Below are 72,089 nucleotides of genomic sequence, written 5' to 3' on the forward strand. Positions count from 1 at the left end.
GAGACATTTTAATTTATTGGGTTGCTTTCAGATTTCAAGTGGTGGATGTCTCTAACGCAATTGAAAGGTCAACCTTCCCTATTGTGATATTGAGGGTTTTGGGTTGCTATCTACTAATAAGAGTAGATCTTTAAAGTATGTGATCTGAAAATAAAGCTCTCTATAGTAGCTTCTCCTCCTCCTCCTCCTCACAAGCAATGTTTTAAAAATTGGACTGGTGAGTGAATCAAAAAAGAGATCGAGTGGACGAGTCACTGGTTTAACCGTTGGGTTAAACTGAAATCGAACCGTGATGTCATAATTATTTTATGAATACTTTTATAATTTAAAAATAAATAAAGTACATTAATTTAAAATATTTTTATAATTTAATATATATATATATATATATGTTCATCAAATATATATGTTTATATACATATATATATATATATATATTATTTATAAACATATTAATTATACATGTGTTTGAGGAAAATTAGTTTGAATACAATTAATATTATATATTTTCTACATATTAACAAGGAACTATGGTGGCAAAATAGAAATTCATGCTCTTTAGAGCTTGAGGTGTTGGGTTCGAGTCCCTTCAACATCAACTTTTTTAATATTGGACCAAACATAGCAAATCGGTTCAACCTAGTCTGGTTTAGCCGTTTAACCGCAGTCCGCACCGGTTTAGCTTAAAATAACTGATTTTTAAGAAGGAACGAGTTAGTGTGTATATCTAGACTAGAGCATAGACCGGTCGAACCAATCGATCCGATTTTCAAAACATTGCTCACAAGCCAATAGCTTTGTTAGTTTGGAAGTTAGGGTAAGGTTGAGTTGAGGGAGGGTACCCCCTTGGGTGGAATGGATTGGATCATCCATGTTATTTCCTTTGCCCTGTTTCTTTTTCAAATCAAAATTGCTTTGTTGATTTAATCTTCTCCACATGTGCATGTCCTTATGCTCCCATGTGCTCATCCTCTCTCTCTCCCCCTCTCTCTCATATGTCCTCATGTTAACTAATTTTTCTTGACAACCATATCCACGTAATACATGTTTTTATTTATTATTTTATTGGTGGTGGTGGGAAATTTGAAAGATTTCCACCAATTTTTGAGGTGAGAATAGTCCTCTCCAAAAAATATTTGAAATTTGAAATATTTTTTTGCAGGCAATTTTTATTTTCGACATTACCACTAAATTTGGAAGATAAAATTTTTGAGAAGAATGAGAATATAATTCTAAGCTCTCATAATTTTAGTTTTTGGATCATATGGACAAGTAATATTATTTTTGCAAATATGAACAACATTTCTAAATTAAATTGAAATTTAATTATCCCACTTCGTTAGGAGAATCTCATATTTTTTGAAAATAATGGGGGTGTTGGGAAGAGTTTTTTTTGGTTTTTTTGTTAGTTTTTTGCTAAAAGACAAAATAGGTTAAAAAACAAAATAAAAAACAAATCCAAACAAAATATCACATCAAACCCATAATCATTTCACTTTTTCTTTCACAAACATCACATCCAACTACGAAAAAAACATCTTTCCAAACACAAACAATTTTTCCTCCAAAAATAGTCAAAAACTAAAAAAGCCTACTAAAATAACAACTTGCCAAACACCCACAATGTAAGCCGTTTAATTTTTGGTCCACAATATTTAAATTTTCATCATTTTAAAAAAAAAAACATATATCATAATTATAGCTTGAAAACTTCAAGACTTAGGTGTCACATGGGCTGAAGACATTGGAGCAGGCCATGGCTTGCCTTTTTATGCCTAAAATTTTTGGACCAGATCCTACACTGCATGTTTGGGACTAAAACTGATTTTGATGTGGTCTGATGTGGGCTTCTTGTAGAGTCCACAACCCAGAAGAAACTGAAAAAGTTGTGCTCACCAGAGGGCTGATCCAGTGGTATTATAGACCCAAAAAACACCCTTTCATCATTTTGTTTAAGCAGTACCTCTAAAATATTACACAATTCTCACTTGGGGCCCTTAAATTTATGCAATGTTTGCTAAGGTGCCAAGTTACCTGAGTATGATGCAACTTCACAAGATTGACTATGATGCATCATCATTAATAAATCCACTGAATTTTAACCCAAAGATTTACCATAATTCAGCCTTTAAGACCCACATATTATATTAACATTTGGTACTTAATTCTTGCTTCTTTCAGTGACCTAAAATATTAGCTTTATTGGGCCAAGTGATTGGAGCTATCCATTATGTAGACCCGTCGAAAAGATAATTCACTTAAAAAACTCAAGTTTATCTGATATCTACAATCATATGATTATATCACATTTTTCATAAGAAATTGAACATCAAATATAATTTTAAAATAGTCTTCTCTTTTTTTTTTTTAGAAAAAAAAAAAAAATCCATATATAATCTATCATGTATCTATTAATGTTTGATCAATCCAAATTTTCGTATTAATACCTTTTCGATAAACTTTATAAAATAAACAATTTAAATCATTAAAAAAAAATCCAGAATTAAATTCGCCAAACTCAACACTTCTCTACTTGAATCACCAACTTAGAAAAGAGCTCAACCTTTATTTGGCTACGTTGCAATATGGTGTGACAAAGCTTGCACTGAAATTCCCTTCCTTGAACACCTAATTAGACTAATCAGACTTCTCAATTGGTGGTCTTCCACAACTTAGTTTGACTATCATCTCAAACGTCTGACTGACTATAGCAACTCCAGCCATCTGATTACATAAAGCTGATCTGATAAAAATAATATTATAAATATTTGGGAAAGCACTTTAGAAAAGTACAATTACATACAGTGCACAGTTGGGTTTTGATAGAGATCTCCTCTAATCACCAGCCCCACCACTCTCCACACACACGTGACAGAGGGTGATTGGAGAAAAAGGGAAAAAAAAACAAAAAAAAAACTGACCAATCATGTTGAGAGAGGGTCCAAGAGAGTGGGGAAAATGGGGTCGGGAACATTTTCCGTGTACAGTTTATAGAAAGCATAGTTTAGAAGTTGTAGTGGAGGCCATGAAGGTGAATGAAAAGAGCTATAGCATTTGGCAGACACATTATTCCATCTTGCAACATTATTTTAGCTCAATTTTATTCTCTCTCTCTCTGCACAAGCATTATGTCAATCTTGTTTATCTCTCCTCAAATTTAAATTTGAAAGATTGATCTTTTCTCTCATTTTTTTTTTCTAAACTCTCTCTTATCATAGGATGAGAGTTAAGAAAAATCTTATCATAAAAACAATATTTGAAACAAGAGAACAAAAGACAGTAAGATAGAAAATTCTTCTATCCCAATATTTATATTTGTCCTTTCTCTCTGAAAGACAGATACACCTACATTGTTTAAGATTTATTACATGAATTAATAAGTGGATTTGAATTTGAATAAAAAAGTTGTGACGTCCTGTCAAAAATACAACTAAATTTTTTATTAAGTAATAAATTTATAATATTGTTATAGATGTAATAAATGGGATGATTAATAGTATTATTTGTGCAATTTAAATTCCACGGTGGACGCACGTGGAAAGCCAGATCATTACGTGAATAATTAAAAAACAAAACATAAAATTTGCTAATCACTCCGTGCCCATCAAGTGAATAATTTGTGCAACAAAAATGTTATTAACTTATAGTTTTCTAAAATGTATTTGTGTGGTGAAAATTAAATTAATAAAATAAAAATTTTGTACAAAATAAATTTGAACCATTAGATTTGATAATGTAATAACTTCAATGGAGGATGGGTCGGATTGATCCACGTTTCCAACGGGTCTACCGGCCTTGGTGTCCTCAAAACGCACCTGCAAAAAGGTCCAGAGGGGGAGATAGACCCCCGACGGACACTTCGACGATCAAATTAGATTAGGGCAGATTGATTTTAGAGAGAGAGAGAGAGAGAGACAAGAGACTGAAGACTTGACCTCTAACGTATCTCGAAATCTTCCTTATATCCTTTGCTCATCATTTCCTTGTCCATTCTAAGCTATGTTGTTGGCCGAAAGTCTATAGCCTAGTTAACATCGTTCATGGTGATTCTGTATACTCTGGCGTGAGGGGTCTTGCTGCATTTAATGCTACAGTGGCCTCATTAAATAGCTGATATGTGGGTGCAATAATTTTGTAGGATCTATGTTTGCTTGGTGATTGATTCCCTACCTGACAAGTGTTTGAATGCCATACGTCCTGGGCCAACATTGGCTTCTCAAAGTTATTGGGCTGATTGGGATTTAATGCTTGGGTCGTGAGCTGGGCCTTAAGCCATAGGCTAGGCCCCCTTGGGTGCCCATCGGTATTAGTAATCTCTCATTTCCAAGTGTAGCTTTAGTCCAACAAAGGGAATAAAAGAGAAGACAATGGTCCCTCAGGGTGCCAAAGAGATGGGCAAAGGGGAAGGAGGGGAAAGGTGGGGGGTGGGATAGGTGGGCGACCAAGGATGTGACCGACTGTCGAGGTGGGGATCGTGGTCGACTGGCGTGGTGGCTGAACGTTGAGGGAGGTGGCCAACCGACATGGTGACACACTGTGGACTGATGAGGGAGGTGATCGACGCGGTGACCGACCATTGTAGTGACCGACCGTTGAGGGAGGTGGCCAACCGATGCTATCGCCAACCAATGTGGTGACTGACCTTTGGGGAGGTGGCTGACCGATGCAGTCGCCGACCTACGTGGTGACCGACCGTTAGGGGGTAGCTAACCGATGCGGTGACTGACCGTTGAGGGAGGTAGCTGACCGACGTGGTGATCGACCATTAAGGGAGGTGGTCGACTGATGCGGTGACCAACCGTCGTGGTGATCGATCATTAAGGAAGGTGGCCAATCGACGCGGTGACCGACCATCGTGGTGATTGACCGTTGAGAAAGGTGGCCGACCAATGCGATCGCTGACTAGCGTGGTGACCAACCGTTGGAGGAGGGGGCCGACCGATGCGGTGACTGACCGTTAAGGGAGATGGCCAACCGAGGTGGAAGGTATTTATAGTGTGCGGGGCTCGAGGTACAGGAAAGCACATGATGATGTGAAGTGGAATAGGTGGGAGATGGGGAGGAAGGAGAAAGAATGTGAGGAATGGGGGATCCAGGCTGTACACGTGGGGTAATTATGGCCATGGGGGAGGGATGCAAAGTGGTAGTAGGAAGTGAAGGGTTTGTATATGGGGTGATGTGGGAAAGGCAAGGGTTTTAACTTGGTGGAATTTTCAAACTAGCGAATTTTAACCGCGATCCATGGTACATAGCCAAACCTTGGGCATTCGGAGTGGTGTGATTTACTTATCTTATTGCGAAAAATCAACACATCCCAGACTTGAGCTCTAACATCTCGGTGGACTCTCTCCTATTTCACACCGCACATTTCCTCGCTCCCGTAATCAAGGCAATATACAGAAACGTGAAGGAGATGGCACCAAACAAAGCATCGGCCATGACATTAGATACGTTAGGAGACGATGACGGAGTGGCACTGGCGGAACAATACAGAGTGGAGAGGCTGGGGGAAAAAGTCGTGGAGCGGCCAGTGCGCAGTCTTCCAAAGACAATGATCTTAGCGGTGCAGCCGATTAGCAAAGTGGCGCCTGACCACTGGTATACCAAAGCTGACAAATCCAAGCTAATGATAGAGGATCTGGAGATGCTACGTATCAAATTCCAGTGGATATACAGTTGAGAGTGCTCGTAGCGAAGGAGAGAGCGTCTGACGTGCGGCTAATGGAGTTTGCACTATATGAGGAGGTGTTGCGCGGGGCCCTATGGTTTCCACTGCCCCTACTGGTGGTCAAGGTGTTAAACTGCCTGGAAATGGCGCCAGGGCAACTAATGCCAAATGCGTGGAAGATCCTATTTGCCTATGCGATCGCATGGCTATGGGCGACCGGAGGAGAGGCGATGATGGTGGATGGGTTTTTTTGGTGCTATAAGGCCTTAGGGCAATAGGAAACTTGCATGACCCTGTAAGCGATAGCGGGGAGGGGACTGGTGGCAGGGTTGCACCCTCTTTAGTAAAGGGGTGGAGGCCAAAATGGTTTTTCATATCGATAGACGGTAGGAGGGGAGTTCACACGACTTGGAAAGTGCCAACCAAGTCGTTGGAGCCAAGGTTGGATACTGTGGCAGAGAGGAGGGTGAAGCAAGTGAAGGAGTGGAGGGAGAAAGATGGGCTAAAATGGGATGACTTGGTCGAACCCTCAGCCTTGTTTGCCTTGAAGTTGGGGCCTGAGCTGATCAAGGGGGATCCTGTTCTAGAGGAGGTGGAGGCAATAAGGAAGGCACAAGAGGCAGGGGATGCGCGAGTGTTTGCCAAGGCTGACAAATACAAGGAGAAACAGTTAGGCCAACGCCGAAGCTAGTGGTAAAGAGGTCGGTCCGACCACGACCCAAACCATTGGGAGAAAAAGACTTAGCAACATTTGTGCCTCTGCGAGCGCCGGTGGATCCATTGAGGGAGAGGAGTAGGAAGAAAATAGAGTTGGTGTTGAAGAAGAGGAAACGAAAGGTGGTGTCAGAGGGAAATGAAGAAGGACCGTTGCAAAAGAAGATCAAAGAGGGGGTAAGGGAAGTGCCCCTGGGAGTAGAGGGAGAAAAGACCAAGGTTGGTGTGGAGGCGAAGGGGGGTTTGGTCGAGCCCCTGGTCGCCCAAGTGATAGGTGAAGTAGATGAGCAAACAGGGTTGCCAAAGGCTGACCAATTGACAGACTTGCCCCCCAAGGACGTGCCGACAAGGGAAGTGCCCCCAAGTCAGAAGTTGGGGAGAGAGCGAGCGAGCGGAGCAGAGACGAGCGCTGCGCTGGGGTCGTTGGGGACCACCACGCATCACTTGTGCGTAGTGGTCGACCGCTTGGTGGGTGATAGAGGCGAAGCCAAGGCGGCAGCAAACCATCTATTGAGGGTTCTAGAGGATGCGGCTGTGCTAAGGGCGTCTCAATGTACAGAGGCAGATCTCATAAGAGGGTTTTGTTCGACACAGATGGAGGCATTAACCTTGACCACTGCTTTATTGGGCAATGTGGTAGAGACGAGGACAGAAGCAGAATCGCTTAAGGCCTAACTAGAGGAAGCGTGGTTGCAGCTGCAAAATGTGAGGGTAGAAACGACGAGTTGGAGGAAAGCGGCACAAAGCGCATGTGTAAAGGGCTTAGCGTACGCTCAAAGAGCGAAAAAGATGGAGGTGTTGGGAGTGGTGCAGGGTTATCTGGTTGATCGTGCCAGAATAGGCCAAGCTGAGGTCGCTGCCGAACTATCAGTCGTTAAGGCAAATCTTGAAGCGATATGTCGTAAGGCGGTATCATTAGAGTTTGAATTGGCGAGTGAGCAGAAGAGGACCGATGAAGCGCAGCAAGCCTGTGCCACAGCCAACGAGAGGTTGGAGGAGGCTCTAGTGAATAACGAAGACCTGCGTGATCTGGCCTTGAAGGATAAGGAGGAGACAGATGCGCTACTGGCTGCGTTGGAGAAGGCCTTGGGAAAAGAAAAGGCCAAGACAGCAAGTTAATTAGGATGATGGCATTTGAGAGGGTTGCCTACCTAGATCTGTGCACCGTAGCGGTGGAATAGTTTAAGCTGTCTCCTGAGTTCTAAATGGCCGTTGATGCAGTTGTGGCGAAGAGCTTGGCTAGAGAAGAAGGAGATGGGGGTGGATTGTCAAATGTGGCTGCTGTTGATCTAGTGGGGGGTCAGACCACAAAAGAGATAATCTAGAGTTTTCAGTAGTCAGATTATTACAAGCATGAGATCAGTATGTACTGGGATAGTGGCTAGACGAGTTTCAAATATAGGGCGGAGGAGCTGTTCCTAGGCATGGACTTCAGTGGCATGCGGCCAGGAGAGTGGGACATTGCCCAGACGCCACTGGATGAGGGGGTTGAGGAAGAGGATCTGGCATCCAGCGAGGATGAGGGAGGTGGAGATGGGGCGAATTGAAAACCGGACCTTGGGCTTAGGTGTTTTGTTTTTCTTTTTGTGAACTGAAATGGTTCTTTGTACTGAAGTAGTTCTTTGAAAAGAATTTGTGTTGAAACTACAATGATTGTTTGTCTAATGTTTGAATTGAAAATTTGTGTTATGGTTTGGTTGATTTGTGTTGAAACTTCAAGGGCAAGTTTATATTTTATTTTATTATATATATATATTTTTTTGTTTGGGAAAGAAGATTACTAGAAAGAAAGAAAAATAAGAAGAAAAATAAGGATGAAGTTTTAAGAAAGAACCTTGTGGGGAATGAGAACGAGCATGTGATGGAAAGATATGACTATATAAAAATTGGATTTGAAAATAAACATGTGATTATTATTGTATATATACAGCATGAGTGAACTGGAGTGAGGCATGAGCTCAGTTTGGCTGAGACTTGTTTGACTCAGTCTGGCTGAGCTTGCTTGGCTCAGTCTGGCTGAGCTCTTCGTGCTCAGTCTGGCTGAGACTTGTGATGCTCAGTTTGGTTGAGACTTGCTTGACTCAGTTTGGCTAAGCTCTTCAGGCTCAGTTTGGCCGAGACTTGTGATGTTTATTGTGGTTGAGGCTTACTTAACTCAATGTGGCTGAGCTCTTCAGGCTCATTCTGCCTAAGACTTATGATGCTCAGTCTGGCTGAAACTCTCTTAACTCAATCTGGCTGAGCTCTTCAGGCTCAGTCTAGCCAAGACTTGTGATGTTCAGTCTGGCTGACACTCACTTGGTCTAGCTGAGCTCTTAAAAAAAAAAGTACAACACAACAAATGCAGATTGAAAATTTTGTCATTAAGGCACAGCCCTGCGATCATAAATTTACACATTGTATGGCAAAGGCAAAAATGAACAAGTGTTTTGAATAGCAAAGTGAAACATACAATAATTGGACTATACAAAAACAGAAGACACTGCTTTATTGGAAATATCACTTCAAGTGCTCGGTACTCCATGGATGAGGGAGGTCTCTGCCGCCATATCTCGGAGACGATAAGTGCCTAGGCGGGGTCTAGTTTTGACGATGTATGGTCCTTCCCACTTTGTTGCTAACTTACCCTCGGTCGGGTTTTTGGTGGCGAGAGTAGCATTTCGTAAGACTAGGTCTCCCACTGCGAATTCTCGGGGTCTAACTCTTCGGTTATAATATTTTTGCATTCTCTGTTGATAAGAGGCCAGCCTAACAGCAACTGACTCTCATAGTTCTTCAGTCAAGTCTAGTTCAGCCCGTTGCAACTCGTTGTGTAGTTCTATGTTCGGGTGTATCATTCAAGGGGTTAGAAGATCGATTTCCACAGGGATGACCGCTTCGGTGCTGTATGTTAGGCAGAAAGGGGTTTCGCCAGTGAGAGTTCTTGCTATCATTCGGTAGGCCCAGAGCACATTTGGGAGTTCATCTGCCCAGAATCGTTTGGCAGTTTCTAACTTGGTCTTGATTATTTTCAACAGAGAGCGATTGGTAACTTCAAGCTGTCAGTTAGCTTGGGGGCGGCCAGGAGAGAAGAAATAGGTCTTCATGTTAAGCTCAGCGTATAATTCTCTGAATTTGGCATTATCGAACTGCTTGCCGTTGTCGGAGACGATGGCTTGAGGGATTCCAAAACGACACACAATGGATTGCCAAATGAACTTGGTGGTATTCTGCTCGGTAATCTTGGCAAAAGGCTCCGTTTCCACCCACTTGGTGAAATGATCGATAACGACCACAGCGAGCTTGACTTGACCTCTGCCGGTCGGCAATGGACCGACAAGATCGATGCCCCATTTGGTGAAAGGATAGGGGCTGCTGAGCGTGATCAGTTCTGCTGGAGGGCTGTGGGGGATGTTGGTGAAGCGTTGGCATTTGCCACACTTGAGTACAAAGTCAGTGGCATCCTGGTGGAGCGTTGGCCAGAAGTAGCCTGTGCGAAGGATTTTATGAGCTAAGGACCATCCCCAACAATGGTTACCGCAAACCCCTTCATGGACTTCTCTTATTACATAGGTAACTTGGTCCACATTTAGACATCTGAGAAACGGGTGTGAGAATCCCCGTTTGTATAAGATACCATTGATAATGACATAGTTAGTCAACCAAGCTCTGATCTTCTCGGCCTCCTATTTATTCTCTGGTAGGACACCCTGTTCTAAGAATGGAATGATTTCTTGGGCCCATGGGATAGGCTCGTCTTGGAGCAGGTGAACCTTCTACTGAGTTGGTGAAACTGCTGGGTAGGTTAGGTATTCAATGCGGACACCGTAGCTGAAGTCAGATTGGTCTGCTGAGGCTAATTGAGCCATTTCATCTGCTTGGGAATTCTCTGATTTGGGGACATGCTTGATATGAAAACTATTAAAGAGACGAATGAGAGGAATAACGATGTCCCTGTATAACCGTATTGTTTCCTTCTTTGTATCAAATTCTCCTGCTATCTGTCCGACGACCAACCGAGAATCACTAGACACATAGAGATGCTCGACCCCAATGTCCCTAGCCAACCGAAGGCCTGCTACCAGGGCCTCATATTCAACCTCATTATTACTTGCGAGGAATAGAAATCGAAGAGCACACTTGAAGGATTCACCATCGAGGGTGGTAAGGATCAAGCCAGCTCTACTGCCTTCTCTGCAGGATGAACCATCAACACTAAGAGCCTAGAAATGGGGGTCTTCTGTATCAAGAATGGCGTTTGTTGATGTTGCGGGTATATTAGGAGTGAGGTTAGTGAACTCTAAGATAAAATCTACAACAGCCTTAATGGCTGTTCGGGGTTGGTAGGAGATGTTTAGTTCAATGGGCCATTGCATGAGCCTGCCTAATGACTCTGGTTGTTGCATAACCTTTTTCAAAGGCTGGTCTGTGAGGACCACTATGGAGTGGGTTTGGAAATAGGGTTGGAGGCGTTTGGAGGTGGTGACCAGAGCTAGGGCCATCTTTTCTAACAAGGGGTAGTTCTGTTCTGCCCTCCAAAGTGCGCGACTAATAGAGTAAACTGGGCGTTGGACTGAGTCTTCTTCTCTGATGAGGGCAGCACTGACTGCAGTGTTGGAGATAGTTAAGTAGAGGAAGATGGTCTCTCCTGGCATTACTTGAGAGAGGAGAGAGAGGTTGGCCATGCACCGTTTCAGTTGTTGGAAGGCCTCCTCGGATTCGGTGTTCCATTCAAAAGCCTGTCGAAGAACTTTGAAGAATGGAAAGCATTTGTCGATTGCTCACAAAATGAAACGATTGAGGGCAGCAACTCTGTCAGTGAGCTATTGGACTTCCTTACTGTTCGGGGAGATTGTATTTCGATTAAGGCCTTGTGTAGACGTCCCTGAACGTCCCGGAAGGGAATCCCGTTTTGTTCATTGGGGCTTACTACAGTTTGGACTCAATGTCACGGTCCTGTATCTAATCTCGCGGAGTGCAATGCAAGACCGATGAATCATCAAAGAGTCCAAATCCGACAAACCATTTTGAAAAACTGATTTTTAGAAAGAAGTGTCAAACATGGACTGCTTTGCCAGATACAGAGTCCCCACCTAAATATTTTATTTTGGGGGAATTTAGGAAACCCTGACTCGTGCCTAAGACCACGTGTCCGTCATCACCAAAGTTGCCTCGGCTTGGGAACTTGGGTACGATTAGGGAAGGTCACTTTGTGAGCACCCCCCTCGCCCGATCAAAGATCGGCCTCTACTAACCATGATATCGAGTTTTGAAAACATTATGTGCTTTTATTCCGGTTATTAGCCTAGAATTACTATGTGATGCACACAACATACAAGTATAGACTGGATCGTTTGAGTTGAAATAAAACATTTCATGTTTGCTTATTTGAAAGATGGCTTGGTGGTGCTACTCGCAAGTAGGCTAAGACGTGGATTTGCCACCCTCAAGTGGGCTTAAGAAAATATGATTTTTCCACTCTCAAGTGGGCTTAAAACTCTCAATTGGTGAATTGTTCCAATTCAAATAGCCCAACCTTCACCCACAGGCATTCAGGCAGTTATATCACATAAGCAAATAGCCTCATGGTAAGCATGCTATCATGGCAGTCACTCACACGCATGCAAGGATGCTAAAGCATAAATACTTACCGAGTACTCCTGTAGACGTCCCCGAACGCCCCGGGAGGAACGAGCTCCCGTTCTGTTCATTTGGGGTCACTACAGCTCAGGACTCTCAAATTTGTCACGGTTCTAAATCTGAACCAAAGAGTCCAAATCCGGCAAATCGTTTTGAGAAACAGATTTTTGAAAAGAAGTGCCAAACATGGACTGCTTTGCCAGATACAGAGTCGCCACCTAAATGTTTTTTAAATGGGAAATTTAGGAAACCCTGACTCGGTGCCAAAGGCCACGTGTCCGTCATCACCAAAGTTGCCTCGGCTCGGGAACTTGGGTACGATTGGGGAAGGTCACTTCGTGAGCACCCCCGCTCGCCCGATCAAAGATCGGCCTCTACTAACCATGATATTTATTTTTGAAAACATTGTGTGTTCTTATTCCGGTTATTAGCCTAGGTTACTATGTGATGCGCGCAGCAAACAAGTATAGACCGGGTCTCCTGAGTTGGAACAAAACATTTCATGTTTGTTTTTTTTTTGGAAGATGGTTTGCTACTCGCAAGTAGGCTTAAAATGCAGATTTTGCCACCCTCGGGTGGGCTTAGAAAAGATGGTTTTGCCACTATCTAGTGGGCTTAAAAACTCACAGTCAATGATTTGTTCCAATCCAAACAACCTAACCTTCACCCACTGGCAATCAGGCAGTTATATCACATAAGCATTTAGCCTCATGGCAAGCATGCTATCATGGCAGTCACTCACACGCATGCAAGGATGCTAAAGCATAAAAACTCACCGAGTGCTCCAAGCCAAAAAATAGAGACTACATTAGAAATCATGTATGATCCTAAGTATACAGAAATGCCTAATGCAACACATGCAAAAATGCAAACTATAGCAGGCTCGGCTATTCTAAACATGGCATATGGGATGCTACAGCTAACATGTATTCAATTTGGAATTAAAATACAAATGCAGTTAGTATGATGCGCCGAGCCCGGTGCATGCAAGACAGATGAATGAATGCAAACATGCTATCATACTGTATGCTAATTAAAACATGCCCTAATCTAGCCATCATAAGCGGATAAATAAATGGGAGAAAGACGTGGGGTTGGAAGACATACAACACACACACGCACACTTATTACAGCATTGCCCTCGCGCAGAGGGTCCGAATAAATAATACAGTCCTAAATGAAAGAATAGTACAGTCCAAATATTACAGTCCAAATAATGTACAAATTTCTAATTAATTAACAAATTAACTAAGAAAGCTGTAAAACTGGCGTGCAAGCCAGGGACTGCCTTGCTTCTGATGAATGATGCATGCCCGAGTTGCCTTTGCGCGGAAATCCATGACGATGCCCCAATTAGCCTCTGTTTGCACCTGTTCTTGAAATGCGTGCCAAGCTTCGGAAGACCGCTGATTCTTGATTTGCTGCAACAGAGAGCAGGAAAGGGGCATAGCAATGTATTTCTACAAATGTATGCATGCCTCGATCCTCGTGCCACCAATCATGCATCTCGATGCATGATGGCCGAGGAGTCGATTTGCACAATTCAATATGGAATGAATGCACATGAAAACACAACAAGACCTAACTCCATCATGGGTAATCCGGAGTGTCGGTGACTGGGGAATTGAGATACATGCCGTCACTCGGAGTACGAAATGCACCTCGTTTCCCGTGTCCGGGCTAACTCCTATCCCGAACACGATGCAATATGCATGACATGCATGAAATGCAACTAAGATACAATCCTAACATACACAATGCTATGGAATGACATACACGCTATACGGGGTAACACACAACCGAGCATACACAATGCTATGGATGAAATGGCATACGCAATGCAATAATGGGCTTACACCAACATGAGAGAGCCTCAGCCACACTCACATAAGAGGCCGATGGATGAAAATGAAGTGCCTCGAAACGCGTGCACACGGGCACGCAAATCGAGGCAATGGCATATGCAATGCAATGGCATGGAAATGGCATATAGAATGCAACATGGACTTATACTAACATGAGAGAGCCTCAGCCACACTCACATAAGAGGCCGATGGATGAAAATGAAGTGCCTCGAAATGCGTGCACACGGGCACGCAAATCGAGGCAATGGCATATGCAATGCAATGGCATAGAAATGGTATATAGAATGCAACATGGACTTATACTAACATGAGAGAGCCTCAGCCACACTCACATAAGAGGCCGATAGATGAAAATGAAGTGCCTCGAAATGCGTGCACACGGGCACGCAAATCGAGGCAATGGCATATGCAATGCAATGGCATGAAAATGACATATAGAATGCAACATGGACTTATACTAACATGAGAGAGCCTTAGCCACACTCACATAAGAGGCCGATGGATGAAAATGAAGTGTCTCGAAATGCGTGCACCCGGGCACGCAAATCGAGGCAATGGCATACGCAATGCAATAGGGCTAAAATGGCATATAAAATACAACATGGACTTATACTAACATGAGAGAGCCTCAGCTACACTCACATAAGAGGCCGATGGATGAAAATGAAGTGCCTCGAAATGCGTGCACACGGGCACGCAAACCGAGACAATGGCATACGCAATGCAATAGCATGGAAAATGATATGCAAACATGCTAATGGAATTTCAGCACTGAAATGTTGGGAAAACAGCCCCGAAATGAGGCAAAAACACACCTGATGCATGGAATTTCTCCCGAAATGCAAGATTAAGTACGTGAAATGGCTTACAGCTATACAAAGAATGCATAATTGGTACACGAGATGAAAAGACAGAAGCAAGGCTGCCTCAAAATAAGCATTTTTACAGTACAAGTCATGGCCAAACAGCAAGCAACGATAGGGCAACAATGGCATGCAAAAATGGCCCTAAACATGAGATTATGAAGCAACTCACAGCTGCTAACTCCAAATAGGTTAGGGCCCTTCAACAACATTGAAGAGGGGAAAAAAATAAGCCACTTTACAGAACTGTAAAAACCCTAAAAACAAACATAGATATGGCTAAGCTCTTATGCAAGAAAAAGGGCCAAAAGGTGGCCAAAGAGGCAAGTGATATATGAAAAGCCCAAACTGAAAAATTCCCTTCTACAACATTGAAGAGGGACCAAAAATATGCATATTTACAGAACTGTAAAAACCCCAAAACAGTATACAAACATGCTAGAAATGCAATGCAAAATGAGGCTCAAAAGTGGCTATAACACAAAGTCTACAAAATATTCCACAAACGGCCAAAGACCCTTAATGAAATATGAAGAATGGGCCCAAATAAGACTATTTTTAGTACTGTAAAAAGGCCAAAAATCGAAGCATAATAGGCTACCAAAACATGCAAAAAAAGGGGACCAAAGAGGGATATAAAGGCAAGTATAGCATGGAGGTCCCAAACAGTGTTGAGCCCTTCTTCAATGTTGAAGAGAGGCTCAAAATAAGCCTATTTTTAGTTCTGTAAAACGCCCAAAAATGGAAGCATAATGGGCTGCCAAAGCATGCAAGAAAATAGCATTTAAGGAAGATATTGAAGCAAGTGCAAGATGGGGGGCTCAAATAGGGTTGAGCCCTTAAGAAAAAGTGAAAAAAGGCTCAAAAGAAGGCCACTTTCAGTTAGGGCCGGAGCTCAAAACCGCAAGCATGTATGGCTTATAAATGGTGCAAGAAATGGACCAAAAAGGGGGAAATGGCAACTCACCCTTGTAGACCAATCTTTGGTTGCTTCTTGGACCAAGTTGCAGCACCTTTAGCCTCTGAGAAGCCCTCCTTGTTGCTGGAAATGGAGTGGTGGTGGTGGTGCTTGGTGGTGATGAAGAAATGAGGTAGAACTTAGGAGTTTTTTTAAGGAAAATGAGAGAGATGGATGGAGATATGGATGCCTATGCTTGAAACAATTTTTTCTAACCCCCAAGACCAATGTTTGCAGCTGGTTATAAGGACCAAAAGGAGGGGGAGCATGGAAGGAAAGGGTGGGGGAAAAGGACCAAAGCTTTCCCCCACAAAATATCCCCCGGATCAAGATATTTTCTGGGGGAAACAGCTATACAGCTGTAAAGTACCAAGCACAAGGATCATGGCCGGCCACCTTTTGGACTTGCAGGTGGCCGGCCGGCCACCTCCCCTAGTCGGCCGGCTAGGGGTCAAAAAGGTCAACCTGCTTTAGTGGCCGGCCACCACAAAAAGGTGGCCTCCCAAGTCTCCTCTTCACAACCCTGTGGTTCGAATTTGAAAACTCTAAAACAGGAGAGAGAACAAGCCATTTTTAAGAGGGGTTCAAAAGGGTCAAATGGAATTTCTGGCCTGCCATAAACTTTTAGGGTCCTCCCATGTGTGTACAACACAAATATGTGGTTTGGGGTTGAAGAAAGTGGCCCCAAGGTGTTCAACATTGGCTCGGAAGTGAGAAAAACGGGTGCCGGAGGGCGAAAATGGAATATAACTGGTTGCCAAGATAATTGCTGGCCTCCCACCCTCCAGTGACCTTCCTGGTGATAAAACAGAGGTACCTGCCAAAAATGAACAAAAACCGATGCAAAACGAATGCTCGGGGGCCAAAACACGCAGTTCGGGGTCCCGAAAATGGGCTGCTAAGCACCAAAAGTGGCATTCGGCCACGAAGTGGGTTTCTCATACCCCAGTGTCCCTCAAAAGGGAGTAGAAAGGAAGTATGCCAAAAATCAGAACAAACGGAGATGGTTAGGCGGTCCCGAACCGCGGCACACGGCCAACGGTCCCGAAAAATCGGAAACCGGACTCCGAAATGGGCAAAATGGCCTATGGCCACAAAATGTAACCCACGGCCACTGAGAGATGGTCTATGGGACCTCTCCCTCCCCTCAGAAAAAGAAACAGAGAAAACCGAGTCTGGTTCCCAAACCGAGGCAAGGCACAGAAGAGGGTTCGGAAGTCCGGAGGCAGGGCTCACGGCCGCGACTTTGAAACTTCTGAACGAGCACATTATGCAACATCACCAAGCGCTCGATCGGTAACGTCTGAGTCTTAAGGTCGGTCAAAAATGGGGTGTCTACAACTCCAAGCCAAAGAAAGAAGCTAATTAGAAATCATGCATGAATCCTAACTATGCTGAAATGCCTAATGTAACACATGCAAAAATGTAACTAAGATAGGCTCGGCTATTCTAAAATGGCATATGAAATGCAACAACTGATACACGTATTCAACTCGAAATTGAAATACAATGCAGTTAGTATGATGCGCTGAGCTCGATGCATGCAAGACAGATAAATGGATGCAAACATGCGAGCATAAGTATGCTAATTGAAACGTGCCCTAAACTAACCATCATAAGCTGGTAAATAAAAGGGAGAAAGACGTGGGGTTGGAAGGCATGCATCACACACACAGGCACACTTATTACAACATTACCCTTCTCGGAGGGTCCGAATGAATAGTACAGAATAAACTAGCTAATCTAAGCTAATTAAACTAATTATTACACAACATTAATTAATTAACGAATTAACTAAGTAAGGAAACTAGCATGCAAATTAAACAAAATAGACCGCCTTAGTTCTGTTTCGAATGATAGGGATGCATGCATGCTCAAGTCGCCTTGTCAGGAAATCCATCGCGATGTCCCTATTTGCCTCTGTTTGCAACTGGTCCCAGAACACTGTACAAAGCTCCAGAAGGCTGCTGACCAGTTTTTTGCTGCTGGTTTTCGGTTTGCTGCAACAAAGAGCGAGGAAGGGGCATGGCAAAGTATTTTCAACATATGTGCATGACCACTCTCCCCATCATTGCACAAGCTCCAGGGAGTGTAGTCCTCTATCCTCGTGCCACCAATCACGCATCTCGATGCATGATGGCCGAGGAGTCAGATTGCATGACTCGATGTAAAATGAATGCACATATAAACACAACAAGACCTAAACTCCATCATGGGTAATTCGGAGTGTCGGCGATCGAGAATCAAGGCACGTTTCGTCACTTGGAGTACGAAACGTCCCTCATTTCTCGTGTTTGGACTAATCCCTACTCCAAACACCATGCAACAAACAATGTATGGACAAATGCAACTCTAGCATGCGATCTAAATGCAATGCAACTAAGTGATGCGAAGATGCACGGAATGACATGCAAACATGCAAATGGCATACATAATGCTATGAACTAATCAATGGCATACTCAATGCACATGGATTATATGGCATGCATACACAATGCTCTAACATACGCAATGTTATGAGCGAGGCATACGCAATGCAATGATCAAACATGCGATAACATGGATATGGCATACACAATGCAAGATGGACTTAAACTAAAATGAATGGGCCTCAGCCACACTCAAATCAGTGGCCATACATGACGAAAATGAAGCAACAACACACATGCAAACATGCACAAATGCAAGGGACCAAACCTAAGGCACAAAGTGCAACTCCACCAAAGCATGGTAAGCATGAAATATGGCATATAATCACATATTTTCTAGCTCTGAAATGACATGCAAGATGGTCCCGAATCATGCAAACACCTCACACAATGCATGTTAGATGGCCCAAATACCGAAACTAGTGAAGTGGATTACACTATAGGCATGCAAAGCAATACTCAAATGGCCAAACCAACCCCAAACTGTCCCTATGTAGGCCAAAATAGTAGCAAATATGGACTAAAATGATGCCTCACAAAAGTATGGAAATGAAGCTCATGCAATGGTCCAAAAATGAGGTATTCATGCATAACTCTCAAACACATTTAAAGAGTGGAAAACATGGGAATATGGCATACATATAAGCTCTAAAATATGATTCACAATGATGCCAAAACATGGAAACATCTCAAAATACGCATGCAATAGGCTTCAAAACTCAAAGCCAAGCAAGGGTATTGAACTACAACCATGCATAGCAAACATCATTCGACCATGAGGACCAAAAACAGAGCTAAGGAAGTTCAAAACATGCACAAAATCAGTTTAAGGCATGGCCAAAAAGTGCTAGAATCAAAGGCCAAAATAGCATGCAATGTAAGCTAGTAAAGAGGATTTGCACTACAAGTATGTGAGGCAATCAAGAGGCCACTAAACCAGAAAAAGTCAGAGGTATGACAAGCTAAATAAAGCCCAAAAACCCACTGAACCATGGTTAATGCATGCAAGAATGAGATGCTCATTTGATATGCTATGAAGAGGGTTATTCTACACATGCAAGATGGACATCCAATATGGAAAAACAAGCTCTGGACAGAGCCTATGCAGGTCCTAAAACTCATCAAAAATGGCCTGAAATATGGCTTGGAAGCATGCAAATAAGGGTTCCTTTGCAAGGCCAAAAATGCTAGAAAACAAAACAAGGAGAGAGAGGGTCACCCCTCTCTGATTTTGGCACTCAAAATAGCATTCTAGCCACTGAAAATCTACTAGATTTCAGTGGTTAAAAGGCCAAACAAAGGCAAATACAAATGCTCTAAGGCATGGTTCAAAATAAGGTAAAATGAATCATGCAAGGGGAGAGATGACCCCCAACAACAAAGTGACCTTAAACAAAAATAAAAAGGACCTCAAAACAAGACTTTTTCAGTTTACACCAAAGCTCAAATATGCTTGCAAGTATGGCTAAAAGATGGAGCAAAATAATACTTAAAAGAGGAAAAAAGTGTGTTACCCTTGAAGCTCAGCAAGACAGCAACTTTGAGGCCAAAAACTCAGACCTTCAACCTTTGAAAATGGCCTCCAAGGACCTCAAAGCAATGGTGAAGGTGTTAGGCTAGGAGGTGGTGTGCAATAGGCCAATAACCAAGCAACTTTTGAGCCAAAGTGTAGTGATATAAGGAGAGATGTATGGTATGCCTTCAAACAAAATCTGAACCTCAGCCAAGGAAGAGGAGGGCCTCTCTTATAGAGATACAAGGCCAAAGCTTCTCAAAGAAGCCACAAACCAAGGCTCAAGATCCTCCATACACATGTATGGAGGATGCAGTCTGTGCATTCCAGCTGGCATACCTGGCACACACTCACAGAGACAAGACTGAGGGAGGCAGGCCGACCAGTTCAGGTGGTTGGCCGACCAGTTCAAAAGGTTCAAGTCAGCAAAAAGTGGTCGGCCATCTCAGTTGGTGGTCTCCACATTGAATGCAAACTAGTGGTGTGGTGGGAGACCGGCAATTGTGGCCCCAAAATGAGGGAGACCAGTTACCTGTCAAGAAAATTGGCCGGCGGTAGAAAAGTGGTCTCTAAGGAGAAAAGGTGGTCTCCCACCCTTGTACCACCTTCCAAACAATGAAAACAAGGTCCATGCCAAAAATGAACCAAGACGGATGCAAAACGAGGGTTCAGGGGTCAAAACGCGCAGCCGGGTGCCCTGAAAACAGGCTGTTAAGCATCGAAAGTGGCGTGCGACCACAAAGGTGGTCTTCCGGGCCACAGTGTCCCTCTAGACAGAGGAAACAAGGTGTGTGCCAAAAATCGTACCAAACAGAGAAAGTTAAGCGGTCCTAAACCGAGGCGCACGGCCGACGGCTCCGAAAACTAGAAACTAGTCTCCAAACGGGAAAAGTGGCCTACGACCACGAAAAGTAGCCTACGACCACTGAGAGATGGTCTATGAGACCTCTCCCTCCCTTCAGGAAGAGAAAACAAGACCTGGTTCGTAAACCGAGGCAAAGCACAAAAGGGTCCCGAGGTCCGGGGGTAAGGCTCTCAGTCGAAACTCCGAAACCTCAGAACGAGCACAACATGCGCAATCACCGAGCGCTCAATCGATGACGTCTAAGTCTTAAGGTTAGTTAAAAATGGGGTGTCTACAGTTGCCCCTCTTTGACAGAACTCGAAAGTCATAAGTGACGGGGGTGAATGTCAAAGCCTAGAGATGACCCATTTTTGACAAGGCCGTAGACTTAGACAAACATGCAAGATAACAAAGAAATGTGCCCGCAGGCAGGGGCAAAATGCAAGTGATAATGCAAGAAACCGAACATAACTTATGATTATGCAAAGACAGCTGTAATGAAGCAAATATACACAATAAATGCAACAATTTTAAGCAAGAATGCAAATCAAACTACATTTCATGCAGTAAGAATGTAAGAGGATTATACAATTCTCGCTACGTCTCACGCGGAGTACATACAATACCTGTCGGGTTCGTCTGGTCGCTCCATCTTCAAATGAATCGTACATACAATATCGTGCTTGCAAAAGCGAGAAACTCAACAGGTACAATATTGTTAGGAATATGCATAGCAATGCAAGTGAAAAGTGCGTAATGACGCAAGTTGAGGAATGTATGACAATGCAACCTAAGTGTGATGCATAACAATGCAAAGGGAAAGCATAACAACGCATATAAAGTGTGCATGACAATGCAGGTGGGAGGGGAGAAACATAGGGACATATCCCAGTGTTTTGGGAAGAAGGAGGAACATAGGGACATATCCCAGTGTTTCGGAAAAAGGAGAAACATAGGGACATATCCCAGTGCTTCGGAAAAGAGGAGAAACATAGGGACATATTCCAGTGTTTCGGAAAAATGAGAACCATAAGGACATATCCCAGTGTTTCGGAAAAGAGGAGAAACATAGGGACATATCCCAGTGTTTTGGAATAAAGGAGAAATATAGGGACATATCCCAGTGTTTCAAAAAAAGAAGAAACATAGGGAGATATCCCAGTGTTTTGGAAAAGAAGAGAAGCATGGGGACATATCCCAGTGTTTTGGAATGGCTCAAGCATTGGAACGTATTCCAAATGCTCTTAACCGAAGAGGGAGAAACATAGGGACGTATCCTAGTGTTTCAAAAAGAAGGAGAACCATAGGGACGTATCTTGGTGTTTCGAAAAGAAGGAAAAACATAGGGACGTATCTCGGTGTTTCGGAAAGAAGAAAAAAAAACATAGGGACGTATCCCGGTGTTTCGGAATGGCTCAAGCATTGGAACGTATTCCAGATGCTCTTAACTGAAAAGGGAGAAACATAGGGACGTATCCTGGTGTTTCAAAAAGAAGGAGAAACATAGGGACGTATCCTGGTGTTTCAGAAAGAAGAAAAAAGCATAGGGACGTATCCCGGTGTTTCGGAATGGCTCAAGCATTGGAACGTATTCCAAATGCTCTTAACCGAAAAGAGAGAAACATGGGGACGTATTCCAGTATTTCAAAAAGAAGAAAAAAACATAGGGACGTATCCCGGTGTTTCGAAAAGAAGGAAAAACTTAGGGATGTATCCCGGTGTTTCGAAAAGAAGGAAAAACATGGGGACGTATCCTAGTGTTTCGAAAAGAAGGAAAAACATAGGGACGTATCCCGGTGTTTCGGAAAGAAAAAAAAAACATAGGGACGTATCCCGGCGTTTCGAAAAGAAGGAAAAACATAGGGACGTATCTTGGTGTTTCAGAAAGGAACGTGCATAACAATGCAAGCTAAGATGAATTCCAAACACACTGAAATCGTGTAAGGAAAGGAACACTCTAACCACGCTGAAAACGTGAGAAGAGGACCGAAAACAACCGCCCAGGTGCACACACAACCCAACTTGAGAAAGCCCCGGAGGGCAATGATTCTAAATGCTGCTCAACGTAAAAGGATAAACGATACCAAATAACACAAGATGCAAATAAATGCAATAAGTGCGATGATATGATGCATGTTACAAGCAATGTAGAGCATGATGTTTAGGGAATGCAATAAACAAACAAAGCGGCACTTTAGAAAGCACCTCGTGGAGTGAGTGGCGGTAAACCGCTTTACTCTGACGGGGATCTCCCCTCCATTGTGTTCTTCGAACACTTACCTTCAACTCGCAGTACAAAGGTCCTAAAATGCTGACAAGGAGCAACATCTGCATGTAGAAACCACAAATGCTGTTTTTCGTCCTGATCATATTAATAACTTTCCCTAGGAACTCATTGCAAACACAGCCAAGATGCCTCCGGCAGGGAATGATACTCAGGAAGAGCACATCTGATTGCCATTCTGGCTTTGAAACAATCAACACAGTATTCTGTTCACTCTGAACACACAGCTCATACAGCACACTGCTCATTCTGAACACACAGCCCGTAACACTATACTCTGTTTCTTTTGAACATACAGCTCATAACACAGTATTCTGGTCATTTTTAACACACGGCTCGTAACAGCACACTGCTCACTCTGAACACAGCTCATAACACAGTACTCGGTTTATTCGGTACACAGCTCATTCCGAACATATGGGATATAGTGACAGAACTTGTAGAAGTTGAAACAAGCTCAGACGCTCCAAATTTTCCCTCTTTTCTTTTGCTTTGCAGCCCGAAACTTTCATAGCTTCAGATGGGTCCTGGTTTTATTGTTCCCACATGACCCGGGTTGAACCCTGCGTTTTTGAAAGAACAAAATCTTGTTTTGCACAAATGTGGAGGACGGCACGGCACTCTGAGCACAAAATGATTTTTTGAATTTGACAGTGAGAATAAGTTCTCAACTGGGTATTAAGCCTACGACTGAACACAACACACCACGACTCAACAACAAAGAGAAAGATAAGGTAAGACAACGTAAACACATCTATAGACACCCGAAACGACTCAAAACAAGAATCGAGACAAACAAAACGACTGACACGACACACAGACGTGTTCCAATGGCAAGAGACCTTTCAGTGCACGAGGAGCCAGTTCCTCTGGGTATTGTTCCCCACCCTTTCTTATTTGTGATTCTCACATCACTCGGCCCTCAAGCTCGGTTTTTCTCTCAAAACCCTTTCCTCGCTTTTCCTCTCAGCGCACATCTCTCTATTCTTTAATCTCTCATTTTTTATCCCTCCCCAGGGTGGTTGATGGATAAACAGGAAGTTGCGGGCTCTTGCCTCTAGCATTCTGCTAGATTCTCTTCTTCTGCTCACAACAGTGAACTTTCCCGCAGAGGGGTTGCGCTACAACTGGGTGTGTAGCAAATCTGCAGCTGACATCGGTTGACGATGTTCTGCTGGGAAGTTTGGACATGACCAGATCTGTCCAGATGAGGGAGTGGAATATCTTGCCCCATTCCAATTTGTGCTTCGCACTTGGCTTGATACCTCGTTGCTTGGAGGATGTAAGAGCTTTCTGCCCTTTTGCGGTCAGCTTCAGTGATGCCATTTTTTGGTGAATACGGTGCTTTTTCCGGCAAGTAGAGTGCCCTTTCTGGCAAATATGTTGACAATGGGGAAAAGACAGAACACCTGACTCAACTGTGCCCCTAGTTCATCATTTTGATCATTTTTTGTTTTTGGCTTTCTACTAAAACAATTTTGACCAAAATGAGAGTTAGATTAACATGCTTGTTCGATTTTCTGATTTGAAATCATGCAAGTCAAGTTATGAGCACTGAAAATTTCCATTTTTTGGGTCTAAGAAATGGTCCAGTTTTAGAAAAATAGAATAATTTTCGAGAGAATTAGTCAACCTCATTAAAAATTCTCAAAAACTATTTTTGCAAAGGGCCACTGCTAGACCAACGCAGGATTTACTCTTGAGATGCACAACCTCAGATCCAAAACAATGGAAAATTGCCCCTTGTCTGAACGGCATTGCATGGCAACGGAAAGTTGCCCCTTGTTTGAATGGCACCGCAGCGCGCTGTATGGCAACGGAAAGTTGCCCCTTGTTTGAATGGCACCGCAGCGCGTTGTATGGCAACAGAAAGTTGCCCCTTGTTTGAATAGCACCGCAGCACACTGTAACCAGTTTTCAAGGTAACGATCACAACCGAGCTCTCGGATATAGAGAAGACAATGATGACCAGAACCAATACATGGACACCATCGATTTGGAAGTGTTTGTAGCTGGACTTCAAAATGAAGTTGCCTACATATCCCAAACATGGGAATCAAACCTTATGTAGTTCGGGTGCTAAGGTACACTCGGGTATTAACCTCTCCTTTTGCGCTCTAACTTTTGCCAAGACTGCCCTTTCTGGGTTTTCAACCTTGCGAGCTTTGTTCTTTTTTCTTTTTCATCTTTTCTTTTCATTTTCTTCATTTTTTTTCTTTTCTTTTTTTTTCATTCTTTGCATTTTTTTTTTGTGTTCTTTTTCTTCTTTTTCTTGCTCTAACTTTTGCTTAGGTCGCCCTTCCGAGTTTTCGGCCCAACGAGCCTCTCAAGAGTAAAAGTGTAGCTTTGTCCATGTCAAATGGTTTTGAGATCCTAAAGTGATCTGAATCCAGGAGAATGGCTGTTGTTCGCTGACGATGCAGGAGTCCATCCAATGGGGGGTTGAATTTGCCCCTAGTGTTGTGGATAGGAACTCGGTTATCCTTTAGCAATACTTTATTCTTTCCTCCCTCCTGGGATTTGGCATTCTTGCCGATCTTCATTAGCTTGAGCAATGACCCCATTTTTTACTCTTCGAGCACATCTGACATTTTTGCCCCTAGTTCAAGGGCTGCTTTTGATCTAGCTTCGCAAGCTTCCTTTGATCACATCTGATATTCTCGCCCCTAGTTCATGGGCTGCTTCTGATCCGGCCACATGGGCCTTACATTGTGGTTGACCGTTTGAACATTCTGAATTAAGGTTCAAGGTTTGGAAACAAAGGGGCTGAGTCTCGAGGCTGAGAGCGATCCTAAGCTGCAGAATCTCAAGAGTGATTCCATACAGGTTTTCGTAGAACCACACAAAATATTTTTTTGAAATCTTTTAAGAAAGCGACTAATCGCTCGCGTCAAAGACAATACAGAACCAATCTGGATCAAGCCAGGATCCTTCTCAGTACTCACATTAACAAACATGATTTCATTCATTAAGGGCTTAGCATGCCTTTCTTTCTCTCAATTGATCAAATTTTGCAAAACCTGAGGAATTCCTCCCTCTTTGTTTTCACCACAGTGTTCAAAAGGTTTTGAAAAACTTAGGTCAATGCAATGATTTTCGAGGCACAAAAGAGCAGGTGAAAGGCACTGCCGTTTCATTCAAACTTCTGGCACAACTGGCGCAAGGCAGAAGTAAACACAAGAGTGTGAAAATCATTGCTATTTTATTCAGATCTGTTGGCATAATTGGCTCCAAGGCAGAAACAGACTCAAAAGAAAGCAAAAAGACAAACACAAAACAAGATAGTGATGTCTGAGATAACACCCCCAGAATCTTTTTTCTTTTTCATCTTTTCTTTTCATTTTCTTCATTTTTTTTCTTTTCTTTTTTTTTCATTCTTTGCATTTTTTTTTTGTGTTCTTTTTCTTCTTTTTCTTGCTCTAACTTTTGCTTAGGTCGCCCTTCCGAGTTTTCGGCCCAACGAGCCTCTCAAGAGTAAAAGTGTAGCTTTGTCCATGTCAAATGGTTTTGAGATCCTAAAGTGATCTGAATCCAGGAGAATGGCTGTTGTTCGCTGACGATGCAGGAGTCCATCCAATGGGGGGTTGAATTTGCCCCTAGTGTTGTGGATAGGAACTCGGTTATCCTTTAGCAATACTTTATTCTTTCCTCCCTCCTGGGATTTGGCATTCTTGCCGATCTTCATTAGCTTGAGCAATGACCCCATTTTTTACTCTTCGAGCACATCTGACATTTTTGCCCCTAGTTCAAGGGCTGCTTTTGATCTAGCTTCGCAAGCTTCCTTTGATCACATCTGATATTCTCGCCCCTAGTTCATGGGCTGCTTCTGATCCGGCCACATGGGCCTTACATTGTGGTTGACCGTTTGAACATTCTGAATTAAGGTTCAAGGTTTGGAAACAAAGGGGCTGAGTCTCGAGGCTGAGAGCGATCCTAAGCTGCAGAATCTCAAGAGTGATTCCATACAGGTTTTCGTAGAACCACACAAAATATTTTTTTGAAATCTTTTAAGAAAGCGACTAATCGCTCGCGTCAAAGACAATACAGAACCAATCTGGATCAAGCCAGGATCCTTCTCAGTACTCACATTAACAAACATGATTTCATTCATTAAGGGCTTAGCATGCCTTTCTTTCTCTCAATTGATCAAATTTTGCAAAACCTGAGGAATTCCTCCCTCTTTGTTTTCACCACAGTGTTCAAAAGGTTTTGAAAAACTTAGGTCAATGCAATGATTTTCGAGGCACAAAAGAGCAGGTGAAAGGCACTGCCGTTTCATTCAAACTTCTGGCACAACTGGCGCAAGGCAGAAGTAAACACAAGAGTGTGAAAATCATTGCTATTTTATTCAGATCTGTTGGCATAACTGGCTCCAAGACAGAAACAGACTCAAAAGAAAGCAAAAAGACAAACACAAAACAAGATAGTGATGTCTGAGATAACACCCCCAGAATCACCCGACTCCAACGCAACAGGACTGACTCGATACAACAAGATAGACCCGACTGACTTAGTACAAAAAGATTGACTCTCTACAACACAACAAGACTGACCCAATACCCAAGTCAGAAAGTAAAGTAAACAACATTCGCAAATACTCAAAATAGTACGTGCCATCCCCACAGCTGGAGTGAACTGAGTGCCATCCGCAGGTGGTTCATCCCCCGATCACATGGTCACATTATCCCCCAAGAGTTTATGGATCAAGTGACGATAGACTTTGCAGGACCCGGTGCGACGATGACCTTGTTGTCAATCAAATTTTGTATCTCGTGGCGAAGACGGACGCAACTGTCAGTGTCATGACCGGTTTGTTGATGGAAAGCACAGCACTTAGCCGGGTCATGCTTTAGAGGGCGAGGATCGGGCAGAGGCCGTTGTTCTAACGATTTCAGATGTCCTTTCCTGAGTAGGACCCCTAGAGCTTTAGACAAAGGCATATAAAGTGGGGTGAAAACCCTCTTGCCTCGGGGTAGATAGTCCAAAGTTTGGGGGTTTGGATTGGATGTGCCAATAAAGGGAGTGGCTGTTTTTGGAGTGATGGTGGTCATTCCAACTTCAGAAGATCTTGCAACTGCGTCACCACTGGTGGTCGCATTCGAACTGCGTGTAAACGCCCTCCTAGGCTTATCATTCTCTTGGTCAATAAGGCCCTGCTTCATAGCATCCTCAATCTGCACCCTAATCTCGTGTAGGTCCACAAAAGTGGGAAGGGGTATGACGATCATCTTTTGCATTAGCCTGGGTTGGAGGTTGCGCACAACCATCCTTATCTGGTCTTTGTCAGAAGGCCTTGTAGTCATCATCGAGGCCTTTGCTCTCCATCTCGTCACAAACTCTAAAAAACCCTTCTTTGGCTCTTGGCGGGTGACTTCAAGATCACGAGTTGTGACCTCGATCTGTGTGTTGTAGGAGTATTGAGCAACGAAGGCCTCAACCATCTCTTCCCAGTTCTGTTTTCGCAGAGTTTCCCAATTTTGCATACCAGATTGCGGCTATCCCAGACAAGGTTCGGCCGAATAGTGATAGCTTCTAGGCCGTGGTCAAACCCATTGGCCTCAAGACATCAGAAAACAGGTGGAGGTGCACCATTGGGTCTCCAGAGCCATCGAAGCGGTTGATGTGTGGCATCTTGAACCGGTCCGGCAGAGTTACGGCCGAATCGGTGTATCCATTCTCTATGTCTGGAATGGATTTCACTCCTTGAGTCTTCTTGAACAGCTCTTCTTGGTAGGCGTGGGTGCCTTGGATAGCTGAGGTAAGATTGGGGGCGGAGCCGCCCCGGTTGGGATGTCCGTATCTTCTGGACATTTGCTGTCCCTCGAGTATTGGGACTCTTGGTGGGGGAGGAGCTTGGTGTGAAGCGGATGCTCCAGTTTGCTATTGTAGCCTGGTAATTAACTCTGCCTATTGAGCCATGACCTCGGCCTGTTGTTTGGCAAATTCTGCTTGATGAGCAGCGTCCTGCTGCATGGTTCTCATACTTTCCTGGAGCTGACGCATCATCTCTTCCATTCCGATTGTAAAGTGTGGATTTGACTGAACAAATGTGTATCCCCTTTCTGAGGTGGAAGCAGATATTTCAGCCCAACCGCGCACAGATGAGGTGGATAATGACCGCTGAATTGGAGGCTGTTGAACTGGTAATCTGTGCCTGACTAGCCTTTTTTCCCTGCCTCTGGCGAAGGAACACTAACTGCCCTTGAACTGAATCTCTGACCTGACAAAGTCTATCAGCACAAGTACGATGAACCTCGGGGGATATTGGAGCCTTCTGAAGCTACGGTTCCAAGACTACCTTGCAAAAGAGAAAACAGGCAGCATCTCAGCCCAATTTCACTGGAATAGATGTGAGTATAACTGAATGACTACACTCTCTACTGAATTCTGCCCAAAATTCTACCTGTAAACTGATACCCTCAGGTAAAACTGATTTCCCCAAAATACTGATGCCCTCAGGCCTAATACCTAGACTTGCAAACTGATACATGCATTCCTTGTAGAGGCATACTCTAAAAGCACATAACAAGCAAATGAGAGCCAAAACACCCTTATGGTGGGGTAGGATTTCCCTGTCCTATTTTGTCATGAGCTAGGGTTTCACTACGCACACAGCGGTTTCAAACAACCTATAATCGGGTGAGCAACCTGTCCTAGTTTGGAATGGTCACTATGGATTCCGAATATGCACTAGGTCGAATGGTCAAAAGGTGCCTCGGTAAAAATCGGGGTTTGTGTTTCCATCGTGGCAGAGCCCGTAACCGGTCAGCCTTATGGCACGCTTCTCAAAGCGAGCCTCCAGCAAACCGTTCAGAAATAGCAGATGGCAAACACGGTGTCCTAGGCGCACCAATGCAAATGCAATGCAAAGAAACACATAAGTGTAATCAAAATAAGATATCACGAGTTCGAGTCAAGTTCTCTAAATCCTCAGCAGAGTCACCAGAAACTGTAGACGTCCTCGAACGTCCCGGGAGAAATCCCATTTTGTTCATTGGGCTCACTACAGTTCGAACTCAAATGTCACGGTTCTGAATCTGACCCCGCAAAGTGCAATGCGAGACTGATAAATCACCAAAGAGTCCAAATCCGGCAAATCGTTTTGAAAAATAAATTTTTAGAAAGAAGTGCCAAACATGGACTGCTTTGCTAGATACAGAGTCGCCACCTAAATATTTTGTTTTGGGGGAATTTAGGAAACCCTGACTCGTGCCTAAGGTCACGTGTCCGTCATCACCAAAGTTGCCTCGGCTCGGGAACTTGGGTACGATTGGGGAAGGTCACTTCATGAGCACCCCCGCTCGCCCGATCAAAGATCGGCCTCTACTAACCATGATATCGAGTTTTGAAAACATTATGTGCTCTTATTTAGCCTAGAATTATTATGTGATGCACACAACATACAAGCATAGACTCGATCGTTTGAGTTGGAACAAAACATTTCATGTTTGTTTATTTGAAAGATGGTTTGATGGTGCTACTCGCAAGTAGGCTAAGATGTGGATTTGCCACCCTCAAGTGGGCTTAAGAAAACATGATTTTGCCACTCTCAAGTGGGCTTAAAAGTCTCGATTGGTGAATTGTTCCAATTCAAGCAACCCAACCTTCACCCATAGGCATTCAGGCAGTTATATCACATAAGTACATAGCCTCATGTTAAGCATGCTATCATGGCAGTCACTCACACACATGCAAGGATGCTAAAGCATAAACACTTACCGAGTACTCCGAGCCAAAGAAAGAAGCTAATTAGAAAACATGCATGAATCCTAACTATGCTGAAATGCCTAATGCAACACATGCAAAAATGCAACTAAGATAGGCTCGGTTATTCTAAAATGACATATGAAATGTAACAACTGATACACGTATTCAACTCGGAATTAAAATACAATGCAGTTAGTATGATATGCCAAGCCCGGTGCATGCAAGACAAATAAATAGATGCAAACATGTGAGCATAAGCATGCTAATTGAAATGTGCCCTAAACTAACCATCATAAGTTGGTAAATAAAAGGGAGAAAGACGTGGGGTTGGAAGACATGCATCACGCACACACGCATACTTATTACAACATTGCCCTTCTCGGAGGGTTCGAATGAATAGCACAGAATAAACTAGCTAATCTAAGCTAATTAAACTAATTATTACACAACATTAATTAATTAACGAATTAACTAAGTAAGTAAGGAAACTAGCATGCAAATTAAACAAAATGGACTGCCTCAGCTCTGTTCCGAATGATAGGGATGCATGCATGCTCAAGTTGCCTTGCCGGGAAATCCATTGCAATGCCCCAATTTGCCTCTATTTGCAACTGGTCCCAGAACACTGTACAAAGCTCCAGAAGGCTGCTGATCCGTTTTTGCTGCTGGTTTTCGGTTTGCTGCAACAGAGAGCGAGAAAGGGGCATGGCAAAGTATTTTCAACATATGTGTGCATGACCACTCTCTCCATCATTGCACAAGCTCTAGGGAGTGTAGTCCTCGATCCTCGTGCCACCAATCACGCATCTCGATGCATGATGGCCGAGGAGTCAGATTGCACGACTCGATGTAAAATGAATGCACATATAAACACAACAAGGCCTAAACTCCATCATAGGTAATCCAGAGTGTCGGCGACCGAGAATCGAGGCACTTTTTGTCGCTTAGAGTACGAAATGTCCCTCGTTTCCTGTGTTTGGACTAAACCCTATTCCAAACACAATGCAATATACATGGCATACACAATACGACTAGCATGCAATCCTAAACGCAATGTAACCTAATCATGCTAGCATGCGAGGGATGATATGCAAACATGCAACTAGCATACACAATGCTATGAACTAAGAATGGCATACTCAATGCACATGAACTATATGGCATACGCAATGCACATACGAAGATGGACATGCACGAAGACCTGAACAAGGCATACACAGTGCGACGATAAAGCATATGACAACATGGATGGCATACATAATGCAAGATGGACTTAAACTAAAATGAATGGGCCTCAGCCACACTCAAATCACTGGCCATACATGATGAAAATGAAGCAACAACACACATGCAAACATGCACAAATGCAAGGGACCAAACCTAAGGCATAACGTGCAACTCCACCAAAGCATAGTAAGCATGAAATATGGCATACAATCACATATTTTCCAGCTCTGAAATGACATGTAAGATGGTCCTGAATCATGCAAACACCTCACACAATGCATGCTAGATGGCCCAAATACTGAAACTAGTGAAGTGGATTACACTATAGGCATGCAAAACAATACTCAAATGGCTAAACCAGCCCAAATAGTCCCTATGCAGGCCAAAATACTGAAACTAGTGAAGTGGATTACACTATAGGCATGCAAAGCAATACTCAAATGGCTAAACCAGCCCAAATAGTCCCTATGCAGGCCAAAATAGTAGCAAATATGGACTAAAATGATGGCTCGCAAAGCATGGAAATGAAGCTCATGCAATGGTCCAAAAATGAGGTATTCATGCATAACTCTCAAACACATTTAAAGAGTGGAAAACATAGGAATATGGCATACATATAAGCTCTGAAATATGACTCACAATGATGCCAAAACATGGAAACACCTCAAAATACGCATGCAATAGGCTTCAGAACTCAAAGCTAGGCAAGGGTATTGAACTACAACCATGCATAGCAAACATCATTCGACCATGAGGCCCAAAAACAGAGCTAAGGAAGTTCAAAACATGCACAAAATCAGTTTAAGGCATGGCCAAAAAGTGCTAGAATCAAAGACCAAAATAGCATGCAATGTAAGCTAGTAAAGAGGATTTGCACTACAAGCATGTGAGGCAATCAAGAGGCCACTAAACCAGAATAATAAAGAGGTATGACATGCCAAATAAAGCCCAAAAACCCACTGAAACATGGTCAATGCATTCAAGAATGACATGCTCCTTTGATAAGCTATGAAGAGGATTGTTCTACACATGCAAGGTGGACATCCAATATGACAAAATCAGCTCTAGAAAGAGCTTATGAAGGTCCTAAAAACCACCAAAAAAGGCCTGAAACAAGGCTTGGAGGCATGAAAGTATAGGCTCGTTTGTTAGGCCAAATATGCTAGAAAACAAGACAAGGAGAGAGTGGGTCAGCCCTCTCTAATTTTGGCCCTCAAAACCACATCCCAACCACTGAAAATCCACTGGATTTCAGTGGCTAAAGGGCCAAGCAAAGCTCAATACAAAATCCTTAGGGCATGGCTCAAAATAAGGCAAAATGAAGCATGCAAGGGGGTAGATGACCCCCAACAACAAAATAACCTTAAACAAACATCAAAAGGACCTCAAAAAAAGACTTTTTTCAGTTTACACCAAAGCTCAAATATGCTTGCAAGTATGGCTAAAAGATGGAGCAAAATAATGCTTAAAAAAGGGAAAATGTGTTACCCTTAAAGCTCAGCAAGACAGCAACTTTGACGCCAAAAACTTAGACCTTCAACCTCTAAAAATGGCCTCCAAGGACCTCAAAGCAATGGTGGAGGTGTTAGGCTAGGAGGTGGTGTGCAATAGGCCAAGAACCAAGCAACTTTTGAGCCAAAGTGTAGAGATATAGAGAGAGATGTATGGTATGCCTTCAAACAAAATCTGAACCTCAGCCAAGGAAGAGAAGGGCCTCTCTTATAGAGATACAAGGCCAAAGCTTCTCAAAGAACCCATAAACCAAGGCTTAAGATCCTCCATACATGTGTATGGAGGATGCAGTCTGTGCATTCCCGCTGGCACAACTGGCACATACTCACAGAGACAAGATGAGGGAGGTAGGCCGACTAGTTCAAGTGGTCGACCGATCACTTCCCCTGGTCGGTCGACCAATTCAAAAGGTTCAAGTCAGCAAAAAGTGGTTGGCCATCCCATTTAGTGGTCTCCACATTGAATGCAAGCTAGTGGTGTGGTGGGAGACCAGCAATTGTGGCTCAAAAATGAGGGAGACCAATTACCTGTCAAGAAAATTGGCCGGTAGTAGAAAAGTGGTCTCCAAGGAGAACAAGTGGTCTCCCACCCTTGTACCACCTTCCAAACAATGAAAACAAGGTCCATGCCAAAAATGAACCAAGACGGATGCAAAACGAGGGTTCGGGGGTCAAAACGCGCAGCCGGGTGCCCCAAAAATTGGCTGTTAAGCATCGAAAGTGGCGTGCGACCACAAAGGTGGTCTTCCGGGCCACGGTGTCCCTCTAGACAGAGGAAACAAGGTGTGTGCCAAAAACCGTGCCAAATGGAGAAAGTTAAGTGGTCCCGAACTGAGGCGCACGGCCGACGGCTACGAAAATCGGAAACTGGTCTTCAAACGGAAAAAGTGACCTACGACCACGAAAAGTAGCCTACGGCCACTGAGAGATGGTCTACAAGACCTCTCCCTCCCTTTGGGAAGAGAAAACAAGACTTGGTTCGCAAACCGAAGCAAAGCAGAAAAAGGTCCCGAGGTCCGGGGGTAAGGCTCTCAACCGAAACTCTGAAACCTCAGAACGAGTACAACATGCGCAATCACCGAGCGCTCAATCGATGACGTCTGAGTCTTAAGGTCGGTCAAAAATAGGGTGTCTACACATTGATCTTCTCTGGATTGGCCTCAATACCTCTGTGGCTGACCATGAACCCTAAAAACTTACCAGACCCAACGGCGAAGGCGTACTTCTTTGGATTCAGCTTCATTTTATACTTGCGCTGTGATAACCCTGCTCCGTATTATGCTAATTAATTTTAATTAGGGTTATGGTTATGTGTTTAATATGGTTTTGAGTGTCATTTATATGATTATTTGTGATTTTGATTTTATATCTGTTCACTGTAGGAAAATCTGTCTAAGTTACTGTTATGAATGAAAAATTGGAGGCCTTACTGGCCATAGAACCCGAAATTGACTACGCCATTGTGATTGGCATAATTTTTAGAGCCTATGGTAAAATTTAATTAGAAATTGATTCGGATCAGAATAATTAGATTTAGAACGATTAATTAAGCACAATTACTTAGTCTTAATCAATTTGATTAAGAGAGCCTATAAATAGGCCTCTTTACACTCAATTCCTCTCCTTTAAGTTCATTTTTGCTGAGATTACACTCTAGAGAGAGAGTGTGTGCCAGTTAGAGAGAGAGAGAGGGAGCTCAAGTTGAAGAATTAATCGAGAAGCTTGAAGATCTTGAAGATCAACTTAAGAATTAACCATAATTTGGGTGATTAGAGCTCCTAGGTAAGCATTTGAGTATAAATTCATGTGCATAAGTTTGTAAATTTGTGTATTCAACCTAGTTGGGTCATCAAGAACATAATTTGAGATGAAATTGAAGAATTGAAAGCTTATATGTACATGCATGCATAGAATTGCTATGAATTTGCATATTTGAGCATGACCTATGTAGAACAAATAGAATTGAGCATAAAATCTCACATGCATGCATGATTTTCATGAGCTTCATGACATTAAGTGTCATTTGTACCATTTGGAATAGAATTGGGGTCAAGAATCTACATGTATGCATGATTGATGAAGATATGGAATTGGTGTGAAGTTGAAGGCACATGTTTTGGAACTATGTAAAGAATTCAAAATGATTTTTTGGAAAATGGACCATGAATTTGAGCAATTGGCCTTATATTGTTATTGTCCTCATGTTATGTAATATGTTTCCATGTTTTTGGTGTCCAAAACATGAGCCTTGCACCTTTGAATGTCAAGATTGAAGCTCAAACAGCTTGCCGAAAAACCCAGAATTCGGCATGTCCGCTCGAGCGGGGTAATGGCCGCTCGAGTGTGAAATGCTAGCTCCCAGCAGTTTTGCAGACATTGTCGTCCGCTCAAGCGCGGAGAATCATGCTCGAGAGTCCAAGGCACATGTTTAACATTCAGCTCGAGCGTCCGAAGTCACGCTCGAGCATGAATGTAAGGCAACCAGTACCTTTGTAGACTATGGGGTCCGCTCGAGCGGCGAAATCCACGCTCGAGCGGGGAGCCCTGTTTCAGAAACTTTGTAAAGATGTTTTGTGTTTCATTTTCCGTTCTCTTTCATTTCTGAGTACTCTTAGGCATATATTAAGCATTGTAAATGAGTTAAAAGAATAAGAAAGAAGCCTACGAGAGATGTATGAATTAAGAACGAATTGAATCGTTTGTGACCCATTATGTTCGTGAAATGTGTAGGGTCAACCACAAGGGCAAACTATCCGGCAGATCACTGTGAGTAATATCTTAGTAAAGATATTTTAAAGTATGCTATTTGTTCAATTGCTTACTCCTATTTGAGCTTCACAAGTCTGTTAATTTGAATGATGAACAAATATTCGTCATGCCAAATGATTGGGCCAAAGGCCGTTGGATATGAATGCTTGGGCCAAAGGCCATTGGATATGGAATGATTGGGCCAAAGGCCGTTTGACATGAATGATTCGGCCAAAGGCCGTCAGATATGAATAATTGGGCCAAAAGCCGCTTGATATGAATGAATGGGCCAAAGGTAGTTTAACATGAATTAATTGGGCCCGAGGCTGTTTGATACGTCTAAATCTATAGTCGTTGACCGTTTAATGCACTAGATAGAACATTGATTGGGCCCAAGGTCGTTTGATGTAACTGTTTCAAAGTTCATCCATGTACCTTCTTTACTTGATATTATTCACTGAGTTTTTGCTTACTCTCATTCTTGTGTCTGTAGGTGAGCCAAGAGATCCAAGCCCAGCCTCAGTGATGTATGTGTGAAACAGTCGAAGTTTCGAAGAGTCAGCCCATACGTCTCACGCACGAGACTTGTTTTCACCCTTTTGTTCTTTTGCTATATTTTTGCTATGTTGGCGAATACTTTAGAACACTTTTGTATATAAACTTTTGGGTTGGTTGACTATGACTTGAATGATCCTGTTGTATAAAGCTATATGTTAACTTCCTTTGATGTGAGTTATTAATGAATGTATGTGAAATGTTATAATGTGCCATGTACGCACAGCTTTATGGACAAAAGTTTTAAGTTTGCTTCCGTTTTGGCCCCTTAACTCTATTAAAACATATCTAATCTGGTTTGAGGCCGTAGGTAATCTCTTGATTACTGGCCGGTTATGACCTTAATCCATGGGGGTGGGTTCGGGTCATGACATGCACAGGGCCTGGAAGGTCTCCCGCAGGTTAGCTAGGTGATCGGAGGAGAGTTTACTTTTGACGAGCATGTCATTGACGTAGACTTCCATATTCCTACCTATTTGGTTTTTGAAAATGGCATTGACCAGGTGTTGGCAAGTGGCTCCCGCATTCTTCAAACCGAATGGCATCACACGATAATAATAGGTTCATTTGTTAGTAATGAAAAAGGTGTGCTCCTGATCAGCTGCATGCATTAAGATCTGATTATAGCCTAAGAAAGCATCCATGAAGCTGAGCATCTGGTGTCCCGCTGTTGCGTTAACAAATAGATCGATCTTGGGTAGTGGATAGCTATCCTTAGAACAGGCTTGGTTGAGGTCGGAATAGTTAACACAAAGTCTCCACTTGCCATTATTTTTGCGACCAAGACCATGTTGGATAGCCATTTGGGATAGTCTACATTTCTAATGAATTGGGCCTTCAGCAGATTGTCTACCTCAACAGCGATGAGATTGTTGCGCTCTGGATGAAAAATGCGCTGCTGTTGGTGGAAGGGCCAAAATTAGGGCTCAATGCTGAGGCAATGAGTAATGAGAGAAGGGTCAATACCTGACATGTCAGAGTGAGTCCAAGCAAAGACATCGTTATGCTCGGCTAAGAGGGCTGTAAGGTCGGCTTTGGCTAAGGGGTAGCTGGCTGCCAATTTTGGCCGTTTTCATCTGGTCAGTGGGGTCAATGGGTACTTCAACTAGTTCTTCCACTAGTTCTCCTTTGATTAACTCCTCCCCATCTCTGACATCGAGGCTTTCTATGATCATGGTCTCCCTCATTCTAACCTCCTTTAAGAAGGCGACATAGCATTCTCTGGCCACCGTCTATTCGCCTCTCACCATGCCGACCCCCTAATCGGTCGAAAATTTCATGGCCAAATGGTACGTGCAAGTTACAACTTAGAGGGCGTTGAGAGCTATGCGTCCAAGTATGATATTGTAGGCGGAAGGGCAATTGACGACAAGAAAAGTGAGTAGTTTCGTAGACTATCGTGGATATTCTCCGATGGTGATTGGGAGGTTAATAGAACCTATGGACGTCACCCAATCTCTAGTGAAGCAGACCAGAGGGGTTTGTAGAGGAGATAACTTTTCTTTCCCGACTTTGAGTTATCAGTAGGCATTGAGAAAGATGATGTCTGAGGAGCTGCAATTGTCGACAAGTACTCGTTTGACTTTGTAGTTCGATAAGAGAGCAGAAATGACCAGGGAGTCGTCATGGGGGTAGCAAACGCTTGTGCAGTCTGCCTCCATAAAGGTGATCAATTCGGACCATTGCTTGGGCTATTTGTAGGGGCAGTCCACTGTCGTGACAGCCTTATCAGAGCCTTGCCTGATTCTTCGAAGCTAAGCCCACTGAGCCAACTGAGATGCTCCTTTGCATGTGAGCCCTTCGGCGATGACCCTGATTTCGCCAACTGGGGGGGCAGGAGCGCCTTGCGCGTGGGGTTGTTATGGAGCCTGATCATCATGCCGCCTAGGTGGTTCAAGCTGTCTAGGAGTAGTGTGTCAGTTGTTGTGCCTTGGGGGGTCTGCCCTAGATCTTTGGTAGGGGCGGACTGTTGTAAACCAGTTGAGGCGCCCTTAGCAGATCAAACCTTAAACATGGTCCTTGAGGTTGACACATTCTTCAGTGGTATGGCTGTGGTCATGATGAAAACGATAGTACCTGGACTGGTCTCGCCTAGTGAAGGAGGATTTCGATGGATGGGGCCACTTGAGGTTATAGTCATGCTGGATTTGGTGCAAGACTTGCTCCATAGGCTAGTTAAGAGGTGTGTATCATTCGAACTGACTGGGTGGTCTAGTAGGAGCTGGTCGGTCTGAGCATGGGGGTTTGTCTGTATGTTGCGAAGGTCGGTGAGTGTATTGTGAGTGCCTGGGTTCTGCTTCTTTTCCCTTTTCCCTGGACTACAAAGCTTTGTATGTGGAGTCTTGGCAAGCCGCCAGGGAGTCTTCGGCATTCATATATTTCTGAGCTTTGGCGAGAAGGGTGACCATTGTGGTCGGGGGGTTTTTGGAGAGGGAAATAAGAAAATTTGACGGGTGCAAGCCAACCATGAAAGCTTTGAGAATGACCTTGTCATGGCTTTCCTTCACTTGTAAGGCCTCTGTATTGAAGCGGGTGACAAAGCTGCACAGCAATTCTTCCTCGGTCTGTCAGATGTTTAACAGTTGAGTCATCGAGTGTCGTTGGCGCTGCACACTGATGAAATGGCTCAGGAAAGACTCGCTGAGCTGGTGAAAGGAAGTGACAGAGTCTGGGGGAAGTTAGTTGAACCAGAGTCGCGTCGACCCCTTCAACGTGACAAGGAAAGTACGACACATGATTTCGTCTGGACAGGCGTAAAGGATCATAAGTGTCCAATATGGTTCTACGTGGTCAACTGGATCGGTGGTACTATTGAAGATGTCAATCGATGGCATTTTGAACTTAGAGGGTAGAGCTTTATCTCTGATGGAAGCGATAAAAAGGGAGTTGACAGTGAAAGAAGGTTTATGTTGCATATTCTGCATGACCCTTTATAGCTGAAGCTTCATGGCCCGTAATTCTTTATCCCAAAGGGGGGCATTATCTCCATAAGTACGAACTGGGGGTTGAACACTGCTAGTCTCACCTTCATAGATGGTGGCGTGGTGTAGTGGCGGGTGGTTATGGAAAAGCAATGGTCTCTCTTGATGGGGCTGCAAGCCTAGAGGAGGGGCTCGCAAATCGTCGAGGTTCGACGGTTGAGGCTGTGGGACAAAGGGAGGGAATATTCCTTGGGACACATGTAACGGGAACTGGTGATGATTATGGGTTTGTTCCGGTTTAGGGGGACTATTTGCAGTGGTGGAGGAGGGATAGGTAAGTCGCGTTGGAGTAAAGCGTTGATCAGAGCTTGGTTTTGCTCGGTCAACTAGTTAATGTTGTTGATGAGTTCTGCAAAAATATGGAGGTGGGTTATTTGGGTTGGAGGACTCGGCTTCCAAGTTACCATCATTGTGTTGTGAAGCCATGGACCTAGTCGTGACCATCCACCCTGACGTAGGAGATGGGTGTTAGCGGGGTTCCCTCTGGCGACAATGAACACAACTGTCGACCAGAGAAAATTGCCACAGACGGCGCCAATTGATAATGCAATAACTTCAATGGAGGATGGGTCAAATTGATCCACGTTTCAAACTGGTCTACCAACCTTGGTGTCCTCAAAACGCGTCTGCAAAAAGGTCCAAAGGGGGAGATAGGCCCCTGACGGACACTCTGACGATCAAGTTAGGTTAGGGTAGATTGATTTTAGAGAGAGAGAGAGAGAGAAACAAGGGGGTGAAGACTTGACCTCTAACGTATCTCGAAAGCTTTCTTATATCCTTTGCTCATCACTTCTTTGTCCATTCTAAGCTGTCTTATTGGCTGAAAGTCTATGGCTTAGTTAACATCGTTCATGGTGATTTTGTATACTCCGACTTGAGGGGTCTTGCTGCATTTAATACTATAGTGTCCTCATTAAATTGCTGATGTGTGGGTGCAATAACTTTGCAGAATCTTTGTCTGCTTGCGTGGTTGATTTCCTAGCTGACAAGTGTTTAAATGCCATTGGTCCTGAGCCAACATTGGCTTCTCAAAGTTATTGGGCTGGGGCTGACTAGTTTTTAATGCCTGGGCCGTGAGCTGGGCCATAAGTCGTGGGCTGGGCCTCCTTGAGTGCCCATCGATATCAAAATCTATTTTTTGAATAAATTTTGAATTCATAAATTTGAATTTATAGTGTTGTTGTTTGTGCAATGCTATTACTTTAAAAATAAAAAAACATAAAAAAAATATTAAAAATTTTATACAATAATAAAAAAATTATGTAGCATTTTTAATTATTTTTTTTTAATATGTAACATTTTTGGGATAGTTTTTTTCTATCATTTCAAAAATTTTAAGGAGAAGAACAATAAGTAATTCTCTATGTAACTCCAAACAACCTAGTTCTCCAACTTGTTTTCTTATAATAATAATAAAAAAATAGAATCAATTTTATTATTTTTCTTAAAAGATAATATATTAGATAAGTTTTAAATTTCAGTTTTTAACAACAAATAATAAAAAGAAGAAAGAAATAAAGAAAACATTATCAAACAAGGTCTATGATTAAGGGCATGTTTGATTGAGGGCTTGAAAAAGGGATTAGAATAGCACGGTCTCTTTTGACAATTAGGTTAAAAGTCAATTTATTGTTTTTTGACTTTTTTAGATCACATTATTTATCTTCTTTTTTTTTCATGTTTCTTCAAAAAAAATCAAAAAGTTAATTTTTAACCTACTTTCCAAAATAGCTCAATGACATGTCCATGGGAGTATGAACAAATTTATGCTGTGTGTGATAAGAGGTTTTTTAGTAATTTTGTAAAATTAACTAATAACAATCCACTAGTATACAAATAAACGCACTTTATCTTACATTTTTTGTTTAATACAATCACATTAGTAATCTCATCACTCAATCCTATCATACTTATAATTCCACAATTTCTAATCCATCAAACAAACACGGTGACTAATTTCTGATAGTCTAGTTCATCCATTGAGCCCATTACAAACCCCGCTTCAATGATTTATTCAGTTCATTTTTAAAATCTATGTATGGATTATCTACGTAAAAAATCAAATTAGTTTGATAATCATACCTACAAAAATTTATTATTTTTTACTTCAAAATAATTGAAGGCAAATATAATTTAAAAAATAAACTATTTATTTATTTTTAAAAATTTTAAAAATATAATTATGTAAATATAATTATCAAATTAATTTAATATTTTATATAAATAATTTATACATGGTAATCTAAAAATAAATAGAATATATTTGTAGACGCGCCCGCGTGGGGGCCCTCGCTACAGTTCGGACTCGATTTTGTGTCACGGTTCTAAGTCTGAACCAAAGAGTCCAAATCCGTCAAATCGTTTTGAGAAACAGATTTTTTGAAAAGAAGTGCCAAACATGGACTGCTTTGCCAGATACAGAGTCGCCACCTAAATATTTTATTTTGGAAAATTTAGGAAACCCTGACTCGGTGCCAAAGGCCACATGTCCGTCATCACCAAAGTTGCCTTGGCTCGGGAGCTTGGGTACGATTGGGGAAGGTTAGCTATGAGCACCCCCTCTCGCCCGGTCCGAAGACCGGCCTCTACTAACCGTGATATCCGATTTTGAAGACGTTATGTGTTCTTATTCCATTTATTAGCCTAGAATTACTATGTTATGCGCACAGCAAACAAGTATAGACTAGATTGCCTAATTTGGAAATAAGTATTGCATATCCGTTTGTTTTGGAAAACACTTTGGAATTTGCTACTCGCAAGTAGGCTAAAACACGGATTTCAACGAGTTTTTCCAACTCAGACAATCCGACCTTCACCCACAGGTATTCAAACAGTTTATCACATAAGCATCTAGCCACATGGTAAGCATGCTGTCATGTTAACATTCACACGCATGCGATATGCTAAAGCATAAATACTTACATCGTACTCCGTGCCAAAACAATAAACTAGTTAGCAAACATGCGTGATCCTAGTTCATGTTAAAATGGCTAATGCATCGCATACAGAATGTGATTAAGATAGGCTTGGCTAATCTATAATGACATGTGAAATGCTACGGCTAATCACGTATTCAATTCGGAATTGAAGTACAAATGCAGTTAGCATGATGCGCCGAGCCCGGTGCATGCAAGACAAATGTATGGATGCACGCATGCATAGCATAAGGTATGCTAATTTAAATATGCCCTAGTCTACCATCATAAGCGGGTAAATAAAAGGGAAGAAAGACGTGAGGTTGGAAGACATGCACACACTCACCTACACTTATTACAGATTCGCCCTCGCTCGGAGGGACCGAATAAATATTACAAATTAGCTAACTCGCGAGGCAATTAATTATTACAAATTACCTAATTAGTTAACAAACTAACTAAGCTAGGGAAAACAGTAAGCCGCCTCGGGAAGAGAGCTCGATGCAATGTATGCTCGGTCCTGCTCGGAAGTGCACTACCATGCCTAGGCTGCCTCTGTTTTCCTTGATATACTCCTCTGGAGACTTCCAAAGTCTCAGGATTGCTTCCCTGGACATTGGGAGATATCACCGACTGAATAGGACTGTCACCGGCAGTGGTATGTGGTCACCGGCCGTTGGTGAAGCTATCGGCAGAGGGAGGATTGCCGGTCGGCACTTAGCACTGCCGGTCGGCAGAGAGTTCCTGCAGAACCTGCAATTGACAGCAACAGAGGGCAAGGCAGAGCATGGCAATACAATTCAAGCAATGTATGCACCAATCCTACCCCTTATCATGTGTATGACTCAAAGGGGCATGGTTCTTGGTTCCCGGACCACCAATCGCGCATTTCAATGCGTGATGGCCCAAAGAATCAAGTATGCATTTTGATGTGGAATGCGATGCACATAAACAAACCAATGGGACTCAACCTCCATCACAAGCATTTCAGGAGGCCAAGCATGCATGCAAATAGAATGCAATCCTAAGCATGTGAACTAAGGATGCGACATGGCAAAGCAATGCATTCATGCAAGTATGTAGGCAAATATACGAGGCAAACATGCAAACAAGCAAAGGGTGGACTTAAGCATGATTTAGGCAGCTCCAATTAGGCCCAAAACAGTGGCCAAAGCCAAGGAAATGAGGCCCAAAACACACGCACACATGCATGCAAATATGGTACAATTCTTAAGGCCCACCAAAGAAGCATTGAACCACACTTAGTGCAACCACACATGGCATGGATTAAATGACTAAAAACAGAATTTTAGCACATTAAGACAAGGCCTAAAGATCACTTAGATGGCATCCAAATGACCTAAATTCAAAGGCATGCACAAATGCCAAAACATGGAGCATGCTACACAAGCTTTCAAAGCATTAAAGAGGTGTCCAAGGCAAGCATACAAGCATGTCAAAGGGACTGAAATTATGCTATAAATGGTGCCAAACCACTAAATTAAGGCAAGGGTGTATGCTATACATTCATACACTTAAGGCCGACAAACCAAAAATGCAAAGGGGCTATACTAAGCATGCCAAATTTGACCCAAACAACTATGGACAGACCTTATACATGGTAAAATAAGCACAAAAGCTTCACAAAGCTAGACCTAAAACATGCTAGAACAAAGGCTCACAACCTAAGGCATGTTAAGGCCTAAACATGGCATTACAAGGTAGGTATGCTAAGCATGCATGGTGTACCGAAACCAATTAAAAACAAAGGCATATTATGACATAATAAGCACAAATAACAGCCAAGGCATGGTCAACATGAAGCTTAGCTAGGTGCTCCCTCAAGAGGCCAAAAATGGTCCTTTTCAAGGACAACAAGGAGAGGGGGTGACCCTCTCCTCCCTAGGACCTCAAGGCACCATCCTCACCTCTGAAATCCCTCAAGATTTCAGTGGTGAGGAGGCCCAAACACCAAGGTCCCGGAGCTTACACAAAATAGCACAAAATGGAGCCTTACAAGGCTCAGGAGGGGTCAAACAACCTCAAACCACAAAACACTCTAAACAAACTATTTAGAGGGCTTAAAAATAGAAATTTTTTGTATTATACACTAAGCTCAAAAGCAGTTCTAAGATAGGAAAAAATAAGATACAAAAATGGGGAATAAAAGGGCTAGTTTCTTACCCTTGAAGACTTTCTTCAAAAATGGTGGACCAGCTGGTTCTTCAAGCTCAAAATCACCCAAGAACACCAAGAACAACCTCTGGTCCTTCAAGGAACCAAGAAAAGGTGTAGTAGTGTGTGTTTGTGTACAATACTAAGAACAATGCACCTAGAACACTCAAGAGAGAGAAAGAGAGATAGAATGTGTATCAAACCCTAACCCTAAAACCAGAGCTCTCCTCTGTGTTTTTTGTCTCTAAAATGTCTAACCTAGAGCAAGGAGAAGAGCCCTCCTCTTATGGAAGTCCCCTTTGCAAAGCTTATCAAACAAGCTTGCTTAGAGGGAAATCCCTCCATACACATGTATGGAGGGGAACAGAGTGGGTGCCAGTTATCACAGCTGGCACAAAATATCTACCAAAAGTAGATGAACAATAGTCGGCTGCTCAAAATTGCCATTTTGTCAAAATTGAGTGCCGATCGGCAACAAATAATGCCGACCGGCAATATACATTGCCGATGGCATCAAAACACCAGCCGGTGGCCTCTGGCCATGGCCGGTGATGTGTGGGGATGCCTCACAAGGCATTCCCTGCCCCTCCAAGGCAAAACACAAGTGTTTGGTGCAAAACCAGACACTAAACAGTCGAGTCGAGAGATTCTGAGGCAAGGTGCGCAAGCCGAGACTTCCGGGAACTCAAGACGAACACAAACATGGATGATCACCGAGTGTTCAAACGGTGACGTCCAAGCCTTGAGGATGGTCAAAAATGGGGTGTCTACAATATTGTTGAAATTAGATTGGGAAAAAAAAAAAACTAATCCCAATGATTAATTCAAAGAAGATGTTAGACACCCAAAATATTCATGTGAGTATTGATAATTTTTTTGGTAAGATTTTTTTATACCTCTAGCCTTGTTCTTAATTCAATGTTAGCTTTTGAAATTAGCTAATAACGTTGTCCCCATTAAAAAAATAAAAATAAATTACAAAAACACCTTTAAAACTTTCTTAAAGTATAGATGATTTCTTATAATTTATAAAATTACAAATACTCTATTATCATAATTTTTTTAATTAACAAAATTAATTAAAAAAATTAAAATTTATGATTGCTTTCCTATACAATAATAAAATTGTTTGAATTATTAATTAAAATAATTTTAGGGGTATTTACACAAAAGTCCTAATTATTAACTTATACTCCATCAAGTTCTAATTAAGATTTTTTGGACCTTCAAGTCCCATTAAATTTATAATAGTCGGAATTGCCCTTCTATTGACTTTTTTGGCTTCCGAGGGTTAATAATATAAATTTAAGCATGCCAGCAAGAATCAATCAGTCCTTACAGAATTTTAATTGCTAACCAATTATCAGACAATTGTGTTGAAGTTCTTTTAGCCTTAATGAAGAGGACTTTTACTGGTGGCTTGTTTCAGGAGAAATTGATAAGAAATAACAAGTACAAAACAATTCAGAAACTGAATTTCATTAAGCAAATAAGAACTTACAATGAAGTTACAATGACCCAGTCTCGCAGAGGTTTACAGCAACGATTACTTGAAACTACTCCTAAGAAATAAAGTGCAGTACAGGAATTGAAATACTGAAATGTAAAACTGGAAAGAAATATAAAGTAAATAAATTGGTTTCTAGATCTGAGTCTGGGTCCCTCAATTTGGGACCTTCCATGCTATTTATACTCTTCAAGGGTAACCATCAAAGTGGGCTTCCAACTGTCAAAATGTCCTCCCATGATTGTTGATCATGCTCTCTCACAGTCAGTCTCACAATGCCATTCTTGCAGTTAGGCTTCCCTCTTGGATTTGAATTTGAATTCGTGAGTAACCGTTGTGCCATGTCATCTTGCGCCTTCTAGCTATTCCAGTGTTGCGTAGATCTATTATAACCAATATGACCTGCCACATGTCTGTCTTTGATTGGAGACTTGTATTAACTCCCCGAATTGCCCCTCATGTACCACGTGTCAAGCTAGCTTTTACAAAATATATGGCCAACATTACCCCCCGCACTAATACATCAAATACTTGGTGATATTAGTGGACTCAATGCACTTTGTCCACGTTCTAGGACGTGCATGGACTTTACATCTTCTTAGAAATGCAACCATCTTCCACAAATAAAGCACTTGATCTGCATTAAATTCTTTCCTGTGCTTGAACATTTTCCACTATCTGGGTATTCGAAAGGGCTAATACAGTTCCCATGGCCAAACAAACCTTTTTTTTCATCGATCGTACATACCAAGAGGTATTAGACAATGATGTTCATCCTCGAAAAAACCTTTATGCATTTATTGGCTACGCTTATTCGCCTCAATTTATTTAAGTTATGGATGTTTTCGTAAACTATTAACCTTTGGACCAAGAATCTGCCAACTACAAACCTTTGGACCAAGAATTTGCAAAAATGGATCTTGGAAGCTCCTCCTCTGCCTCCAAACTTTCTGCATGGGGTAAAGCTACCTTCTTTTCCTCAAGCAACATTTCTAACAGCATTGGCTGGGGAACTTGGCATACACCCACTCAACCTCAAACAAGGGAGGGAATCCACCATCGATTCCCTGAATTCGATGACCCTATTGCAATCCATCCTTCCATGCGCAGCTTCGTGGTATATCCATATGTCCTCCTCGACCGTCTTTGCAGCTTTGAGGACAACTTGCTTTCGGCATGGTATATTTCCACCTTGCCGTCCAGATCCACACCCTGTTAAGTCCTTGGGAATCAGTCCCATATTCTTAGCCAAAAAAGTAAAACTTTGCTCCTCTAATTGGCTAGAATGTGTGAACAAGCCTGAGTTCCCACCTTCATTTGGAGAGGACCTAACTGCTCATTCCTTGCTTTCCAATCCTAATTGGATTGAAGAATTGAAACTCATCCTCTTTGAGAGCCAGCATTTTGCTCCCTACCAAGCCCTAGTTCTTCCTACTTCTTACCAACAGTATAGAGCCCAGACTCTGCTTGCTGCTTTCTCTCCCATTTATCCTTTGAGGTCCTTCGAGATGATATTCCTCACAAGAACGTATTGTGGTCTTATGATATTATCTCTCGAAACCACATCCTTAACCCTACAGCCTAGGTAGAGCTTTATAGTTTGTTGGATCAACTTCCTCTTCTACTCAACTAGCACACAAATGTTTCCATTACCAGTGGGTTACTAGAGGAAACCTCTGTTGCTCGTATTCAAATTCAGTATGAAGCAAAGAATCTTCTTGAAGAATATGAGAACTTCAAGAACCAAGACTTAGAGTTTGGAGAAGATGCCACTATGGATGAAGCACATGGAAAATGAGAAATTGACAAAACAGACAAGGCTCTTAAACAAACAGAATTTGAATTGAAGGCCCAGCATCTCTTCTTCCAACTAAGGGCTCATCAGTTTGACAAACCAAATTTAGATAGGATAGAAGATAGGTTAAGAAGAGAGTATGTATTTATTGAATTTTGCTGGACAAAGTTCCATGATCTTGTAACTTTGTCCATTCTTTACTTTTATGAAATTGAGAATGTAACCAAGTAGGTATTCCCAATGTAAATATTGCATATCAACAAAACTGAGCTCTTCAAATATCATTTGTCGTGATCTGGTTTTATATTCCAATTGTATGATTGATTACATGACGAATATGACTTTATGTCTTATTCTATCTATGTAATCTGTGAATAACAGCTTCGAAGCAACCAACTTACATTGATGCTTGGCTTTAAGTGCTTTGAAGCATGGATTTTCTCATAGGAGTGTCCATATTTGACTTAAGGTTTTCATGCTCCAATCATCTGGTCAACCTAAACTGTATAAATCACAGCTTTAAATTGACCAATCTTGCTTCGAAGTACTTATTTCAGAATTCACAACTCTAAACAAGATAAGCATTCCAAAAACTCTTTCGAAGGACATTACCTTGCAAAGACAATCTAGGAGTATGCTTATAAAGCCTTTGAAGAAAGCAAACCTTAACTATAATTTCGTTTAAGGCATAAAATGGCTTCGAAGCCAACTACAGTTTTTCGAAGCCGAGTTGAGTCTTTGAAATAAATTCCCCTCCCAAACTTACTCTTTGAAAGAGACTGTGACTTGGGACCCCTTGTATTCTAAAGCTAAAGTTTTAATTCCACATGAGTCCGAAATCCATCAAATCATTTATTTCGAGTTTGCTTGACCCGTTAGGCTAATTGGGTATTTTGGACAGAAAGGTTTAAAACCCCTTCTTCTCACTTTTTAACCTACTTACTTGTCCAAAAACAAACCCTTTCACTCCTATTGCTCTTGACTGCAATTTTTCTACTCTTTCCATACTCAAACTCTTTGCTTCCCCTTCGTTCTTTCACCAATGGCTTCTTTCTCTCTAAAAGTACTAGTTGTTGAGCATGTGAGCCCATCTGTAGCTTTGAGGAGGATCATTAATGAAGAACGTGAGAAGTACAGAGCTGGTGAACGAAGCACCGTTGACGGACACATTCTCATTCCATGTCACCATGCTTAAGGGAAGTTTGTGCTTGGACCCATTTTCAAGGAAGCCCCTGTTCAATTTCCTACCTTATACCCGCGTCTAGAAAATCACTGCCTCCATTACGAGGGTGGCCTTGATTGGGGAAACTGGAGAATAAACCGTCTTCATCGCTGCTGGCCTACATTGAGACCAGAATGAAAGGAATGATATGATCGAGTTGTCCCTGCTAGATGCTGGACCTTCAAGAACTCTGTCTGCTCAACGCTCTTCGACTAGCTAGGTTTCCCATTTCTGAAGATCCTTTCCTATACCTGCTGCACTCTATTATTGGAATCCATCTTTTAATTTTTTCCAATTTTAATGTGGCATGATGGCCCCTGCTGTTCTTGATATATGCCATCTCCTAGGGCTATCACCCATTGGCACTCCTTTTGGTCCTGATTACCCTAACATTACTGTGCCTTTTTTCTATTTCCCCTCTAAACTCCTCCTTTAGTGATTTTGCAAATTCTAAAAACAAAAGAGAAGGCCTTGTAACAGACCGAGAGTTTTTTTCTTTTCTCCTATATTGGCTTTGTAAATTTCTATTTTGCACTTCTTGTCAAAGGATTATGCCTGAGTTTGCCCCTCTTGCGAAGGCTCTTGCTTCAGGAAAGAAGATAACCTTAACTCCATATGTTTTGGGCCATGTATATAAAGCCTGTTCTCAGTTCTGTGAGAAACCTTTGGATGCCAACTGATGTACTGTCACAGGTAACCAAATTTAAAAGCTATACTCCTCAAAATATATGTAGTTGTGCAAGTAAGGATCGTTCTCACGGAGAGTGTTTATCCTAGTTTTTATGCTACGTGAATAAGGATGGGGGTTTAAGTAAAACAAAAACAATTTTTAAGAAGAACAACTAAGAAACAATTCAAATTAAAGTATTGAAATCAATCAAAAGAACAAGACTTGGTCTAAGTCAACATTCACCATCGGAATTTTACGACTGATCATTGATGCAAAATTATATCAATTCATACTTTGAATATTCACTGTTAGAACTATTTTCCTATCTCTCCTTAGTTGGAGTTAATTAGAAAACAAGCGATTTAATTAACCTTAACTACAAAACAACCCAAGACAATCACTAAAGATTTAATCTAGTAACAGCCTTAAGAATTAGAGAGATCGATGAAGCTAAACAACACAAGCACAAGTGGTTGCATTTAATTTCGTTGAGCGTTCTTCATAAGATATAATAATTTCTGACACAGCAAATCATTAAAGCTTAGTTGCTTCACAAATTAGAGGGATCAAACAATTACAGATTTGATATCTAACCTAACAATAGATTGCAACAAATAATAAACCAGTAAGCCTCCTAGTAATTAAATGAGACAATCACGAGAATATGCACAGAAGAACACCCCATAGTCAAAGCATAAACTGAATAATATAAAAAAACAAATTAGATCTCACAGTTTTATTGATTCCAAGGCTTCTATTTCCTTCGACCGATTACCAAAGTCTAGCCATGCAAGACCATAATGAAAACTCAAAGAAGTTCAAGAAGAGGGGAGAGAGGGCCCTCTGATGATTCCCTCTCCCTCTTATACACATTCATGCCCTCAGTATTAGAAGCCTACAAAATCTCCTAAAAATATTCTAAATATTATCCTAAAATAACAATATCCAAGTTTGGCTAATCAAATAAGATATTAAAAATAAAATAAAGTCCTAATATAACTAGGAAAGTGGTGTTTACAGTTGGAACTTTCGTGCACCAGCTCTAAAAACTTCGACAAATAAACCACGGAATGTTCCAAAACGTTAACAGTGCAGGTGCAGCAATTTCAAGCCTGATTTCGACCTTGATGCAGCCAGTGTCTCTCAAAACTCAAAACATGAAAGTTATAGAGCTTTTTCTTGGTGTTCCAGAGAATCTTGGATCATCTCAATTGGATCTCGGATGAGAGAGTTATTCCCAGATTACGAAGCGATGTTGAAACTGTCCAAAATCGCCCAATTAGCTTTGTTTTGCATTTTACACCTCCATTTGCATCCTAAATCAAAATATAAGAATAATGAGTACATTTAGGCACCAAATAAGTATAAAAGACTAAACATTAAGGGAGAAAAATATGACATTTTGCATTCTCATCACCAACCAAGGAGGGCCATTATGGATATTGCAACTTTGGTTTTTTGCTTACTTCACTACTTTACACTCTAGGTGTTTGAGATTTTTGGTACCAGACCCTTCTACTTATGGAGTGAAATATGCTAGAGTTTCACTTTACCCTTCCAGCTGTTCTTATTACTTCACTTTTTTCCACCAACTCCCAGTTTCTCCTCTTGCCTTTTTCTTCTGCCCTTTTGCGTTTGCGACCAACATAGGACCATCATGGTTGAGGACCTTTTTGGCTGACAGAAACTACTCCCAACCTCAACACAGGGATATGTGGGCCTCTATCTTAACTCCAAGGGAGCTCTTTGTTGGCACCTTGCACCCTCGAGCTTACAAGTGCATAGCTAAAGCCTATTGTCCTGCTCAATTTACTAGGCAATTTAGGCTTACTCAGGGGATTCCTATCCCCCTTTGCAGCCAAACTAACCCAAATCTTGTAAGCAGAGAGTTGAAAGTTCCAAGAACTAGGCTCGAGGAGGCAACCTCTAGGTTCATACAAGACCTGATCGAATTTCAATTCACTCCCTTCATTCCACATAGCACTGCGTTAAAGAGATACTAGAACTGGTGAACAACCAACATGGAAGTACTCCTGGCCATCTCTCCCCAAGATTTATTGGTAAGGTTGGATGTACCCTCTCAAACCAAGCCCAAGGGTATTGGAATCACCATCACTTCTTCCATTGCTCTTACTATCTCAGCTCCTACTCCTGCTGCCTCAGCCCCTCCTCCCAGGGTTACCAGGGCTATTTCGAAGAAGGGTATTCATTCCTGCTTTCCTTTTCTCTTTCCTTTTATAAGGCCTTGTGCATTTACATATGACTTATCTTCTTGGTGCAGGAACTTTACAGGAAGACTCTCCTTAGAGAGCTTAAGCTTTGAATATTCTTAAGGGCAAACAACAACAACAGAAGAAAAGAAAACTTTTGCTTGACTTTGAAGAACCTGAAGCTCACCTGGAAGAGAAGGAAGCAAAATAGGAAAAAGTGATACCATTAAAAAGAAGAATGAAAGTGGCAGTTTCTCTTTCTGACCTTGTTGGTGATCCTACTCACGAGGCAGCTACTAAGGCAGTGGAAGAAGAACACTCCAAAGAAATTATTGTATTTCAGAGATCTGAAAAGAGGAGGTAACAACAAATACTACAAGATGAAGCTGCTGCTGCTGATGCATTACAAAGGGAGGTTGCAAGGAAGAAATAGACTGATGAGTTCTATGCCTTTCCCAGCTCTCCAATCATTACCATTGCAACCCCCGATGCTGGTAATTTCTCCCTTGATCCTTTTTTATTTCCTCTCGAAGACTTAACAAAAAATTAACATTTTCTTTCTATTTTCTACTATGCAGCAGCAGTCATTTCCCTTTTGACATTGACCTCTTTAGCCTCAAAAAGAACAAGGAAGGCTCATACTGAAGTGCCAATGAATATAGAGCCCATTCAGATGATGCTTCCAATTCCCAGCTCTATATTCCCCATGCCTTCCTCTTTAAAGCAAAGCATCCCACCTTCTTTATGCCCAGACTTAATGCCATATCTGCCCCATCTAACTTTCATCTCATCTCATTTTACTCCTCCAATAGTCCTGGTTGCCCCTTTATCACCTGAGAGAATACCAGCAGTCACTTCATCTTTAATGATAACTAGTTCTCACAAGGAAGTCACTGATGGCTCACCAATTTCCTCCCCACCACCCAGCTTTAGTCCTTTTTCTTTTGACTTGCTGGTGGCTAGGAAATAGACACTACTAGGGATTCCTCTATTCCTTCTCCTATCCTCATGCAGCCATCTTTTCCTTTCACTAGTGATTCTTCTACACTTCCAATGTCAGAGGAGGAGATGGACATTTTTGAAGCCCGACTGGCTAGCCTATTTGACATGCCTTTCTTAGCTCAATCAACCAGCAGTGAGGCTGAACCATTAGTCCTTGCTGACTCCCTCCTAGAAATCTTTGAGAGTTCCTCTACTGTCAGCAAAGTCTCTTTGCCTCTAGTGGACTTAGGCGTTTGTTTGGAATTGCTGACATCATTCTCAAGGATCCCATTCGAAGCCTTACAAAGATCCATCATTAAGAATGGTTTCCTCCAATACTGCAAAGTTTTTGAGCACTCCAACGTAGCCATCTCAAGCCAATTGACCCAGGCAGTAGCCACCATAGATTTTTATATCAATATCTGCCATATGGCCAAGGCTGCAGAAGAGAGACTATTGAAGGACAAGGAGTTTGTCTCTCACATACATGCAGAGATATTTGAACTCAAGGGACAATACTCCGATGCCTCTCAATTTCAAACTCAACTTTTGAAGAAGAAGGCTCGACTGAAGGAGGAGCTAGCAGCAGTCAACTTAGCCTTGGATCGAACAGCTAAAATGCTGCAAATTACTAACCAAGGGTTGACTGACAGAAGGCAAGACATGGCTACAGCTATTCAGTTCTTCCCAACCCTTAGAAGTAGAGAATCAATTGTAAGGGAACAATTGAAACACTATACTAATTTCTGGGCCAATTTATGGCTACGTGTACTTAATTCTTCATGAAATGAAAACCTTTTATTATCTATGTGAGTGTATCATGCTTTTATCATTCTATTATTTAACATTTTCTACACTCCTTGTGTTTCCCACACAGTTGGATAATAAGGCTTCAAATACCTGCCATTAATTCTCTTGGGATACCCATAACCATTTAAGTTTCTTAGATGGTAGGCTCCCCCAGGCAAGACCCTATGAACCTGATATGGTCTTTCTCAATTAAGTGACCATTTGCCAAATTTATGGCTCTTAATGCCTATTAGAAGTACTGTTTTCCATACTAAGTCATTTTCATCAAAGCTGATATGCTTAACTTTCTTATTATAACTCTTGGTTGCCTTCTTCTTTTGAAAAAGAATGCTATTTAATACCAATATTCTAGCTTCATCTATATTCTCTACTTCCAAGAACATGCTTTAATGGTACTGTTCAGAAGTTAATTGGTCTTGGCACTTCACCCTCAAGGACTTGATGTTAATTTCCACAGGCAACACTACATCATGTCCATTTACTAAGGCATAAGGAGTGATTTCTATACTTGACCTTGGAGAAGTCCTATACGCCCATAATACATCTAACAAGAAGTTATGCCAATCTTTAGGATTATCTTCCTAACTCTTTGTATTCCGTTTTTCAAGGATTTGTTAGAAGATTCTACTTGGCCATTTGCTTGTGCATAATAAGGGGTGGAATTAATAAAACTAATCCCAAATTCTGATGTGAAAGACTTTACCATCTTTCCATCAAATACAGTCGCATTATCTACAGTTATGATCTGAGGGATACCAAACTTATGGATTAATTCTTTGATAAATCCAATAATCTCAGTCTGATCCACAACCTTATAAGGCTTAGCTTCGACCCATTTAGTGAAATAATATATGGCCACTAGAATGAAACAATGCTACTTTGAAGAAGGTGAATATATTTTCCCTATCATATCCATTGCCCATCCTCTAAATGGCCATGGCTTCACTACTGCATGCAAATCAGCTATTAGCACATGTCTTATCATGTCATGCTTCTGGCATGCATGACATCCTTTTGCATACTCTATACAATCCTTTAGGATGGTTGGCCAATAATAGGAATGCCTTCGAAGCAACCATCTCATCTTCACACCAGGCTGATGGGTACCATAAATACCTTCATACACCTCAGCTATAACAGTCAATGCTTCCTTTGGCCCTAAACATTCCAACAGCAACCCATCTTTTCCCCTTTTGTAAAGAGCATTGTTATACACTATATATTGCATAGACTGTAATTTAATTTTCCTGCTGGCCTTCGAAGATGGGCCAGTTAAATATTGAATGATTGGATGTCTTCAATCATGCTCTTCTAAGTTATTCTGGTTAACTTCTACCATGATACCCCTTTTGGCCAAAGGTGGTATTAACTTCTGATATGTTGTTTAACTTATGTCTACTTGGGTATTCCTTTTTCTTCTGAAATTCAAGACCTTTTGAGCTACATCATTGGCCTTATGGTTCATGAATCTTGGGATACAAGTCACATTGGCTATCTAAAACTGAGAAAGCAAATGCAGTACAGCAACATAATATGGTAACATGCTTGCACTTTGACATTTTAAGATTCCTTTTACTTAGTTAATTACCAATTGGAAATCCCCAAATATATCAACTGCATGGGCTTGTAATTCAATAAGTATCTCAAGTCCCATTATTAAAGCTTTATATTCAGCTTGATTATTGGAACAAGTAGTTTCATCTACTCTGAAACCATGTGTGGTTTCTACCTCTTGTGGTGATTTAATTATAACACCATTTCTAACCAAACCAATGGCTTTTGATCCATCAAACCACATTTGCCATGGCTCAACATTGACCATACCAAGGTCCATTATCTCTTGGCTTTCTGTTTGACATGGATGATCTGCCGAGAAGTTAGCTAAAACTTGTCCTTTTATTGCCTTTTAGGAGACATATTCTAGATGGAATTCTGATAGAGCTAATATCCATTTGCCAATTCTTTCTCTCAACATAGGTCTAGATAACATGTGCTTAACCAAGTATGTGGTTGCAATTACCAAGGCAACAGTAGGCAAAAGATAATATCTTAATTTCATTGCTACAAAGTACAATGCAAGACACAACTTTTCTACAGCTGAGTATTTACATTCACAAGAATTTAAAAATATACTAAGGTAATAAACTACTTGCTCCTTGCCTTCTTCATTGTCCTGAGCTAGGAAAACTTCTAATAAATCTTTTGCTATAGCAATGTATAACTTCAAGGGCTTGTCTCTTCTCGGTGGCATCAACACTGGAGGCTTAGCCAAGTAGGCTTTAATTCCTTCAAAAGTAGCTTGATACTTTGTTGTCCACACAAACTCTTCTTCATTTTTCAGCTTTAACAAAGAAGAAAATACTCTAGTTTTCCCTGCAGTGTTAGAAATAAATCTTCGAAGGAAATTAACTTGACTAAGGAACTTTTGTAATTCTTTCTTACTTGATGGAGGTTTGGCCTCAATGATGGCTTTGGCTTTATTTTGATCAATCTGTATTCCCTTCTTGTGCACTACATACCCCAAGAAGTTTCCAGCTGATACACCAAAAGCACATTTAAGAGGATTAAGCTTCAACTTGAACTTTCTCATTCTTTCGAAAGCTGTTATCAAGTGAACCAAGTGTTCCTCCATAGACTGGGACTTTACAACAATATCATCAATGTAACACTCTAGGTATCCTCTAATAAGATCATGAAAGATAGTGTTCATTGCCCTCTGATACGTTGCCCCAACATTCTTTAAACCAAATGGCATTTTTACCCATTCGAAGGTGCCATTATTCCCAGGATACCTAAATGCTGTCTTGTGGACATCCTCCTCTGCAATGCAGATTTGGTTGTAACCAGAATGCCCATCCATCATAGACAAGATCCTGTGCCTTGCTGAACTGTCCACCAATTGATCAACTATAGGCATGGGGTATTCATCTTTTGGAGTTTCCAAATTTAAATTTCTAAAATCGATGCATACTTTCATCTTGCCATTCTTTTTAACCATAGGCACAATATTAGACAACCATTCAACATACCTGACTATTCTAATGAAGCCTTAAGAAGCCTAAGAATCTCCTCTTTCACTTTCTGAACCACTTTAGGGCTCATCCGTCTTGGTTTCTGCTTGTGTGGCTTAAAATTAGGCCTCATAGGGAGCCTATATTCCACTAATGACCTATCCAATCCAGGCAGTTCATTATAAGACCACGTAAAACAATTCTTATATTGCTTTAGGACTACCAACAACTGGTTCCTGTCAATAGGACTTAACCAAGCACTGATATAAGTGGGTTGATGTGCAGAACCTTTCCCTAAATTGACTTTTTCCAAGGGGTCTTGTACTTGAGAACTTACTGATGCTTCTCCTTTAACTTCTTCTGCCTTCAAAGAAACTTCTTCATTTTGTTTTGCTCCCACCTTCTCTAGCTCAACATCTTTACTTTCTTTCTCATAGACAAAATCTGTCCATAAGGTTTCTTCTTCTTGTATTTCTTAGACTTTTGTATCGATGTCCAATGTACAGTACTTATCAAGGGCTAAAGGCTTAGCCTTTTGTTGCTCCTGATTACAGCCAACCACCATGGCTTCCTTCTCTTATTCCTATACCTTATGGATTATTGACTTTACGTCCAATGCTAAAAACTTGACTAAGGCTAAGGGTCTGGCTTCTTGGTTCTTATCTTCTTGCCTACAACTAGGCATCATTGTTATCTTTGGTGACGAACTCTTCATCAACACTCTCCTGCACTAAGTGCTTCAGGTGTGCTACTTCCTTATCAGCTGTCACTTCGGTTGTTTTATCAAGCTTCCTCAGTACACTAAGTGGTGTCACTGCTTCAATGTATAACTTGGCCTCTATAAAATTAGCACAAGCGATAAAGGGTTGGGGGTCTGCGTTGATCTCCTCTGTCTCTCCATTGCAAAGTGCTATCATTATTTTCTGATGTAGAGAGAAAAACACACATTTGTTGATGTGGATCCAATCTCTACCAAGCAAAGCATTATACTTGGCAATACTGTCTATAACAAAGAATGCAGTCATGCGATCTTTGGTTCCTGATGATCTTTGGTTCTTACACTCAGGTTGATGGGCAGAATGCCCTGAGCCATCTGCTTATATCCCTAGTGAAACCAGCAATGGTTGTGCTGGTTGGGATTAATCTGGGGTTTCTTTTTCCTAATTTCTTGAAGGAGGACTTTGGAAGCAGGTTCACTGCTGCCCCATTGTCCAGTAACACCCTGTTCATTTGTATCCCATCGAAGTAAGCCTTAATATACAGGGGCTTAACGTGCTGAGTCGTAGATATTGTAGGGTACTCGAAGGGATATGGGAGGTTAATACTCACCTTCTCACTTTCTTCTTTAGTTTCCATTAGTGTGGCCACTTCAGACTCATATTAAATCATGCTGGCCTGTGAATCTTCACTAAAAACTAGAATGGGGTCATCTTCTTGAACTTTTTGGTTTCCCTCTTTAGCCTGGAACTCTTGTGGCAGTATATATACCATGTTTACTGGCACTGGAGGAAATGAGCCAAACTGAACTACTGGCTGTACTTGTTTTCCTTCCAAACTAGCTTGTTCTGTTATTTTGGAAGCATCTTCTATACTGCACTCTGGTAGCTTTATGCTAGCAGGTTCCTTTGAAGTAACCTGTTGGTGATCTACCTCTGTTGGCTTGTCAACCAAAAAGGTTTGTTCAACCATGAAGGCCTCAAACATTCCACCTTCAGCCAATGTTCTCTCTTGGCCTAGCTTAATCCCTTCATCCACTTCATCATCACTTTCCATTAAAGCCTTCTCAAGGCCTGCTAAATTGGATTTTTGTTTGACTCTTAGTTCAGTATGAACTTTAGCCAACTGCTCCATGCTGGCACTCCTCCTGATCTTGGGAATAGGCTTCTGTAGACACCCCATTTTTGACCGCCCTTAAGATTTGGGCACCTCAGGTTGATCACTCGATGATGAAAGTTACGCTGTACAAACGTTCGATTTCTTCAGCAAGAAAAGCTTCGAAATCCCAACCTTACAACCCATTTTGGACTAAACTATTTTAGACCAAAATTATTTTAGACTTTAAAACTCACTTTTTCAAAATATTTTTGAAAATGTTTCTATGATGTTCCGAGACTCGCATTTCATTTAAAATATTGCACTTCTCAGTAAATTGAGCAAGGACAAAGTGAAAATAAATGGAAGAGAGGTGAACTCTTTGAAAAATCTTTAAAATCTCTTATTTATAGGTTTAGAGTTGAAGAAAATTCGAGGAGAGGGAAGAAAGAAGTTGGGCATGAAACCGTTAAAAGAGAACTGGGCAACCTTCACTCAATCAGGCCTATCCTTCTGTACACTTATACTTTAGTTGTAAGGCTACCACCATTGGAAATTGGACTTTCGAGGCTTCATTTTAGACTCAAGAATCTCCGAAAATCGAGTCCGGATAAGGGAGATATGGCCGTTTGAAGTTAGGCATCCATTCGATTAAGATAAAAATGAGCAACCTTTACTAAAATAGGCATATCTCTTTCCACACTTAGAATTTAGATGTGAGGATACCACCATTGGAAAGTAGACTTTTGGGGCTTCAATTTAGACTCAAGAATAACCTAAAACCGAGTTCGGATGAAGGAGATATGCTCATTTGAAATCAGGTCTAGAAGCAGATTTTCTATGGCTGACAGGCCACTATCGGCCACCATTTGTGGCCGGCAATTCACACTTTTGGCTTACCGGCCACTAGTGAAAAAAACAGATTTTTTTGGCCAGCTGTCCCCCAAAAGCTCTAGCTATTCCAGGCATGATATTTTCGACCTGAGAGGCTGTTTTTCTATATATACCAGGCCTTCCTTAATGGTTTAAGGTTGAAAAAAAATTCCAAAAGTTCCAATTCATGAAATTCTCTCTCTATCTCTATCTTGCAACACACACACCTTACCCAAACACTTCCTAAACCAATATTGGAGCTCTCTTTGCTGAGATTATTGAGTTCAAATTTCAGCCCTTGAGAGTGAGAACTTGTTGGTTTGTGAACAAAAGTGTTATTCCTCTTCAAGATGTATAACTACTAGCTCCATTTCACTACTTCTTTTCTATCTTTTCTCGCTGATTTTGAACTATTTTTCAACTATTTTTATGGGCTAAAGCTTGTAGTTTAAGGCTATTAAAGGTAGAGGGGTTAATCACCCTTCTTTGAACCTTGTTCTTTAAGCCTTTACACTTGTGTTTCCCATCTCTTCATCAATTTTTTTTGAGTTTTTTACCATTGATTTTCAGAGGTTTTTAGAGACTAAAAAAGTGGTTTTGAAGTCTCAAAAATGGAGGGGTTAGCCACCCCTCCTTTGGCTTGTTTACTAGCTTAAATTGTTCCATGTTTTAGCTTATTGTTTTAGCTATTTTTTTCTTCATTCCAGCACATTTTTGTACTATTTTCGGGCTTTTTTGGACTGCCTAAACTCAAAAATTTTGGGATGAAACTTGTGGTTTAAGGCCAATAAGGGTGGAGGGGTGGCTTACCATTCCTTTTACCTAGCTTCCAAGGCCTTTACCTTTGTGTTTCCCACATTGTTGTCACCTTTTTTTGAGCTTTTAAATACTGAATTTCAAAGTTATTTCAGTGGCTAAAAATACTTTTTGAAATCCAAAATTAGAGGGGTTAACCTTCCCTCCTTGTGTCTTGTTTACTATCTTACATAGCTCTATGTTTTAACTTATTATTCTAGCTATTTTTGTCTTAATTCCAGCATGTTTTAGGACTTATTTAGCATTGTTTTAGGACTATTTTTAAGTGTTCATTGCATTTGATCCTTATATTGCATGCTTGTAGTGTAATTGTCCTCATAAGTTTGGTGTTTTAGGCCTTAGACACCACCTTATTTGAGTTGATTGCATTTATTTAGTACTTTTCTTACTTGTTCTTACCTTTAATCACCTCTAGAACCTCCCTCATTTCTTGGCTTTTTCTTTGCTTTGAAAGTGGTTTTAAATTATTTGTTTGTTTAAGCATGAAATTGAGGTGTCATACTTAATGGTTTAATCCATTTAGGGGTTCATTACCAACGATATGATGTCTCTTTCATGCCTAAAGCAACACTTGGTTTGAGCCCTCTTTCCATTAGAGGACTAAATTCACTTGTGGACTTAATTAATTACAGAATTGAGAGGTAATTAAAATTGAGTAATAAAATTGGTGAATAAAAAAGGTGCAAGATAATAATTTGGTTTTGGGTTCAATCGGACGTTAATTGAACCCTTGAGTCTTGAGTTGTTTCATACTCATTAGTGATGAAAACGGTTCAAGATTCATTGTCAACTACTTCCCTTGATCTTTCATGATATGGAGGTGGTTTTGAGAGTGTTGTTTTGTTGCATTCATTGAACTTGCACACTTGGTTCATAAGCCATCATGCAATGAAATTGCATCCATTGGTGGTTTATGAATCAAACTTACTACTCCTTTGAGATGTTCAAATGATAAGGAGGGGTAAGTTGTGCAAATAACCCTTGAAAATACCTTGTATTGTGCACTGTTCGCTCTCTGTTGCAATAGAAAGAACCAAGCAACAGTGGCCGGCAGACCACCTCTTGTAGACGGCAGACCATCATTTGTGGCTAGTAGGCCACCATTTCTAGCCTGTCGGCCACTTTTGCAAAACCCAGCAGTGTACTTTTCTAGCAAAATAGAGTTGTTTTTGAGGAGGAAAAACAGTGCAAGTTTTCTACTGCGCAACAGAGGCATCTGGCAGCAAAACAGTGGCTTTTTTGGGTGGAAATCCGTGTGCATGCATGAGCACTCCTTACTCCCTGAGGTTGTTTTAGTCTAATTACTTAGTTTAGATATTTGTTATAATTAGTTAGTTGTAGCTAGTTAATTTTGTAACGTTTTGTAAATAATTAGCTAGGTAGAATAGTTAATTAATTTGTTGTTGTAATAATTAATTAAGTAGCTTAACTAATTTATTCATTTGGGTTTGTAATAGTTAGTTAATTCGTAGTTAATTAGTTTAGCTAGTTAGTTTATTCGGACCCTCCTGTGTGAGGGCGCAATGTTGTAATAACGTGTATGTCTTCCAACCCCTCATTTTTGTCCCTTTTGTTTACTAGCTTATGATGGTTAGTTTAGGGCATCATGTTTTGTTTAGCATCTCTCATGCCTTGCATCCACTTGTATTGCATGCATTGAGGCTCAGCGCATCATTTTAACTTACATTGTTAGTTAAACATTCTTTGAATACATACTTAGACCTCATGCTATTTAATTGATTCATATGCTATATTAGTAGCTGAGCCTATGCGTGTGTTGCGTTAGTCATATTGTATAGTTAGGATCATGCATTATTCTAACCCTATCATCTTTTTGGCTTGGAGTACTAGGTGAACCTTTACTCGCTTTAGCATATTGCGTTGAATGTGATTGTTGCCATATCAAAGCATGTTCACCATGAGGCTAATTGCTTAAGTGATAAACTGTTTGAATGCTTGTGGATGAAGGCTAGTTGCCTGAATTGGAATAATTTGAGTAATGTTCATTATGAGCCCACTTTTTCAAGTGGCACATTCAACAAACTCTTTTCAAAACAAAATGAAATCAAGTGGTCTAATTTTTGCAAGTTAGTCCATACTTGTGTGTGTGCGCATCACATAGTAAAGTTAGTCTAATAATTGGAACAAGAGCATATAATGTAGATAAGAATCATATCATGATTAGCAGAGGCTGATCTTTGATCGAGCGAGCGGGGGTGCTCAATTCATGACCTTCCCCTCTCGTACCTAAGTTCCCGAGCTGAGACAATCTTGGTAATGACGGACACGTCGCCTTTGGCATGAGTTATGGGTTTTCTAAATTTCTCAAAAATACTTAGCTGGCGACTCTGTATCTGAAAAAACAGTTCATTTTTGGCAATTTGATTCAAAATCAATTTTCCAAAAGATTTTCCAGATTTGGACTCTTTGGTATTTACCTATTTCACATTGCACTTGTGAGATCAAATTCAAAACCACGGGAGCTTATTCGTCTTTCGAAAGGGGCACAAAAAGTCTAGCTACAGCTTCGAACCTACCCCTCCATCTGTCTGGTCTTTTGCTTGTGCCATAGAAGTGCTCTCTTCACTTTCTTTTAGATCCCTCTGATACTGGGTGTATTTTCGTTGGATCTTCCTTCTTTGAAACCTAGAAATTATAGGAACCACATCTGGCTCTCTTGTTTTTGGATTCTTTAATAACACCCAGTTATTTGGATCTACCAAGGGAGGTTTGATCATTTTTCCCTAGTCTCCAAAAACCTTTCTTTGAGTAGGCATTTCCTTAAGTTTATTCTGCATGAAAAACCAATCTAAAACTCATGGGACCTATGAGCCCACTAGTCTGGCTGCTGGATCTGCTGCCCCACTTTTTGAAGTAGTCTTCGAAGCAGTCCTCGGGGGCCAATTATCAGTCCTAGTCCCATGCCTTGTATTGAATCCATGCTTCCTTTCAAGCTGGTTGTCTACTCTGTAATAATTGGGTGGCCTAGTTTTATACAGAGGCCTCTTTCTTTTTGATTGCATCCTAGTGTCTGGTGGGGCTACCAAGGATGAATGCTGTCTAGGGCCAGTTGGGTATGGCCTCTTGTTATGGGTGCTGGTTATTCAGTCCCTCTACACCTCTTTTTAATGATGCTTCCCATCATCTGGAAGCCTTTTAAGCCACTTGTAACACATCCTGTACCTGGGACACATCCTCTACATTATAGCAACTTCGAGAGAGTCATCATCTAACATCTCTTCATTAGAGCCTTCTTTTAGGCCTGCAGAGCTTTGTCCATCAGCTGGTGAACTTCTTTTGTTCTTCCTGAAAGCAGCCTAGCTAGCCATATGCATCTGCACAGTAACTTCCTCCGATTCTTTCAAGGATAGGTTTTGGAAATTTGGCAAGCCAACATTGGCTGCAGCCTCCCTAATCTCTGGAAACGGGTTGGTGTCAGTTCCCATAGCTTTCTCAAACTTGGCTGGAAACTTTAGCCTCTCCTTCTGAATCTGTTCTTGGATCCTGTCTCAGAAAAAAATACAGTTTTTAGTTGAATGAGACCAAGAATTGTGCTATTTACAATATAGTTTTCCTTTAAGTTCTTCAAGGGTAGGAATCTTGACTCCCTTTGGTATCTTTAGAAAATTTGCTGCAAGCAAATGATCAAAAATGTCATCTGATTTTGTTAAGTCAAAAGAGTACGTTCTATGTAGGTCTTTCTTTTTAATCTACTGGTCTATTGTACAGTCTTTCTGAATTAATGCCTCACAAGTCGTAGGTTCTTTTCCTAATATCTCTGCTGCATTAATTTCATAATTGGGGTCCCTATAGTAGGCCTTATATGATGCATTACTTTCATCTTGTCCTTCCGCGAGTAAATTTTCATATCTAGACACCTTATAGGTTAACTCTACTAAGTCTCAAAATTCAGTTAAATCAAACTTCTTTCGAAGCCTAAATTCCAAGCCATTTTAAGCCAATCTTACAAATTCAAACTCTAATAGCATGACCCTGCATTTGTTTCATGCCTTTTTAAATCTGGTAATAAACTGAGTAGTCTTCTCATTAGGTCTTTGGCTCAATCTTGCCAAGTCTGCCATAGAAACTTCAGGTTCTATTTGGAAAAATTGGGCATAAAAAACTTCCTCCATTTGCTGCCATGTTTGGATTAGATCTAGGTGTAAGGTTTATGTACCATACGAAGGCTGCTCCAATTAAAGAGTTTGAAAAGAATCTTAGTTTTATGTAATCATTATTGGTGAATTCACCACACTGGCCTGTAAACCTAGCAATGTGCTCTACCATTGACTGATTCTCATTTCCATAAAAAAGAGCAAAGTCTGGTATTCTAAACCCCATAGGATACTCATGTACCCTATCCACCCACTCTGGGTAAGGTTTTCTGTATACTGGTGTCTGGACCCCCCGAGCCATAGGTTCACACATTTTTCTAATTATATCAGCAATTTGGTCCCTTGGAACCATATTTTGTGCTGGTTGAACCATTACTGGAGGAACAAACACAAGGTTTGGAGGAACTCCATGTGCTTGAGGACCTCTTGGTCCATATATAGGTACATTCAAGGTTGGTTGTCCTTGTTGCACTGGTTGCTGTTGGAGGTATGGCTGACCTCTTGAAATCTGTCCTGGGAAAGGTTCTACGAAAGATGCTACAGAAGGAGGAACGGGTGTTGTTTCTCTTCCAGCTGCAAGAAATCCCTCCAACCCCTCGAGTGTAAATTCAAACACAGGATTAATGAAGCCCCGTGTGCCAGGTATGGCTTCAAACATAGGATTTGGAAACATCCTCATACCATTCCCTTGTGTTGGCCTAGATCCACCAATTTGTATGATTTCGCTGGTGGGCAATGATACATTTTGTTTTGGTGGTGGTCTCGAAGGAGCTTCATACCATGATTGAGGCACAGGTGGTGACCTTTCATGACTATGATTGCTAGTCTGACCATTGGTTTGTCCATTATTTTGCATAGGCTATTTGTCTCAAGCCAATCTATGCTGAAGGGAATTCATGTTTTCTTCAGCCTGTCGTGCGATCACTAGTTGATGGAAGTTTACTCGATCTGATAAGGATGTTGCCTATATTTCCATTGTATGCATTAATTGTTGCCCCATAGCATCTACTAAACCTCCCCATGGATTTATTAGGTGGGTAGAAGGGACATTCGAAGGTCCAGTCTCATGGCCCTATCTAGTGTGTTGGACATGTGTTGTATACTCTAAAGTGTTGGTCTGTTCGACCATTTGTGGAGGATCTGATGGGACAGGTGCATCCATTACATTCTCCTCTGGGTTAGGTATTTCTACCTCTCCTTCCACACCCTCTTTCAGGCGTTCATTTTCTCCTCTTGCTCTATGTCTAACCATTTTTAATATGTCCCACTGGGCGTACCAAAAATATATGTTGGCTTTTTTGGCTTTCAAGAGTTAATAATGTAAATTTAAGCGTGCTAGCAAAGATCAATCAATCCTTACAAAATTTTAATCGTCAATCAATTATCAGACGATTGTGTTGAAGTTCTTTCAGCCTCAATGAAGAGGACTTTTACTAGTGGCTTGTTTTAGGAGAAATTAATAAGAAATAACAAGTACAGAACAATTCAGAAACTGAATTTCATTAAGCGGATGAGAACTTACAATGAAGTTACAATGACCCAACTTCGTAGAGGTTCACAGCAACAATTACTTGAAACTACTCCTAAGAAATAAAGTGCAGTACAGGAATTGAAATGCTGAAATGTAAAGAACTGGAAATGTAAAACTAGAAAGAAATATGAAGTAAATAAACTAGTTTCTGGATCTGAGTTTGGGTCCCTCAATTTGGGACCTTCCATGCTATTTATACTCTTCAAGGGTAACCGTCGAAGTGGCTTCCAACCGTCGAAATGTCCTTCCATGATTATTGATCATGCTCTCTCACAATCAGTCCCACTACGCCATTCTTGCAGTTAGGCTTCTCTCTTGGATTTGAATTTGAATTCGTGAGTAACCGTTGTGCCCTGTCATCTTGCGCCTTCTAGCTATTCTAGTGCTGCGCAGATCCATTATAACCAATATGACCTGCCACGTGTTTGTCTTTGACTGGAGACTTGTATTAACTCCCCGAATTGCCCCTCATGTACCACATGTCAAGTTACGATTAGCTTTTACAAAATATATAGCCAACACCTTCAAATAATGATTGTTCATCATTTATGATTATCCATAAAGGAACATGATAATTTGACATTTATTTTGATTTTCGAAACGTTAAAATAACAACTTTCAAATTGAAAAAACTAAAAAAAAAAAAAGTTATATGCCAAAAAAAAATATTATTTTTTTTTTTGAAAAAATTGAATTATTTTTTTGTGCAAAACTGAAAATTTTGTTTCTGTAATAAAGTAGTATGATGATAGAACATTGACATGCAAAATTGAAAAAAAAAAAATAAATGAAAAAACTGATAATGTTCTCAGTTTTAAAATTCAAAAAAACTGATAATGTTCTCGGTTTTATTAGATAGTTGACTCAAACCAATAAGTAAAAGAGCAAAAATGTTTAATCTCTTATGCTCTGGTTTTTTCATCAGTTAATGAAACAATTATCTGAAACATTACTATACAAAATTGATAATGTTCTTAATTTTAAAAATTGGAAAAAAAAAAACTCACTTTGTTTGGTTTGAGTTTTCTAAAAACACTTTTCAGAAAATTCTACTTTCTTGTTTTTAATAATTTTTTTTGTTTTTATTGAATTTTTTAAAATATTTTAAGAAGTTTTTTATTTTTTATTTTTTATTTTTAGATACACTTCATATAAATACACTTAAAAAGTATAATTTTTACGAAAAAGAATCTTCAAACAATTCGCTAAATACCAAAAATATAAATAATAAAACAATACAAAAATTCAATATATTTTTCATATTTTTTGTGTATTTATTAATCTTTTAAAATATTTTTTCACAAATATTTTACTTTTTAGATGCATCTACATCTAAGTAAGATGTATCTAAAAAAGTAAAAAAAAATGCTTTAAATTTAAAAAATATTCAATAAAAATAAAAAAACACGAAAAACAAAAAATTCAATTTTTAAAAAACTTAATTTAGAAAACTCAAACTAAATACACTAATAATATTTTCAGTTTTATTAAATTAACTTATTGGTTCAGAATTTTTTAAATAAAATCTAAACTACCATAACATTTTTAAATAATTAACTCATAATTTTATAATAATATTAAAAATTATTAATTAATTTAATAATTTATTAATAAAAGAGACATGATATAATTTTTATAACAAAAATGATTGGTGGCCCTAAAAAATTTGCCCCTAATGCCCCTAATTTCTAATTTTGGAAACTGTTTTTTTTTTTCTTTCTTTTTTCTTTTTTTTTTTTTTTTTTTTTTTACCTTAAACGGAATTTCGGGGCATTCGAGCCCCGAAAACGTCGGGCCCTCAATCACTGCGTTATAACCACATGCACTTCATATTTTAAACAAATATAATAATATATTTATTATTTATTAAATAATAAAAAAAGGACAGAAGATCGAAGAACGGGTCCCACAACCCGGACCCCCTTCGTTAGTGCGTCGAAGTTCATTTGCGTCACTGACGCGCCTAGTTGACTGGCGGGGTCTTGATATAAAAAAAAGACAGGCCAATCAAAATTGAGCACACCACAAACAAAGGACACGAGCATCACCACCACTTTCTATTTGTCTTTGGTTGTGACTTTGATGATCCCATCTGTATACTGTGTTAGTTTATTTATAAAGAGTAAATCTAACATAGATAGATAGATTCACAGACCGAGTAGTGGAGGTGGTGGACTGAATCAACTCCTCTCCTCTGCAGGCACTTTAGAACAAAGGAATTAGTCTTCTTCTCTTCACCCCCCTCGGCCTTTGATTTTGGAAATTCCATCATAGATAGATTCACAGACCGAGTAGTGGAGGTCAGGGCCGGCCTGAGATTTATGGGGCCAAGGCAACCTTCTGAAATGGAACCTTTCTTATATTGAAAAAAAAAAAATTTGATGGATAAAACGATAAGTTACAGCAACTTTTTAATCATAAATCCACACAAATTCACAATTACTGATCTCTGCAAATAATATATTTTCAGAATTAGAGCATAACAAAAATTATAGACTTCCACTAAAGCACATAAATTAGGTAATTTTCTAATTTAAAGAACAAATTATATAGGGCAAGAAATTAGGAGGAAAATTTGGGGGAAAATTAGGACAAGAAATTAGGGGGGAAAATTAGGATAAAAACTTCCTCCATTTAAATGTGATATATATACATAGAGAGAGAGAGAGAGAGAAAGAGACTCACGGTTTTGATGTCCAAAATTATTAATGCTCAACATCTGTCAAATATGGAGGAGAGGAGAGGACTGAAGGTTTCATCAGTCCAATGCGAGAGAGATCAGTCCAAGAGAGAGAGAGAGATGTTTTTCTTTCCATGTTTCTTTTCTTTCGGTGACCCACGTTTTTAATTTCAGGGTGGGTATTATAAATTATAATGTGTTTCTTGTTTTTTGACACATGTCAATTGGGCCTCTAATCTATCATGATATATATATATATATATATATATATATATATATTTAGGCCCCATATACAATTGGACTTATAATATTTGAATTTTTTTTTTAATATTTAAAATACAAAATTATATTTTGGAGCCTTATTTTCAGCCCAAATCTAGGGTCCCAAGGCGCAGGCCTCTTTGGCCTGCCCTCAGGGCCGGGCCTGGTGGAGGTGGTAAACTGAATACTTCGGCTGCATGAAGAGGGGAGGCTGGAGAAGGTATTAGATGGTTGTGAATTGGTGGTTGGTGGTGGTGGTGGTGGTGGTGTTTGTGAAGCTTGTGGGGATATTAGGTTTGTGCCATGTGAGATATGTTCAGGGAGTTGCAAGATTTACTATGAAGTTGATTATGATGATGATGATGATCAAGAATTTGGTGATGAGAGTGATTGTGGTTTTCATAGATGTCCTGATTGCGATGAGAATGGGATCACTCGTTGCCCAGTTTGTTGTGATTAATTTCATAAGGTATTAACAAAATTTTTATTTTTTCACTTCTACTTTTGTTTTCTTCAATTGGTGATTTATAAAAAGATGATATGAATAGACATGATACTGAGTAAAATAGTTTTTTTTTTTTCATGAAGGCCTTTGATACGTATAAATTGAATTATTTTTTATAATTGATTGTATGTATTCAAAATTAAAGGGAGATTTCTTACCTAACTGACGGTGAAAATGGTGATTAGTGTGCTGTAGGTAGGTTTTGAAGCTAATTTCTGCCTACGTGGTTTCCGCAACACATGAATTATAGGAAGTAGTTGTCTGTTTGATGTTGGTGCCTCATAAACAAGGGTTGTATTCTTATGATGTGTTGTCTTTTTTCTTTTTTCCTTTTTTTTGATAATGAAGATCGAACTTAGATAAATAAAGAGTTAAGCAGTTACATTTTTAGGATAAAAGGTATCTCTACCGTCTTCAAATACTTAAAAGGACATACAATTAGAACTAGAAGAGAAAACAAGTAGACCCTTATGATTAAATCCTTCGTTGGCAAGCAAGTCCACACATTTGTTTTCCTCGCGATAGGTTTGACTAATAGTCGAGGTTCCGAGCTGGTCCAGGAGGTATCTGCAGTCATAAATGAGATTACTAAGTTGATGACAATGGTTGGAGTTACCAAGAGTGAGATTTTTCATGATGGTTGCATTTGTTTCCACTTCTATTTCTGTGAGATTCAGGTCAAGAGCAAGTTTTAATTCATCTCGCATGGCCCATAGTTCAGGTCAAGAACAAGATAAGAGAGAGTGAGGAAGGAAGATTATCAAGGGCAAAATTATGTTATATGTATGAATAATGTTAGATGTACCAATTAATGTACTAATTAGTATACTGATAGATGATGTGATATAATTTTAGAGGTTTTGGGTATTTATAATTTATATGATATGTGGGGTCAATAATAATAACATAACATTAACTGGTATACTAATGTATACAATAATTAGTGTATACAGCACCATTGTATATGTATTTGTCTACAATCATAATTCACATTAAATAGATCATCATGTTACACTCGTAAATTTTTTAATATACTATCGATTTGAATCACCATATAAGAAATGTAATATAAACTTAAAATCTTTGTTTGAATTCTCTCATATTCTTTTATTTTAAGTTAAGAGCCTTTAATATCAACTATTATCTTTAAACAGACATAATTGATACTTGATGGTTGAAACTTTAACATCAATTCCCCCATGGCAGGAGCATGATAGTTGTTCCTAACTTTGTAAAACAGTTAAGCTCTTATTGTCATGAACTCATAAAAAACAATAACAAAAAACAAACTCATAGTCAAATTGGGTCGGCAAGTGAATTGTCAGTACTAAGATTTAAGACTTGTATTTAGATTTTAAATTTGTATAAAATTTAAAATAAGAAAAGAAAAGAAGGGGTTTGTGAATAAAATAGAAAGTATTCTTTTTCATAAATTCTTTTCTTTTTCTTTCTTTTTTTTCACAAATTCTTAAAAAATTAAAATTTGAACTTTTTTGTTAGTTGATAAAAAAATAATTATAAATATAAAAAATATTACATCAAACAAATCATTAGCAATGTAAACTCCTTTTTATAAAAATTGAATCTCACATAAGAAAAAGGAGTGGAGTAGCTCTCAATCCTTCAAAGTTTTAACCAAACGACCACTTCATTTGAAGGCATTAAAAATATCTCCAACCCCATGTTCAATTACTCATTTGATTATTGAAAAATAATATAAAAAATTACATTGCCTCACCCGAAAGCATTTAGTACATAATTGACATTGATAAAAGTTGGTGTGAACTGAGGAAAGTGGTGTCATTGAGGGACATTGTAGACCCGCGGGCCGCGCCCGCGGGGACCTCGCTACAGCAGTTCGGACTCGCAATTTTTGTTTGTCGCGGTTCTTAATCTGAACTAAAGAGTCCAAATCTGGCAAATCGTTTTGAGAAACAGATTTTTGAAAAAGTAGTGTCAAACATGGACTGCTTTGCCAGATACAGAGTCGCCACCTAAATATTTTTAAAATGGGGAAATTTAGGAAACCCTGACTCGGTGCCGAAGGCCACATATCCGTCATCACCGGAGTTGTCTCGGCTCGGGAGCTTGGGTACGATCGGGGAAGGTCAGCTATGAGCACCCCCTTTCGCCCGGTCCGAAGACCGGCCTCTACTAACCATGATATCCGATTTTGAAAACGTTATGTGTTCTTATTCCATTTATTAACCTAGAATTACTATGTTATGCACGCAGCAAACAAGTATAGACTAGATTGCCTAATTTGGAAAGAAACATTGCATATCCGTTTGTTTTGAAAACGCTTTGAAATTTGCTACTCGCAAGTAGGCTAAAACGCGGATTTCAATGAGTTTTTCCAACTCAAACAATCCAACCTTCACCCACAGGCATTCAAACAGTTTAACACATAAGCATTTAGCCGCATGGCAAGCATACTGTCATGTTAACATTCACGCACATGCGAGATGCTAAAGCATAAATACTTACATTGTACTCCGTGCCAAAACAGTAAACTAGTTAGCAAACATGCATGTCCTAGTTCATGTTAAATTGCCTAATGCAACACATACAGGATGCAATTAGATAGGCTCGGCTAACCTAAGCATGGCATATGAAATGCGATCAACTATCACATATTCAATTTTTGAATTTAAAATACAAATGCAGTTAGCGTGATGTACCGAGCCTAATGCATGCAATACAAATGCATGGAT

The 72,089-nt window shown here is 40.8% G+C and overlaps 1 protein-coding gene across 1 annotated transcript; it reads right to left on the bottom strand.

Moving 5' to 3' along the window:
• Positions 1 to 10,137: 10,137 nt before the first annotated feature.
• Positions 10,138 to 47,073, bottom strand: LOC145823865 (uncharacterized). Its single transcript, XM_082923405.1, has 3 exons — positions 46,974 to 47,073; positions 46,078 to 46,138; positions 10,138 to 10,555 (listed from the first exon to the last, which is right to left on the bottom strand). Exons 1-3 carry the CDS (start codon positions 47,071 to 47,073, stop codon positions 10,138 to 10,140), a joined length of 579 nt encoding a protein of 192 aa, XP_082779531.1.
• Between the last annotated feature and the right edge of the window lie 25,016 nt (positions 47,074 to 72,089).

Source organism: Camellia sinensis, chromosome 4 (assembly GCF_055761805.1).
Source record: "Camellia sinensis isolate YWXY chromosome 4, ASM5576180v1, whole genome shotgun sequence".
Classification (NCBI taxonomy): domain Eukaryota; kingdom Viridiplantae; phylum Streptophyta; class Magnoliopsida; order Ericales; family Theaceae; genus Camellia; species Camellia sinensis.

What these genes read in the sequence shown, in the direction of transcription:
- LOC145823865 (XM_082923405.1), bottom strand. Translation starts at nt 47,073, where the DNA reads ATGTTGCTTGAGGAAAAGAAGGTAGCTTTACCCCATGCAGAAAGTTTG. An exon ending in TGCAAATTCTTGGTCCAAAG is followed by an intron (nt 46,139 to 46,973) that starts GTTTGTAGTTGG and finishes TTTATTTCTTAG; the next exon opens with GAGTAGTTTCAAGTAATCGT. An exon ending in TGGGTCATTGTAACTTCATT is followed by an intron (nt 10,556 to 46,077) that starts GTAAGTTCTTAT and finishes TTCATCCTGCAG; the next exon opens with AGAAGGCAGTAGAGCTGGCT.